Source organism: Myotis myotis, unplaced genomic scaffold (genome assembly GCF_014108235.1).
Source record: "Myotis myotis isolate mMyoMyo1 unplaced genomic scaffold, mMyoMyo1.p scaffold_m19_p_20, whole genome shotgun sequence".
Classification (NCBI taxonomy): Eukaryota; Metazoa; Chordata; class Mammalia; order Chiroptera; family Vespertilionidae; genus Myotis; species Myotis myotis.
In genome coordinates this window covers 13,758,282-13,829,911 of record NW_023416325.1, presented here as the reverse complement: position 1 = coordinate 13,829,911, position 71,630 = coordinate 13,758,282, and the positions used below count along the sequence as shown (strand labels likewise).

Here is a 71,630-nt window from a genome sequence, read left to right as displayed (position 1 = left end):
AGAGTTAGAAACATCGATGAGAGAGAAACATCAATCAGCCGCCTCCTGCACATCTCCTACTGGGGATGTGCCCGCAACCCAGGTACATGCCCTTGACCGGAATCGAACCCAGAACCCTTCAGTCCACAGGCCGACGCTCTACCCACTGAGCCAAACCAGTTTCGGCACAATATTTAATTATAAACCTGTGTTTTCTATCAAAATTACTTCTTGCGTGAATTTTGGGACATCTTTATATATGGCACTAACATCCCCTCCCCCCTCTCTCTTCTTTAAATGTTTTTATTAATTTCAGAGAGTGAGAGAGAGGGAGAGAGAGATAGAAACATCAATGATGAGAAAGAATCATTAATCGGCTGCCTCCTGCATGCCCCACACTGGGGATCAGGCCTGCACCCTGGGCATGTGCCCTGACCAGGAATTGAACTGTGACCTCCTGATTCATAGGTTGATGCTCCACCACTGAGCCACACCTGCCCGGGCTCCTTCCCTCCTGGGGTCTCCCTAGCCCCTTCCTTCTGCACTCAAGGTGCCGGCCAGCCAGCTCCTTCTTCGAGACAGGACTCCACACCAACTGCACTGGCATCAGGTGGCACGAGCACCATCTTTAAGCCTGACTCACTTTGAAGATCCCACACCCTAAAGTTGTTGCTTTTCGTTGTTTTTATTTTTTTAAATATATTGATCTCAGAGAGGAAGCGGGGCGGGGGGGCGGGGTAGGGGGGGCCAGGGAGAGAGGGAGAGAGATAGAAACAACAATGATGAGAGTCTTCTGTACATCAAAAGGTTTGGGGTTGGAATCCTGATCAGGGCACATACCTAGGTTGTGGGTTCAGTTCCCAGTTGGGGCGTGTATGGGAAGCAACCGATAGATGTTTCTCTCACATCAATGTTTCTCTCTCTCTCTCTCTCTCTTTCCCTCCCTTCCTCCACTTTCTCTGAAAATTAATGAAAACATGTCCTCAGGTAAGGATTTTTAAAATTCCATAAAACATTCTGGGCTCACTGGCTGTTGATCGCCGACCTATGGACAGTGCGCTGCACTCCCTCCCACTGTGGCCCTCTCACCTGCTACCACATGAGCTGGCCGCTGGGCAGGACCAGCTGCCCACCCAGGCTGTGCCCACAGTGGCCACTGGGTGTGCCACGTGCTGACTTCACCACAGCTCCCGATTCCCTGCTAGACCCTGAGGTTCAGCATGGTCCCAGGGACTTCCATTCAGGTAACCAGGACATCTGTCTGACTCTAACCGAAGCCCGGATGACAGAACAACGCCCACCTGGCCCCGGGCTGGACAGGGTTCAGCTCCACACCCACCCAAAGCCCTCTCCAGTTCCAGCCTCTGACCTCCGGTCCCCTTCCCACTAATGCCTGCTTCTGCCCAGCCCAGCCCAGCCCAGCCACCGGTCCTCGCAAGGCTCCCTACGCACCAGTCAGTCCGCTGCCGGCCCTGCCTGTCACCATGGAGCCGCAGCCCCCGACAGTGGCCCCCACGGATGCCTCTGTTTATAACTGGCTTTTCCTCCAAGGTTGCTTCCTGAACCCTCTGAAGATCCCCAAATCCCTCCTGAAAGGAACTTCACACAGAGGCCACTGGGCTCTGAGCTGCCACCTTCTCAAATAGAAGTCCTCCCTCCTCCTCTCCCTTCACAGGGCAGCCAGTGGCTTCCCGTCCTCGGAGACCCACTGGTCACTCACATCATCGCCTGGTGGCCTTTTCCCTGTGCTATTCCCTCCATCACAAAAGCACTCAGGGCACCCCTCTCGCCTGCCCCGGACTGGCACAGACGACCCCCCACCCCCCGCGGCCACAGGAGGGCAGCAGGGAGGCGGCAGAGCTCCCAAGAGTCCTTTTCAAAACAGATGGACCCTCCTGGCAGCCACGGGGCGGGCAAGGCTCACGGCTGAGCTGCCCCTCTTAGAAGCCCCTTCCCATCAGACCCCCAAGCCCACATCCCAGAGCCGCTCACCCCACGGCAACTCTAACAAACGGGGAGCCCCTGTGGCTCGGCGACCCCCCCCCCACCCTCCCATGAACCCCTAGAAAACTTCCACAGCAGTGATGGGCCGGGGCCTTGGGGTCGCCTGCTGGACGCACCTCGTTTCAGTCTCTCCATCGCGCTCTTACTGCCCGCGTACGTGGGCCGGATCTCCTTCCCCAGCTCTTCAATGATGGCCAGCAGCTCAGCATATTTGCTCTGGGGCACCTGGCTGTTCCCTGTTCCCTAGAATCAGAAAGAAGGTTCAGATGGACGGAAACCCACCTGACTCCAACGCCAGTCAGGCCCACCAAATGCCTGGGGCAGCAAGGACAGGACGTGGAGGGAGGGCGGCGGGCCGAGCGCTGTCCCCGCTGAGGGACACCTACAGAGCAGGGAGGCGGCCCGACTGGCCTCACGCCCAGGAACCCACCCGGCAGCTTCCAGAAAGCTCCCTGCTTCTCCACGGCCTGTCTCCTCAGCAAAGGCTTTGCTAAGAATGTCCCAGGGCCCAGGGGACGAGCAAGTACAACCCAGGGGCTGAGGGTGCAGATCAAGCGGGCGAGACGGAGGCCACGCCTGGAGTGGGCAGGACTAGAAAAGTCACCCAAGGCCATCTGGACTGAGCCCATCTTCCCCCACTGGCAGGGCTCCCCCCACAGAAACCCTTTTGTCCAGACACCTCAACAGCCCCAAGCAGCACCCAGACTACAGACCAGAGGCTGGGTTCCCCATGGGCCTCTCCCTCCTCCATCTCCATCTCCTCCTCCTCTTCCTCCATCTCCATCTCCTCATCCTCCTCCATCTCCTCCTCCTCTTCCTCCATCTCCATCTCCTCCTTCTCCATCTTCCATCTCCTCCTCCATCTGCATCTCTTCTTTCATCTCCATCTCATCCTCCTCCATCTCTTCCATCTCACCCTCCTCCATCAACTCTTGCTCCTCCTCCTCCTCCTGCTCCATCTCCATCTCCTCCTCCTCCTCTTCCTCCTCCATCTCCTCCTCCTCTTCCTCCTCCATCTCCATCTCCTCCTCCATCTTCCATCTCCTCCTCCTCTTCCATCTCCATCTCCTCCTCCTCTTCCATCTTCATCTCCTCCTCCTCTTCCATCTCCATCTCCTCCTCCTCTTCCATCTCCATCTCCTCCTCCATCTTCCATCTCCTCCTCCATCTCCTCCTCCTCTTCCATCTCCATCTCCTCCTCCTCTTCCATCTCCATCTCCTCCTCCTGCTCCATCTCCTCCTCCTCCTCTTCCTCCTCCATCTCCATCTCCTCCTCCATCTCCTCCTCCTCTTCCATCTCCATCTCCTCCTCCTCTTCCATCTCCATCTCCTCCTCCTCTTCCATCTCCATCTCCTCCTCCATCTCCATCTCCTCCTCCTGCTCCATCTCCTCCTCTTCCATCTCCATCTCCTCCTTCATCTTCCATCTCCTCCTCCTGCTCCATCTCCTCCTCCTCTTCCATCTCCTCCTCCATCTTCCATCTCCTCCTCCTCTTCCATCTCCATCTCCTCTTCCATCTTCCATCTCCTCCTCCATCTCCATCTCCTCCTCCTCTTCCATCTCCATCTCCTCCTCCATCTCCATTTCCTCCTCCATCTCCATCTCCATCTCCTCTTCCATCTCCATCTTCTCCTCCATCTCCATCTCTTCCTCCATCTCCATCTCCTCCTCCTGCTCCATCTCCTCCTCCTCTTCCATCTCCATCTCACCCTCCTCCATCGCCTCTTGCTCCTCCTCCTCCTCCTGCTCCATCTCCTATCCTCCTCCACGTCCACCTCCTCCTCCCCAGTGGCACCAGGACCGGCCTTCCCTCCTGGAGGCCCTCGCCTGCTCCTCCCTCCTTCTCTGCTGCCTCTGCTGCCTCATCTCGAGGTCCGTCCTCTTCTCCTGGTCCAGGTCCTCAGCATCCTGCCGGCGCCTCCTTGTGGCCCCGCACTCCTCCTTCCGCTGCTGCCGCCACCGCCTCATGGCCAGGGCATTGCGCTGCCTCTCCAGGCTGCGCTTCAGCCCATCCTCCCGCCGCCGCCGCTTCTTCAGGCGGTCCCTTTCCCGGGCCCGGGCCCGCTTCTCCTCCTGGGACAGGACGGCCTGGCGGGGCATGGCCGGGGAGCCACCACCTCACCCCCAAAGAGTGTCCGTGGCGACCTCAGAATGTGGTGAGTTCCGGCCACAAGAGAGAACCTTGCAGCTGGCAACCGTGGGTCCCTCCACAGACCGCGTCTCCCTGGCAGGTGCCACGGAGGCTGAAGTGGCTGCCTCCACTATGCTACCACCCAGGGACCCCCACTTGACATTGAGAAAACTAGGTCTCAGCGAGATTGCCAGGTGGAGTCCTGTTTTCAGAAGTGGCAGAACCAGAGCCCGGCCGGCATGGCTCAGTGGTTGAGCATTGGCCCATGAACCAGGTTCCGGTTCAATTCCAGGTCAGGGCACATGCCCGGGTTGCAGGCTTGATCCCCAGTTATGGGGCGTGCAGGAGGCAGCCAATCAATGATTCTCTCTCATCATTGATGTTTCCTTCTCCCTTCCTCTCTGAAATCAATAAAATTATATATTTTTTAAAAAAGAAGTGGTAGAACCAGGTGTAAACCCAAGTAGCCTCGCTCAGGGGCCACCAGCTCCTCACTACATGCATCCGGACTCCTCTTTGCTGGGGCTGCGACCTTATGGGAGAGGAGTGGGAACTGGACCCCACCCCTCTGTTCCAGGTCAGACCCAGAGTCAGGTCAGTTCTTCCCCAGGCATCAGGCACAAGACCCACCAGGGACACACAAGGGGGTGGTGGCCCCCCCAACAGAACTGCAGCCCCCAGGGCTTCCACCTTTCCTTGAGCTCCCCATTGCCCATCCCAGCTCAGTGTCCCCATGAAACATCCTGCCACCCTCTGAGATGTCTCAGGTCCAGAACGTGAGTCCAGCCGGGTCTGTGACCTGAGGAAGCTCAGATCACTTCCATCCATCATTTCTACTCCCTTCGTCTCTCTCCCACCGAGTCCCCGGCCCCTCCCGCTGCGCATCACCCCCGCCGCCATACCTGCGTGTAGCCTAGAGATGGCGGTCCGTAGTCACTCAGCAGCTGGCGGTACTGGGAGGACGTCGCCATGCTGGTGGAAGGCGGGTGGACGCTCCCAGCTAGGGTGGAGGAGAGAGCCATCAGGAATCCCGTAGCCGTGACCAGCCGTCCCCGAGGCGAGGATTCGGGGCCTGCCACAGCCCCCCTGCCCGGGACCCATGCCATCAACAGGGGCCTATCATCTCCGCAGGACAGAGAACCCTGCTCCTGTCCTCTTGTTTGACCTTGGCCGACCCCTGGCCTCAACGACTGGTCGTAAAATGTAACTAGCAGGCCACCGGGCTTCGCAGCCACCGCAGCAGCAGACACACTCCTGTGGTCCATGCCCTCCTTCCCATCCCTGCAGTCGGGGGTGGTACCAAGATGACAGGTGCTGCTCCGCTCGGCCTAACTCTCGCCAGTCTCCGTTCCCCAGGGGCCGATCACCGAGAGCCACACCACTGCCACAACTGCCCCTGCAACCGAGGCTGGTCCCCCCCTTACCGCCCCCCCGCCCCGGGCTGCGACATCCCGTGAGCCCAAACCTCGGCGGGACCATCTGAGCCCCATCCCTGGGTGCACGGGACACAAAGTCAGGAATCCGGAGTAAACCACGGCCTGTGTGTCCTCAGACAAGCCCTCACCCTCTGAGCCCGTCACCCCCTCCCCAAAGAGGGGGCAGGACTCTTGAGAGTCTGAGTCTACGCCCAGATGACTTGCACCCAAAGAAGGGAGGGGTGGCCCCACTCATAGACTGCAACTCTCGGAGACACTGTCCCTGGGCAGGCAGCCGGGGACCACGTGGGGCCAGGGCCCAGCGCAGGAGGGCGTCTCCTGATCGGGGTGGACCGGCGGTGGGGAGTTCCCCGGCTCTCGCTCAGGAGCCGGAAGCACGCAGACCTGTAATGGCGTCCGAGTGGCCATTAGCGGGGAAAGGATGTCCTGTGGAATTACAAACAGCGGTAACCATGGAGAATTTACCTAGCCCTCCTCGGCAGCTGCCCGCCTGCCTCCACGCCGGCCAAGGAACGGCTCCCCCCGGCCTGCCGCCTGCAGAGCCAAACCGTCTCTCTCACATGCAACACAGCGGGCTCTGCAGACTTGGCCCCGGGGAGGGACAGCTGGTGCCAGGCTGGCCAAAGCGACCAGCTGCTCCTCTAGTGTGGGCAAGGGGAGGGGCCGGGAGGGGGAAGTTCAGGAGCTCGAGAACCTGGGAGCTCCTGGCTGGAGAGAAACAGGCCAGAGAGGGTGGGCGCTGCCCCAGGCCACACAGCACAGGGGAGGCTGACCCCAACGCCTGTCCCTCTCTCTGTCCTGGAGCGAGGGACAGCTCTATCCACTCACGCTCAGGCCTGCCCTGGGTGTACCCACCGGGAGCCTAGGCTTATGCTCAGGGATGGGACACTGGGCTGCCGGCGTGGCTCAGGGGTTGAGCGTTGACCCATGAACCAGGAGGTCATGGTTCGATCCCCAGTGTGGGGCGTGCAGGAGGCAGCCGATCGACGATTCTCTCTCATCACTGATGTTTCTCTCTCTCGCTCTCCCTTCCTCTCTCTAAAATCAGTAAAAAGGTTTTTTTAAAGCATGGGATGCCCAGTCAGGAAACATGGATGCGGCCACTCCAAGAGGGCATCTGGGCACATCACGGGGCAGCTCTGAGCCTCGTGAACACGCACTGTGGGAACGTGCTGCTCTGCATGGGGGCTGCAACCTCCACCCGGGCACAGGGTTTGGGGCAGGATGGCTGCCCTGAGCTCCTCTCCCCCTATCAGCCAAACCCCGATTTCCTGCACTTTCTGATGTGGGCACTGAGTGTGGTCTGGTGAGCTCAGGCTCTGCAGCCCCAGAACTGGATCCTAAGCCCTCCCAGGATGCTCAGGGTGAGGCTGGGGCTGGCGTGGATCATCCCAGGGCACTTCACGACATCTGGGAGATGCCAGCTCCCTGGCAGAGGTGGTGGTCTTCTCTCCTACAGGCCAGGGCCTGGCCGAGGAGCCAGTCCAGCTGTGCCACACCTGGCTGTGTGACCGCAGACAAGCCCTTCCCCCTCCAGGCCTAGGTTTCTCCACCTGTTTGAGGCAATGGTCTACGGGCTCTAGGTTGGGTGTTGGGGGCTAAGGGAGGAGGGAGGAGAAATTGCTCGGTTTGGGTTGGGGGGAGGGGAGTCAGGCAGTAGCTCAGGGCAGGTGACCCCCACTGGGTGCCAGTGCATCCCTCACTCTGTGCTGAAGGGGAGGGGGCGTTGTCTGTGCCCTGGAGTTCCACTCAGGCCCACTGCTTCCTGCAGACCCCCAGGGTCGGGCTGCACGAGGCCAGGGAGAAAAGCCGGCTGGGGCTGGGTGTGCGCGCTGCGTCTCGGAGCCGCAGACAATGCGCGCAGTGTGCGGGGACCAGGGAGGCCGAGCCGGGGAGGGACTCCGAGGCCAGCAGCTCCTGGGGCCAGGCGCGCCTCCCCGCCCCCACGCCAGACAAAGAGCGGCCTGGGCCTGGGGAGCTGGCGGCCTTCCCGCCACTTGGGGCGCCTGGGGGGGGCTCTCCGGCGGGGAGGCGGAGGCTTTGTCTAACTCCGCCACTGCCACCGCGGGCCAGGCCGTGGCTTGGCAACCCGTGCGCAGGAGGCAGGGCTGGAGGGCATGAGGGATGATGACAAGGAAGCCCGAGGAGCGGCCGTGGAGAGTCCATCTTGGATGCAAATGACAGGGGGAGATGGGGCGCTGGGAAGGGGTCCACGCGCAGGGGGCGACCCCCACGGGCACCCCAGAGAGCCGGGGACCTCGGCACCCCTCCTGAATCTCGCCAGAGAAGAAGACGACCCGCGCCCAGGCGCTGGGCAGCCCAGACCGGCTTCAGGGCTCCCGAGTGGGTGCCTGTCACTCATGACCCAGATCCCAAAGGTCCCAGGGCAGGGCCCAGCCGCAACTACCCCGGGGCAGGCCTGCGATTTCCCGCCAGGGGCGAGGCTGGCGCAGGACCCTCACAACCCCTCCCCACCCCAGGATGACAGATGAGGGAGGGAGGGAGCCTACCTGCCCACAAAGCCTGTCTCTCTGAGCTTTGCAGACCCCAGAGCAGGTGAGAACATTTGAGAAAATAGTCCTGTTTGCTCTTGGGGCTCAGAACCCACATTCAACTACACCCCCCAATCCATACCTGAATCTTAACCCTTTTTAATCCCCAAGTCTGCATCCAAAAAGTTAAATGCGTGTGTATTCACCTGTGTGTACACATGACTGCACGCTGCTTTTTTGGGCCCCTCTGCAGACGTGCGGAGTTAAGGAGTCACCATTTGGAGACAAGGCCCGAACCTGCGGCAACTGCCAGCGCCAGCGTGGCATTTCTGACCGGGAGGCCAGTCCCCTCCCCGGCCTCTGCCCCCTCCCCGCCCCCCCACCCCGCCCCAGGCGCCTAGCTTTTGGGGAAGTCTGTGTCCAACCAACTGTCTAAAGGAGAAGGACCCGGGGAGAGGACAAAGCCGGCCCCTCCAAACTCCACCAGGTCACAGCCCCTCCCGGGCGCCTCTGGTCCCTGGGGCGAGGCCCGGGGCGCAGCCTCCAGCAGCCTGACAACTTGTAGAGGAGTTTCCTGGGACCTCCCGGCCGCAGCCCCGGGGGAGGGAGAGGGTGGCCCCTCCCGATTTGGGCTGGAGGAGGCCTCCCAGATCCAGACTTGGGGGCCCCAAGATGCGGAGCCCGCCCGGCTCAGATGCACCCCCGCCCCCGCCCCACATACACACTCACCCCGCCTGCAAGCACTAGAGACCCCGCTCTTCTCCAACTTCCTCACCGCGCAGGCCAGGGGGGACCGCCCGCTGCCCAGTTCTGAGGACCCCGCTCCCGCGCGCCAGGCTGGGCCCCCACTCACGGCGCCCCCTGCACCGCGGGGCACCCCGTCCCTGCCCAGCTGCCCTGCGCCCTCCCGAGCGGCTGCCCCTGGCACGCCGCCGCCCCCGCCCCGCCCAGGCTGGTCTGGCCTCGCACACGTGCGCCCCTGCAGCCCGGGCCCCCCAGCGCCGGCCTGCACCCTGTCCCCACCGGCGGCCCGCGCCCCGCGCCCCGCGCCCGAAGCGGCCCAGCCGCTCCCGGCTCCCGCCGGCAGGGGCCCTCGCCGAGCCGCCCAAAAGCCGGAGGAAAAAGGAGCCGCGGAAGCTCCCCCCGCCCTCGCCCGCCACGCTCCCCGCGAGCCCTCGGCCGCCGGCGTGGGGGGGACCGCGGCGGCCGCCCGCGCCCCGCGACCCGGCCCAGCTCCGACCCGAGGCCCAGCCGCGCGCGGGGCGCACCCGCCAACTTTGGCAGCGCGGGCGCCGGAATCATGGCGGCGGCGGCGGCCGCGCTGCCCCGGGCCGGGACCCGGTGCCCGTCGCCCCCAGCCTCGCGGGGCCCCGGGGACCCTGCCCGGGCGCGCGGGCCCCCAACTTGGCGGCACTTGGGGCGCGGCGCGCGCGGCCCGCGGGGCGCACTCACCGGCGTTGAGGGAGGCGGCGGGCATGTGCGCGGTCAAGTTCGGTTTGTAAGACATCCCCCCGGGCGGCGGGGCGCAGCGGGGCCCGGCCCGCGAGGCGGCGGCGGCGGCGAGGCCGGGCGGCGGCGAGGCGGGCCCGGCGTCCGTGCGCCCGTCCGTGCGCCCGCCGAGCTCCCGCGCACTTTTTGTTGTCGCCGGTCGGGCCGCACCGGCAAATATGGCCGTCCCTCGCCCGCCGCCGCCGCAGTATATCACCCATACATCGGCGGGCGCAGGGGCGGCCGCAAACTTTGAGCCGAGCCAGCGGGGCCGGCCCGGGCCGGGAGGGGGCGGCCCGGCGTCAGGGGGCGGCTCCGCCCGCGGCCGCGCCCCGCGCCGCCCCGCGCGCTCGGCGCCCGCAACTTGGCAAAGTTTGGGGGGCTGGGGTCCGGGCGGCGCCGGTGGCCCGCGTGGGTCCCTTTCTTCTTCGGCGCCTGGAGGTTTCTGATTTTACCGCTTAAAATAAAAAATTTTAAAAAATCCTTTTATTTTAAATAGCAAGATGGGTTTCAGAATTACTTTCCGTCCCCTGGCCTGTGGGGGGCGGGGATGGAAAATTACCTGGAGAAAATGGTGGCGAGTGGTATTTTTAAGCACGTAGATCCTTCCAGACGCCGAGGTCTGGCTCTGCCCCAGAATCAGAACAGCCAATTCTTGACATTGATTTCAAATAAATGCCACGTCCCTGTCTGTAGTAAGTGGCTGTTAACCCTTTGGGGGGCCGGCGACTCCTTGGAGACAACTGACAAAAGCCAGGAATTTCCCCCCTGGGAGATTCGCGCTGGCGTTTACATCATTGTGCCACCTTCGCTCCTTCAAATATTGAAGAAGCGCCTACTACGCGCCGGACACTGTTCCAGGCGCCAAGGGTACAAGAACGAATGTGCCCACGGTTCTCCTCCCCAGGAGTTGACCTGACAATTTGGGGCCCCCGTGGACCCCAGCCCAGCCAGCCTCAAGTCTGACTGCAAGGCAATCATCACATGTAGCTGAGATTAGATGATTAAGCTTTTGAAGGTACTCTCGCCTAGAGTTGTGCTTAAATAGGGAAACTCCTCAAAATACATAAGATGCCCACCCTTTGCCATCCTTTTTGATAACAGTGGTTTGCAAATCTTTTTTAAAAAAATATACTTTTATTGATTTCAGAGAGAGGAAGGGCGAAGAGAGAGAGATAGAAACATCGATGAGAGAGAATCATTGATTGGTTGCTTCCTGCACGCCCCTTACTAGGGATGGAGCCTGCAACCCAGGCATGTGCCCTTGACTGGAATTGAACCTGGGAACCTTCAGTCCACAGGCCCAAGCTCTGTCCATTGAGCCAAACCAGCTGGGTCTGGTTTGCAAATCTTGACGTTGGTCACGGACTTTCAGACATCTGGATCTAGTGAGGAAGGGTTGTCACCCAAGCCTGCCTTCCTCCCCAGCTCAGCCAGCACCCCCTGTGATCAGCTTCAGGCTTGTCCAGCCCAGGAAGCTCAGCGAAATTTTATTTCATCAACCAATGACTGACACCTCCTACACCCCCTCCCTCCCCAGCGCCCACCCTCCCAGGGATCCAATACTCAAAAGTAGCGCACTGTCCATTCCTAGCCACAATGTAATTTTCAGTTGTTTCAGTAGTCACATTTTAGAAAGTAACAAACTGATGAAACTGAATCTTTAATCCATGTGAACACAATATATCCAGAACACTGTGTTTTCCATGTGTAAGGAATGTAAAGAAATTAAGATACTTCGTATCATTTTTATCATACAAAGTCTTCCAAACCCAGCGAGTCTTTTACACTCACAGTGTGTCAGAATTCAGACCCGCCCCATTCCAAGCTCGTACTAACCAAGAGGGCTGGCGGCTTTCCTATTGGACGAGGTGCAGGGTGAGAGGCTACAAGCGGAGGGCTCATAGGGCAGACACACCTGGGCAGGAGTCCTGGCTCCACTACCTCTGAGCTGTTTATGCCTTCCAGTCCTGGGGCGAGAATCCGGATCTCAGGGCATGGCTCCTCGCTTTCCATATTGTTGTGCGTGCGTGCGTGTGTGTGTGTGTGTGTGTGTGTGTGTGTGTGTGTTTTACTGTGATGCCCACCCCCTCACTTGAAGTCCTGATTGATGGTCATTGAAAAATATTTTTTCCTTTTGTTTTTCATTGAGATCCAGTTCACTTAGCATAAAATTCACCCGTTTAAAGGATACAACTTAATGGCTTTTAGTGCATTCACGGAGTTGTGCAAGCATCACCACCATCTAATTCTAGGTCACCCCAAAAAGAAGCTCCATACCCAATACAGTCACTGTCCTTTTCCCACTACCCTTACTTTAGGCCACCTCTAACCTACTTTCTATCTCTATGGATGTACCTATTCTGGGCGTTTCATATAAATGGGTTGATGCAATATGTGACCTTCTGTTCGGCTTCTTTCATTTAGCATCATGTTTTGTTATGTTTTTAAGTCTTTTTACTTATTTTATTATGTTTTATAAATTTATTTATTTTAGAGAGAGTGGAAGAGAGAGGGAGAAACAGAGAGAAATATCAATGTGAGAGAAACACATCCATCGATTGGTTGCCTCCATCCAGCACACGCCATGACCAGGGCCCGGAGCAGGGAGGAGCCTGCAACCCAGGTATGTGCCCTTGACCGGAATCGAACCCAGGTATCTTCAGTTTGCAGGCCAGTGCTCTATCCACTGAGCCAAACCGGGTAAGGCTTTATTTATTTCTAGAGAAAGAAGGAGGGATGAAGAGAGAAACATGGATGTGAAAGATAAACATCAATCAATTGGCTGCCTCCTGCACGCCCCTACCAGGGATCTAGCCCGCCACCCAGGCATGTGCTCTGACCTGGAATCGAACCAGCAACCCTTCAGTTCATGGGAGGACACCCAACCACCTGAGCCACACCGGCCAGGGCCATTTAGTATCATATTTTCCAGGTTCATCCATATTGTAACATGTATCAGTATTTTGCTACTCTCTTATTCATGGCAAATACTATCCCATTGGAGGGAGAGAACACATCACCAGGTGACGGATAGTTGGATTGTTTCCACTTTTTGGCTGTTATAAGTACGGCTGCTATGAACATTTGTTTACAATTTTTTCTATGGACAACAGCTTTCAAATTCTTTGGGGTATATACCCAGGAATGGAATTGCTGAATCTTATGTTTCACTTTTGGGGGAACTGCCAAACTGCTTCCCATCGTGGCTTCACCATTGTACATGCCCACTAGCAATGCATGAGGCTTCCAATTTCTCCATATCTTCACCGACACTTATTATCTGACTTTTTTTTATTTTCCTAATGGGTGTGAATTAGTATTTCCTGGTTTTGATTTGCATTTTCCTAATGAGCGGTGATGTTGAGCATCTTTTTATGTATTTACTGGTCATTTGCATATATTCTTTAGAGAAATATCTATTATAATGCTTTGCCTATTTTTAAACTGAATTTTCTTTTTTATATTAAATTGTAAGTTTTTTTACATATTCAGGATACTGGTTCCTTCTCAGATATATACAGGGTGTACCCCCAAAATTGTATATGGACTTTGAATGATTCTAAAGTCAGTGTTTATTAACATACAGTTCATTTTTAAAATTTAAAAGAATCTACAGAAATGAATAAATTTTTTGGTCAATGCCTGTTTTCAAATTGATGACTGTTCTGGTCTACACACTGCTGTGAACTCAAAGCAATGGAATGGCAAACATCAAGGATCATTTCGCTCAGTATTTGTGTGCCCTCAATTCATCAACTGTTGCTGGTTTTGTACCGTAAACTTTATCTTTTATGTATCTCCATAAAAAAAAAAAAAAGTCTAGTTGCACTTTAGGATACATTTTCTTTGTTCATAGCTTAGTCTGACTTCACCCATTATTTCAAATCAGTTAAACCTGAAAAGGAGTGAGAATTAAGTGAGTTATCAGCTGTTACATTGTATATACATTTTGGGGGGACAACCTATTTTTTGCAAATAGTGTCTCCCATTCTATGGATGATCTTTTCATTTTTATGATGGGGCACTTTGACACACACACGTTTTTTAATTTTCACAAAGTCCAATATTTCTCTTTTTTCTGATTTGCTGTGCTTTTGGTATCATACCTGGTCCAAGGACATGATCATTTTCACCCAGGTTTTTGTTGAAGGCTCTTTATTCTTATGTTTAAGCCTTTGGTCGGTCTTTCGTTAACTTTTGTGTCTGATGTGAGGTAGGCCCAAGTTCGTTCTTTGCACATGCATGTCCAGTTGTCCTGGCACCACTTGTTGAGATGACTATTCTTTCTCCGTTTAATGGTTTTGACACCCTTGTTGAGAAAATCAATTGAGGATAAATATGAGGGTGTATTCCTGGACTCAGTTCTATTCCACTGATCTATACGTCGGTCCTTTGCCAGTACCACACTGCTTTGATTACTGTGGCTTTGTAGTAATAAACTTTGAAAGCAGGAAGTGTGAGTGCTCCAATTTTGTTTTTTTCCTCTCAAGGTTGTTTTGGCTGTTCTGGGTTCCATGAATTTCCATATGAGTTTTAGAATCTGCTTGTCTATTTTAAATTTTTATTTATTTTTGGCCACACAAGAAAAGACAATTGGGATTTTGATAGGATTTGAATTATATGTGTGTATCAATTTAGGGAGTTACTGCTCCCCAATGCACGAACCCAGGATAGCTTTCCATTTATATAGGTTTTGTTGTTTTTGCTTAATCCTCACCCAAGGACATTTTTCTATTGATATTTAGAAAGAGTGGAAGGGAGGGGGGAAGACAGAGAAATATCAATGTGAAACACACTGATTGGTTGCCTCCAGCATGTGCCCCGACTGGGGCAGGGGTCCAGCCTGCAACCGAAGTATGTGCCCTTGAGTGGAATCGAACCTGGGACCCTTCAGTCCACTGGCTGATGCTGTATCCGCTGAACCAAACTGGCTAGGGCTAGGTCTTATTTCATATATATATATATATATATATATATATATATATATATATATATATATATATATTTAATGATTTCAGAGAGGAAGGGAGAGAGAGAAGCAGAAACATCAATGATGCGAGAAAATTGTTGATTGGCTGCCTCCTGCACGCCCTACACAGCCCCCATACTGGGGTGGAGCCCGCAACCCAGGCATATACCCCAACCAGAATTGAACCTTGACCTCCTGGTTCATAGATTGATGCTCAACCACTGAGCCACACCGGCCAGGCTAGGTCTTATTTAATTTCAACAATGCTTTCTAATTTGCAGTGTGCAAGTCTTGTACTTCTTTAAATTTATTCCTAAGCATTTCATTATCTTTAATGCTATTGTAAATGAAATTATTTTAATTTTTTAATTGATTTTCAGAGAGAGAGAGAGAGAGAGAGAGAAACATCAATTTGTTATTCCACTTGTTTTTGGTTGATTCTTGTATGTGCCCTGACCGGGGATCAAACCCACAACCATCAAAAACATAAAAATTAAGTATTGCAAACTCCTTTAGCATCCACCCAACTCTGCCTCACCTTTGCTGGTAAATCTTCACAACAGAGATTTGGGTGCAATCGTGTGTCATGGGCGTCTCCTAACCCAATGGTGCACTTGCCACCCTGGGTGGGCAGCTTTCAGAGGACAAAGCCGACTTCCCAAGAATTGGACTCTAAAAATAAGCATTTTTGCACATTTTTAAAGCCTTTCTCTCCCTAAAGGCCTCCCCAGATGGCTTCTTTACATCCTGCTCTCAAATGACTAGCTGATAAATATTCATACGTATGGAAATTGCACATACTCCAAACCCCCAGCCAATTAACATTTGTACTTTCCGCATCTCAGGGGTGGTGCCCCTTGTTCCCGGGCCGTCCTCTGCTACACACACACACACTCTGTGCAGGGACCCGTTCTTTGGCCTCCTTATGGCTAACTTGCCTAGGGCAGTGGTTCTCTACCAGCGACGAGACGAGACTGCTCCTCAGGAGACAGTTGGCAATACCTGGACCCTGGGGGGGGGGGGGGGGGGTCACAGCTGGGGGGCGGGGGAGCGGTGTAGTGTGCCCTACTGACATCTAGTGGGTACAGGCCAGGGGTGCTGATAAATGCCCTCCAATGGCTCCGGACGGACTGCCCCACCCTCCAAAAAATGGCCGGGCCCCAGCGTCAATAGTGCGGGGACCCAGGGGCACAGGTGGCGAGGCTGACTGCAGGCTTGAATTCACAAAAAACAGGAACAGAACAATTCAGGATGTGGAGGGTCTACAGGAAGTCTGGTCTCTCGTGTCTTCTTCAAAGTACTACTCAGCTTGTTCAGGTTATACATTTAAAAGCAAGCTTCCCTTCAGTCTTCAAGCTCGAGGTACAAACATTTTAGTCAAAATGCAAAACACTCCCTTTTCACTCGCTCTTCAATTAATGCTCAATTACCTTATGTATCTGACAAGATTAAATTCCCCTAAACGTTAACAGCATTTACAAATGTGATTACATTCCCTTAAGTGTTGCATGCTACAAATAGAAGGATTCGCTGGTGCGTTTCAGACCCCGCAGAGCGGACTCACAAACAAGCCAAACTCCCAACATTTCAGAAAACCCTCCCTCCCTCCCGCCTCCGTTCTCCAGGCCGAGGGCAGGGTGGGGAACCATTTGGTCTGGCCCTGCCAGGGCATTTGTGGCGAGTTAATTAAATGTCTGACCAAATACAGCAGGCTACTTCTCAAGTGGGTAATTTTGTGTGCCCTGGGAATGATGTTATAAATATCCACATGGCCCTTGGCAGCAAAAGGTTCCCCACCCCTGGTCTAGAGGGAGCAGTCACTCCTGGCCCTGAACACCTTGGGGACGAGCCCACCCTTTCTGGCTCCCTGACCTCGGAGCCCATCACCTTGTCTGTAAAGTGACAGTGAGGGTGCCCACATGTGGCAAAGGGATCTTAGTCACTTCCTGGACAGCTAACCCCTCTTCTTTTTGAGCTGTCTTCTCTCCCGTTTATCCCCAACTTCTCTTGTAAGGAGCTGACCGGACTTCTTAGCCAAGCTCATTTCTCCCCCAGTGAGCCCCCAGCTCAGCCCCAGCTCAGCACTAGCATGAAAGCACCCCACTCCTCTCCACCCACTCGCTTCCTCAGGGCAGTTGGGTGCCCCCGACCTCCACCCGTGGGCCGCCCGCGCAGCTCTCCCGAGTCTCCCACCTCGCTCCCAGGACCACTTGTTGCCCGTCTGTGACGCTGGATTACTACCCATGAGGAGTCACCCTGGGGACAGCATATGGCCTGACGCTAGACACACAGCAGTTGCATATTAAACACTTGCCAAATAAATGAGTATTAAATTCAGGTACCAAGTGCATAGACATGAGAAACTAAAAGCCTGTTATAGCTTACGAGCAGAGTAACTTCACCTGAAAACTAGGGGACTGAGGGCTGTGGAAATGAATCCAGAAAGCCCTCGACTGCGACAGGCGTACACCAAGCACTCGCCGCTCCCTGCGGCTTGTCTGCATTAGTTTCTGTTTTGTCGTCTCATGAGCAGAGCTTAAGTCTTAGGGCCACGGGCGGGGAGGCTGGTTGTTCAGCAGCAGGAATGGATTTTCAACAGAGAGCCTCGTGTTCCACGTCCCCCGCCACCCGTGGCTGCCCTTGTTTTGTGGCCTCTTTCAGGGAAGACGCCGGGTGACCTGTCTCAGCAGTGGTGGGAGCAGGGCCTCGGCCAGGCCTAGTCCTAACCGCTCCACCGCGCCCTGGCCTCCATCTTACCCACACCCCGAGACATCTCCTGCAATTCATTTTAGGGACACGGCCACGTAAAAGCCACTCTCCAGGTGAACGTGTTGGCACTGATACAGCCCAGAACCCAGACAAGGAAAACACGGAGCAAGAGGAAGTATATTAGCTGGTTTAATTTATTTAAGAATCTTACAAAAAAAGAAAACCAAAGGAAACAAAACAAAACAAAACAAGAAAACCCACAACAACTAGACACAGAATTTGTTACGCTTCATGGTTGATCGTTTTTCCTGGCGAGGTCAGCCTCGCTCAATGCTGCCGATACATTTTATTGCATGAGAACCAGTTTGGAGAGTTACACATCAGAGCGGTGGGAACAGTCGTTTCCGGACACCAAGTGGGTCCTGGTTACCACGCAGGCCGGGCAAAGCAGTGCAGTATCAGAACAGTGCGGACCTTCACATACAGACGGACATTCACACGGAGTAGCCGTATCAAAGGGGAGACTTAAAAAAAGAGAAGGAAAGAAAAACAATGCCAAGAGTTTACATCCACCTTCATGTTCAAATTGTCTTTGGACTCCATCATGTTGTCTCAAGACGCACCATGTTGGGTTAGCGAAGGAGGAAGGTCTACACTTACGTATAAAAGTATCCTTTGCTCAGCGGAGGTAGAACCTGGTGGAAGTTTTATTGCAGAGATACCGTGGGCCTCTTCCCACCTCCCGGGGTTGATGGCAGATACAAGTGGTTATTGAAAAATAACATCAGTAGTTTGCAAATTCAGTATAAACCATGGACAGGATGATTTTTGTGTCTGATGATGAGACGTCAACGTGCTACGTAGAAAACAAGCTCTCTGCCCCCCAAGGTGGAGTCAGAAAGAAGGTCAAGCTTCTTTACCCTCTTCAGTGCCCACAATGCTGCCGCAGCAAGAAAGGCCCGGGGCGGGGCTGGGGAAGCCGGGGTGACCTTCAGGCCTTGGCTTCCCCAGGCTGGCCCCTTGGTGGACGACACTAAGGGACAGCCTCAGCCTGCCTGCGCCCTGCCACGTCGCTGCCGAGGACATGGCTGCTGCTGCTGCAAAGCTCGGTTCAACCACTCGGCCCCGGAGGACAGCTGGCGAGTGGTTGAAGGGCATTCATGCTGGAGCATATCCCACAGGCCCTGCTCCAGGACACACTAATTCTCCCAAATGCAGAGAACTTTGACATTTTCAACAAGTCTACCAAGTTCAACAGTAATGAATGAAACGTGTTCACGAATGAAAGGCCCATGAAATGCTCATAAAAACCCACTGCTTGCCTCCCGAGTGACGGACCCTGACATATGGGTTCACAAGTCACCCTGGCCTCCCTGCTGCCAACGCTAACCATTAAGGAAGCCTTGATCCAGCTCGGCCCCCAGGAGTGTGGCTCAGTTAGCCAGGAGCAATTCACCAGCACAATGAGGGTGACAGGACTGCAGGAGACCTACAGCCAGCCCTTCCTCGGTGAACTGCCTGGCTCCCGGAAGCCTCTGCAGCAGTTTCGTTGCTCTCTGTGGGAGGAGGACACCGTTCCTTAATGTGCCCTGCCCAATGCCACCGTCACCACATACATGGGCTGCACTGGGCTTGTCTCCTGTCTGCTGCCAATCTCTCTATCAGGAGAGAGCAGACGCACGTTACCTGTGCTCACTGCAAATACATCTCTGATGATCCCTGTCGGTTAGTGAACAGGCCCAGGTTCTTGGAGAAACACGGGACATTTGCAGCAGCAGCAGGACACACCTCAGTGTGCAGGTCTACAGGCTCTTCCCCCGCCCCCGCGGGAGGGCGCAGGCCTGAAAAAGCGCAAGGCTGCAAAGGGCTGGGTTTGCTGCGGAGCTGTGTGTGATCCGAATGCACTGAAGAAGGGAGAGGAGCTTAAAGGAAGTCTCGGGAAGAGTTGTTCTTTTAATGGGAAAAGATCAGGCTCACTATAGCTTCCAAAGAGCAACATAAATGAGCATAACTAGTCATATAATGACAGTATCAGAAATTGCACTCAAGTTCACCCCTCCCCCAATACAATGCATTGCACACAGTAAAAATTTGTAATAAAAATGCAAAACACAATCGCATATTGGAAAATATTAACACAAAACACACACTGGAATTCATAGCAAAGATGCAAAACTGAATTCTAAAATATGTGAATGAATTCAACTAAGAAGTTTTCATACTTTTCTACATTAAAAAAAAATTTATACAATGCCCCGCATAGGAAGTCAAGAAAAGAATAAATAGGATTGAAGGGAAAAGGGGAACACCAGTTGGTAAAGGTCTCAATTTACAAGAAATATTTACATTCAGAATTCGAAAGAGCTCAGCATTTCTATATACACACTTATGTACACATGTATAAGTACAACATGAAATGAGAAGGTGGGTCTCGATTTCACCTCGAGGACTCGGGAAAGCATGACTAGCTAGCTTGAGTGGCAGGTGTCTAGATGTGCTTCCTCCACCTCCATGCCCTTCCAAGACACTGCTTTTGTATTAGACACTGGCAGCCAATGAGGAATTTCTGCAAATGGATTTTGCTCACAGCTGCGGCCAGGTAGGCAGGGACTGCGAGCTGCAGACTTCGAGCAGCCAAGAGCGCAGAGTGCGTGTGCATGGGTGTGGTGTTAGCAGGGAGACCCCGACACAGGGAGCGGAGTCAACAAGTGCCCATCATCCCAGTGGCTACCACTGTTAACCTCGAGGCCTGAACTGACCAAACATGTGATAACGGTCCCAGCCTAACAGTGACTCTCAGGCAGCACCATTCTTAGAAACTATTGAATATCCCTCAGGTACATTTTAAAAAACCAGGGTGTTCAGATAGGGGCCTTCCTCTTAATCTCATATCAAGAAAAGGCCCCGCAGGAAAACACGTGGCCTCTGCTCCTACTTTTATCACCTGGGATGCACCCATCATTTCTGTTCTATCGCTCTCCCCGCTCTTGGTCAGCGGGAGGGAAAGGGCTTCCGTTACACAACTGTAAAAGCTGAGCGGGTACCCTCTCTGTCAAGCCTGCCACAAGTTGTCTAACAGCATCACAGCCATTAGCGAATGAATGCCCAGGGGCTCCAGCCAGGAAACTGTCTCTAAAAGAGGCTGTTTCCCTGGAGTTTGGTAATCTAGACCTTTCACTTTTACGGATGAGGCAAAATAAAACGAAAAGGTACACTGTTGCAACTCAAAAAGGTTTTTGAAGTGCTAAGTAATTGGACTGCAATAAATATATATACATACACGCACTACTACATTGCTTTGGGTGCAGGATCTTGCTAACTTATATACGGGTGTAAAGATACTGACGAGGGAATCTGCAATTTAGCAGCAGAAAGGGAAAACTGCTTAGGATATTTACTTTTTGATCAAGTTGTGTTTAAAGTACTTGGTTAATACCTTTAGGAATTCACACCATTGACAGCTATCTGGACAACCCACTAAACCGAAGATGGACCTTGTAGTGCGGAGGGTGCTAACTGAAGGGAACACTAACTCCCCGAGGTACTGTCTGAGCAGCTCTGGACACTGTAAACTCTGAACACACTCCCGCGGTTGAAGGCCAATCTTTGTGCTCAGAGTCGTATTGCTAAAAAGGGAGAAAAGGCATTGCGGAGGCCAAGGGGACTCAGAGATCCCCGGGGCTCTGGGTTCAGACGGGGCATTCAGATCCTGACATACACGGCCTGCTTCAGACTTGGTGTTCTGGCGGAGGAGGACCTTGAATGCTGGGTTTTCCCATAGTTGGCCAACCTGAACTTGCTGACTTGGCTAAGGGCACAGTGTAAAGGTCATATGCGCGCCTCCAGGAAGGGGGATGGGCAGCAGGCTCTGGCACGCCACCCCATGCAGGGGGTGCGAATGGCACCTCAGGCTCCTTCCACTTACGCAGAGTACTGCCTTTTTGAGGTCTACTCTATTTGAATTTTCAGAGGCCTTACTTCTGGACCTTATTATAAAAAGCAAAACGAAGCTGTTCTACCAAGAACAGAACATCTGACTGCCCCTTTGCATCAGGTAGCTATTCCAAGAGCAAACATTACATCATGAACCATGAGGCCACTACTGCAGGCTAAGGAACCCTCATCCTGACCTGCCTGGGAAGCACAGGGACCTGCTCGGTGCCCATACACAGAACAGGGAACCTGGCCTACAGCCCGTGTCGCCCTCCCCAACCCAGCCGTTCGGTCGCACTGGAGGGGCCAGGTTGTTAGGCTTCCTGTCCCAGCTGTTTCACCTTAGCATGGGGGCTAGTTTAAAACAGACACCTGGGAAGGCTGCTGCAGGTGAAGCAATTCTTCTCTGGGCTAGGGGTTGAGCTAGTAACCCTAACAGGGGATTGGCCAACATTCGTGTGGATCACTGCCTGAGATACAGGGACTAGACTGAAGATAAAAGTTGCATCCACTGGGCAAAATATGCCGAAGAACAGAAATTACTCTCCATTTGTCTCTTAGGCATCAGGAATAAGTGAATCCAAAGAAAGCAAACCTGTGGTAAAGGTGACACAACTGAACTGACAACCACTCAGGCGTGAAGAAACACTAGAGGACAAAAGCCCAGCTTGCCACCACCATCACCACCTCACCTGGCTCTGAGGCATCTAAAAGGTTACAAAGGAAAACAACTCAGCCGGAAAGGCATTCACAGGTACTGGCATCTCACCCCTCAACACCTTCTCGTTCTAAAACCCGAGACACGCTGAGCAGCGCCCGAGTTCTGCAGAACCCCCGTCAGACTACCTCTGGAGGTGGTGGGGCCTAAACAAGAGTCCACTGCTGGTTAGAATAACAACTTTTTATTTGACATCTACAAGATGGTGGTATCTTGCAGCTTTTGACCAGGTTTATACAATCTCAGTTTTTTAATAGTGCAACCTGTGCAAGCAAAGAAAAAAGGAAAAAAAGGAACAAAAAGACCAATTGTCCCCTCACTTGTTTTTATAAAACATCTATTATAGGCGAAACAAAACTTACCCATATTATAGATAAGTGTCTATTCACATTTGTACATTACCATTTTTAACAGCTTGAGATAAACTCTACAATGTCTTACAAACACATTAAACAATATTCAAGTTACTAGGTAACAATAATAACAAGAAATAAACATACAGCAGAAGCCTCAAGTGTTTCCTCATTGTCTACTTTACAGCTCAAGTATGGTTTCCTTTTTTATGAGCGACCAACATACTAAGATAATAAAGTAAGAAAAGATGATTTGCAAAATGGAAGCCGAGTTGTCCTTCTTTCTAACTATCTTAAGTTAAGGAAAATGGAATTTTGAGAAAAAGCAGGCTTGTAGCCGTTTTTGCAGCACTCATTAGGAATACTATTAATACATTAAAATTAACTTTTAAGAGTTTTATCACACACACACAAAAAATGTTTGTACTTATCACCTTAACAAGAAACCTGGGACAGGGAGAATGGGAGTGGGGAGGAGTCACGGGGTTAGAAGCAATATCCAGGTATAAACGTTATAAAAATGCAGTGACCAATGCTATACACCTACAAATGTTTCTCTCCGTCACGTGACATCTGTTAATCTTGTTTACGCATGCTTTCAAAGACATGCACTGTCAGAACAGAAACTAGAAAAGAACCTGAATGTGTGATGTGCAACCTTTCGTTTCATGCTTTAATAGACCTAGTGTTTATTAAGTTGGAAAAAGAAACCAATATATATTTTCTATATTTATAGACCCAAAACACATGCATCCGGGGAGAACTCCCACAGCAATGGCACGGATGACCTGCGTTAACCCTGAGCACTGTGGAACATTAAGTAAAGCCAGTTGGGAAGTTCCAAGCATTTTTAAACCAATTGTGGTTCGTAGCCTTTAACAAACTCACAAACAAACAAACAGACGGACACACGCACGCGCACACACCCCTCTGCTCCCCCAAAGTAGGAGCATATGGGAAGTACCATGGGCAAAGCAAAAGGAAAGACATATGTACCACCATCGGCACTGCTGATTTTCAGTTTTGCTATCTATTCCAGGTTTGTCCTTATTCCCAAAAAAAATTAACTAGAGAGAGCACAACTGAAAAAAAATTATAATTCTTTGGAAACTGTCCCTGATTTTTATGCAAATGATATGCTTCAACAGCATTTCAGATACATCCATGTTGAAACCTGTCTGTTCTTATGCGTTGCTCAAGCTGGCAATGCTCTGGGGGTGGCGCTGCTGCCAGAGCTGTTTCTGTTGGACCGCAAGCTGTTGAGACTGGTCTGAAGTTGACAGGAGATTTACAAGAGGAGCCACACAATTTGCAGGGATGATCAGACCTGCCATTAGAAACAAGAATGTTTAAAGATTACATTGAGGAGCAACCACACAGTATTTTACACTGCACAGCAAATTCCAAATGAGGCATAATATTAAGTATAACAAACAAGACTACACACCAAACCTAAACAAATACCTATCAACCAAAATGGCTCTTTCAGAAGAAACCTGATTCCTCAGCAGTGTTATCCACAAATACCTGGGCATACACACGTGTCTTCATGTCACAGTATCTTGGATGGAAGAACAGACAGTGAAGTACAGAACCTTCCTATCTATTATCTTTTGCAGGTCCCCAAACACTGCCTTCTTTGGCAGGTACTAATGTAACAAAAAGACTACAGAGTTGTGGTCACAAACTCAATGCTGACTGAAGCAGGCAGATGCTTGCAGACTGGACAGCAGATGCCCTGGGTAAGGAAACTCTAGATTTCTCCCTGGTGGAAACAGGAGGGCTCAATATTCCAGAGAAGCTGCTGTGTGTTTTCAAAAGATGAAAATCCAGGCTTTTAGATTTTACATGTTGACAACTAATTCAAATAAATGAAAACTTGCAACCAAAAATACTTTGTGAAAAAAATGTTCACGGATTGCCTTTGGCCACAGGCTACCAATCTGCAGAGAGGAAGGTTCCTGCAAATAACACAGAGACCAAGCAGTGGGAAAGGGAAAGAACTGGGGGAATCCCCAGAGAGCCTGGGACAAAGCAAGTGGTGGCAACAGCTACCCCAGCCCTGCAGGACCCCGTCCACCCTCTGGGCAGTGGCTCTGAGTGCTTCACCTCAACCTGGCTAACAGACGTGACAGGGTGGACTTCAGACAACCCTGGGGCAAAAGGCTGAGCGCAGGCTTCCTGCTGGGAGCTGGCACAGTTGGCCACTGAGGAAGAGGAAGAAGGAGGGCAAGAGCAGCATAAAATAAAAGACCATCCCAGAACTTTAACCAGAATCAGCAATGTCCATTCAAAGGTATAAGTTCTGTTCAGCTCTTCAGGAAGATATAAAGCAAGTTCTACCCCACTACAGGAAGAGACGGTAAAATTCTAAGGCGTAAGAAGCAAAATAAGAAAAAAATGAGATCTTTTCCCCAGAGCTCAAACAAAACATAAAAAAAAACTCACCTACAATCCGCTGTCCATCCTCTGTTCTCAGCCGAACTATCTGCATTTTCACGTTTGTGCCACTGACAGATGCTAGAACACCCTCAACTTTTGTCCAGACGCTCAGTACTGAGCCACATAATACATAATAAGTGCGGCAACGAAGACCTATTTCACAAACTAATCCCAAGCTTGCTTTTTTACAATTGCCACGCCTAGGAGAGAGGGGGATGGGGATATTTATAAACACACACTCAAACAAAACGCTTGCAAGGTCTACCCAAATTTCAAGTGGAAAATAACCTGCCTTTATTGGCAGTTCCTTAGAGTATAGTCCTTTCAACATACTGAATTGTCTTTCCAATGTGAGCTACCACTACTGATTTTTAAAATTAGTTATTTCTGGGACCTCCCTATACAATGGCTGATTTACTGGGTTTATATCCACTTAAGCATTTGTCATTTTCTAGCCATTAGTTTACTTTGGATATTACTATATTAATGCAAGGTTATAAAATAATCCTGCCAGTTATTTCTATAGTACTTTGGGTAAGTGGAAAAGGTCTCAGCAAACAAAATAAAAGCATATAAATTTATTTTAAAAGCTATGAAAAAAAGACATACCAAAATTACTTTCACAAGTCATCAATAAAAATATCTTTCCAGTATTAATTCAAGATGAATATACAGTATTAGGGCACTTTTCTTGCTAAAATTCAAAGAAAATGTTTTAGGATTTTTGTAGGCTAATCTTTAATATATTTTATCTTCAAGAGTTTTCCTAAGTTAATTTCTAACACCATGAATTTACTCTCAAAATAAAAACAAAAACACAGTTGCCCGGTTGGTATGGCTCAGTGGTTGAGCATCGACCTATGAACCAGGAAGTCACAGTTCAATTCCCGGTCAGGGCACATACCCAGGTTGTGGGCTTGATCCCCTGTAGGGGGCGTGTAGGAGGCAGCCAATGATTCTCATCATTGATGTTTTGCTCTCTCCCTTCCTCTCTGAAATCAATAAAAATATATTTATTTTATTTTATTTTTTTAAAAATATATTTTATTGAATTTTTACAGAGAGGAAGGGAGAGGGATAGAGAGTTAGAAACATTGATGTGAGAGAAACATTGATCAGCCGCCTCCTGCACATCTCCCACCGGGGATGTGCCCACAACCCAGGTACATGCCCCTGACCGGAATCGAAACTGGGACCTTTCAGTCCGCAGGCCAAAGCTCTATCCACTAAGCCAAACCGGTTTCGGCAAAAATATATTTATTTTAAAAAATAACACTGCCCTGGCCGGTTTGGCTCAGTGGATAGAGCGTCAGCCTGCGGACTGAAAGGTCCCAGGTTCGATTCCGGTCAGGGGCATGTACCTGGGTTGCGGGCACATCCCCAATAGGGGGTGTGCAGGAGGAAGCTGATCGATGTTTCTCTCTCATCGATGTTTTTAACTCTCTATCCCTCTCCCTTCCTCTCTGTAAAAATTCAATAAAATATATTTAAAAAAAAGAATGTCTTTAAAAAAATAAAAAAATAACACTACTCACATCAAAACAAATTAAAAAAAATAAAAGCAAATTCATCTACCTACATATGTAAAAATAAAAATAAATTTAAAAACCTAGGCATGGGTAGCTCAATTAGTTAGGAGATGGTGCTAATCACCAAGGCTGCAGGTTGGGGCACATAAAAGAATTAACCATGCCCTAACCGGTTTGGCTCAGTGGATAGAGCATCAGCCTGCGGACTGAAGGGTCCCAGGTTCGATTCCAGTCAAGGGCATGTACCTTGGTTGTGGGGACATCCCCAATAGGGAGTGTGCAGGAGGAAGCTGATCGATGTTTCTCTCTCATTGATGTTTCTAACTATCTCTCTCCCTTCCTCTCTGTAAAAAAATCAATAAAATATATTAACAAAACAAAAAAAAAAGAATTAACCAGGGGATGGTCAATCGGGGAAAAAGGAGACATATGTAATACTTTAAACAATTAAAAAAAGAAAAAAAAGAATCAACCATACACATCCTACAAGCATTGATGACTGAGAGAGCCACGTCAAACAGCAAATAATGTGCTCATATACTATAGAGAGCACTAAAGTAAAGGCATGTTTAATTAAATCTTGATGACACTGAAAAATGTCATGAGAAACATAAAATACTGACCAATAAGCATGAGTACAAGTGTCTGCAGATGAATTATATTGATCTAACCAGTGAACCAGGGCATCATCCGAGACGACCTGTTGAAAGTAAGACAAAAACTCTGTTGGAAAGAATTGCATTACACAAAATGGTTGCCTAATCTGATCTGTAAAGCTAACTTATACAGAATACCTTGCCCTTGCTACAGGCTGCATCTGAGGGACATATATCAACTTCTGCCATGAGGACCTTCCTATGCAACACAGTTTTCAAATAGCTTAGTTATAATTATAACTAGGGGCCTGATGCATAAAATTCATGCAAAGGGCTCGGCCCTTGCACCCCCAGCTTCATCCAGAAGGTCATTCAGCTATCCAATCTAATTAGCATATTATGCTTTTATTATTATAGACTAGAGGCCCGGTGCACTCGGGGGGGGGGGGGGGTCCCTCAGCCTGGCCTGTGCCCTCTCGCAGTCTGGGACCCCTTGGGAGATAACGACCTGCTGGCTTAGGCCTGCTCCCGGGTGGCAGAGGGCAGGCCCAATCCCTAGGTGCAGCCCCTGGTTGGGCTCAGAGCAGGGTCGACTGGGGAGTTGGGGCGCCGCCCCCTGTCATGCACAGAGCAGGGCGGACTGGGAGGTTGCAATGTCACCCTCAGTCACGCTCAGGGTAGGGCCGATTGGGGGGTTGGGGCACCACCCCGTCACACTCAAGGCAGGGTTGATGGGGAGGTTGCGGCCCCACCCCGTCACGCACAGAGCAGGGCCTATCAGGGGGTTGGGGCTCCTTACCCTGTCATGCACAGAGCAGGGTTGATCAGGGGGTTGAGGAGCTCCCCCGTCACTCACAGAGTAGGGCCGATAGGGGAGTTGGGGCACCGTCCCCTGTCACACACAGAGCAGGGTGGATCAGGGGGTTGGGGCGCCGCCACTGTCACACTCAGGGCAGGGCCGATGGGGAGGTTATGGTTCTACCCCATCACACGCAGAGCAGGGCCCGCGGGAGGGTGGGGGGTGGGGGTGGGGGTGCCGCACCCTGTCACACACAGAGCCGCAGGGCGATCAGGGGGTTTGGGAGCTCCCCCTGTCACGCACAGAGCAGGGCTGATCAGAAGGTTGGGGCGCCTTCCCCTGTCACGAACAGAGCAGGGCAGATAGGGAGGTTGTGGCCCCGCCCCCTGCCACACACAGAGCCGCAGGGCAATTGGGGGGTTTGGGCGCTGCCCCGTCATGCTGATCCTGGTGCTGGGAGGCCTCACGGCTCCGCTGATCCCGTTGCTGGGAGGCAATATTACCCTTTTACTATATAGGATAGAGGCTTGGTGCACAGGCGGGGCTGGCTGGTTTGCCCTGAAGGGTGTCCTGGACCAAGGTGGGGGTCCCCACTGGGGTGCCTGGCCAGCCTGGATGAGGGGATGATGGCTGTTTGCAGCTGGTCACACACCCTTCAGGGTGGGGGTCCCCACTGGGGTGCCTGGCCAGTCTGGGTGAGGGGCTGAGGGCTGTTTTCAGGCTCGCGGGTAACTGAAGCTCCCAACTGCTCCTTTTATTCTTTTTTTTTTTTTTTATTCTGGGCCAGCTTTAGCTCTGGCTCCAGCTCTGAGGCCTCTGCTGGGTTCTATAATCGAGACACTGTATCAACTCCAGCTCTGAGATCCTGGCTCACTGAAAGCTGGTTTCTGGGGGTTTGTTTAGCGTCTATATTTGTTACAATGTTTCAGACTGCAGGCTCAGAGGTCGGCAAGGCAGGCGGGGAACGTTGGTTTCCTCCGTCACTGAAGTAAGCAAGCCTCATGTTAGTTTCAAGCTGCCTGGCTGCCGGCCGCCATCTTGGCTGGCAGTTAATTTGCATATCTCGCTGATTAGCCAACGGGAAGGGTAGCGGTCATATGCCAATTACCATGTTTCTCTTTTATTAGATAGGATTGTTTCCAAGTGACAATGGCCAAGAGACTAAAAGTTTAAGGTAACACTAATAATCCTATTCTATATAATAAAAGGCTAATATGCAAATAGATCAAACAGCGGAACAACTGGATGGAACAACCAGTCGCTATGATATGCGCTAGCCACCAGAGGGCATGCACAGAACATGGCAGGCATCAGCCGTGGTGTGATGGTGGAGCAGGTGAGCAGGGGCGCCAGTCCAAGGTGGGCACCGGTCACTGTCATCGGGGTGAGCCTCTGGTGGTTACTGAAAATTCTTTGCTCCCACGTGCCACTGTCCCGCCCAGTGCTCACACCTGCTGCCGGCACCAACCCTGCTCGCACCCATTGCCAGTGCCCAGTGCCGGTCCCGATCGCCCCTGAGGGCTTCTCTACCTCCCCCTGCTCCTGAGGGGTGAGTAGGGCAGCAGCCGCCACTCGCACCCGCTAATGGCGCTAGCCCAGGGGTGGGCAAACTTCTTGACTTGAGGGCCACAATGGGTTCTTAAACTGGACCGGAGGGCCGGAACAAAAGCATGGATGGAGTGTTTGTGTGAACTAATATAAATTCAAAGTAAACATCATTACATAAAAGGGTACGGTCTTTTTTTTCAATAGTTTTATTCATTTCAAACTGGCCGGATCCGGCCCGAGGGCTGTAGTTTGCCCACGGCTGCGCTAGCCCCAATCGCTCTGCGCTGTCAGCGGGTGCAAGTGGGGCCAGTGCCATCTGTGTGTGGGAGCGGCTGTGGCGTGAGGGGCACAGAGGATGGGCTGAGACCCGCCCCTGTGCCTACCTCAGCCTCGCGGCCCACAGTTCAAGTTGCACAAATATGTGCACTGAGCCCCTAGTAATAGTAATGTTAGGAAAAACATAGTCATTCACTGTTTTTCTAGAAATCATTGCAAAATATAAACAGCAGCTCCTAATGAAGCCAGAGTTGGTGGGGAGGAATTTCAGTCTTGCACATCTTCCCTTTATTTAAAAACTTCTAGTTTCACTGAAAGCTTTTTTTCTAACAACACAAGCTATTTTAAATAATCACCTTACAGGTTTCTTAATAGCAGGTAACATTAAAACTGGTATAACCATACTTTCAATCTTATTACAAAACAAATTATTTATAAATAGCATAGTGTACAAGTGAAAAAAATACCTTCTTATATTTCTTCTTTAGATCAGCATAAATTTCTAATTTGAGCTGTTTCCCAGTATTTGGTCTATAGACTAAGAAAAGCTTCTTTTTTGGGTTTACTTCTTTAACTAAGATGGCAGTCTTCTTGTTGTTCCTTATCTATTAAAAAGGTGGGAAAACACAAAGATTGGTGACTGCTCACTCTACGACACGCTGGTGTTTGGTGCCATCACAACAGCAAGTGGAATCCCTTGACCACAGCAAAGCAAACACAGAAGCATGAACACAAAATGGAGAAGGATAACATGCTGCGGGACAGTTTTACACGGTTTCTCCAAAAAGAGGGCTCTGGGACCCGAATTCTGAGGAGGCTGAAGACTTTCTTTAGAAAATGGGTTTGAATAAGTGTTAAAAGCATAAATGTCCAGTGGAGACACTTAGCAAGTTCTAGTCCATGTACCTGACTCAGAGCCCAAACAGCCTAGAGACAAGTGAGGCAGGAGTCAAGGGAGTGGGCACGAAGGGTCTTCACAGGAAGATTCTGTTACCTCTGCTGTATGGCTAAAATTTTTCATAATCGAATGCTGTAAAAAATGTCACTCTCCTTCAAGTTACAATAAAATATAACCTCAAAGATAATGATTCTGATCACCCACAGGCTTCTGAGTTCATCTCATCCTTAGGTGCCACCTACCCCTAACGGCTGCCCCAGGGGGAAAGATATCAGCTGTGATGGGAGATCCAGTGCTGAATAAGAACCACATAACTATGTATATAGAAGTGGAAGAAAAGAATGCATCTGACAAACGATGGAACTTACATAAATTTTTTTAAGTCAGACTTATGAGAGAAATCCTAGGAAGAAGAAGTTACCAGCAGTTGCCAACCTTTCGGACCTCACGGACCACCAGTGGTCCGCAGACCACCGGTTGGCGACCGCTGCTTTCAAGAGTGATTACGATGACTAAGCAATAATCTCTGAAGGAAAATTGAAAGAAAAAGAACAGTTTCAAAGTGAAGACATTTCCCCAGCTGCTCTACAACATGAATGTCTTGCTGAGCAGCTACGTTTTTATATTAAGGTCATTCTTACACTGATAAAAAGACAACATTTTGCTTTTCATGGATATTAAAGATCCTTTGTCTTTTACTGGCTCAAATGATTTGAAACACTGTTTATATAATTCTGCAAAGTTAATAAAACAATCGTTAAAGTGAAAATTACATTTTCAATCTTTTTACCAGTTAAGGTAAAACACTTGATAAACTTATGAAAGTACAATGTTTCAAGCAAATAACAGTGTGATCTGACTTGGTAGAGTCAAATAAGTTCACTGTGTTATAGCCCAGTGTTTTAAATTCTGGCAATAATTTAAAATGAAAAACAATAAACAATACCCTTTGTGGACCAAGCAAAATCCATCTAAGGGAGAAATATGGATAAAATCTGGTGAACTGTATCGATATCCTGGTTGTGATATTATACTGTAGTTTTGAAAACTGTTCCCATTAGGGAAACTGGTGTACAAGAAATTTCTCTGTATTCTTTCTTATAACCTCATGTGAATTTATAATGATCTAAGTAAGGTTTTCAAATAAGCAAGCAAAGAAACAAGGAACCAGATCCAATTTGAGAGGTTTTGCTTTTGGATCAGGGACCAGTAAACCAAGTCTGTGGACCAAGTCTGGCCTGCAACTCCCAAGTTTAACAGTAGCAGGAGGGGAGGGAGGGAGGAAGAAAAGCACAAAGCAGAGACCATATATGGCCTACAAAACGTGCAATATTACTACCTGCCCCTTTACAAAAGGCAAGCAGGACTCCTGCTTTAAACGGAGTCTGTGTCTGGGTATCACAGACACTCCGCTGCACACAGTTACATCTTGAACCAGGCCATTACTGACAGTCACTCCATAAACATCTATATACATAAAAGGCTAAGCAACCAACCAATAAGTATGACACACACTGACCACCAGGGGGCAGACACTCAACACAGGAGCTGCCAAGGAACCCCACCCATGCATGAATTCGTGCACTGGACCTCTAGTATTTTTTTTATGTATGTATGTATGTATGTATGTATGTATGTATGTTTTATTTATTTATTTATTTATTTATTGATTGATTGATTGATTGATTGATTGGGGGGGGGGGAAGAAAGATAGATAATTCAAGAGAAGGTAAGTATTAGAAACAGGCAAAATCTGCCCTGGCCTAGGGTAGCTCAGTTGGTTAGTGTCATTGGGAGTTCGATCCCTACTCAGGGCATATACAAGAATCAACCAATGAATGCATAAACAAGTGGAACAGCAAGTCGATGTCTCTCTCACTCTCAAAATCAATAAAATAAAATAAATTTAAAAATTTATTAATTTATTAATAACATCTTTTCAATATAGTAAATAAAGTTGTACACAAATGGAAAAACCCACAATTACAGTGATAAATTATGAAACCACAGAAAGCTAAATAAAACTGGAAAATATGCTCAAAGCCAAGATGAGAATCACAATGCTGGCAATGAAAACACATATCTGGCCGAAACCGGTTTGGCTCAGTGGATAGAGCGTCGGCCTGCGGACTGAAAGGTCCCAGGTTCGATTCCGGTCAAGGGCATGTACCTGGGTTGCGGGCACATCCCCAGTAGGAGATGTGCAGGAGGCGGCTGATCGATGTTTCTCACTCTCTATCTCTCTCCCTTCCTCTCTGTAAAAGATCAATAAAATATATTAAAAAAAAAAAAAAAAAAAAAGAAAACACATATCTGGATAGTTCGCATCTAAAGGAAATGAGTCTTGCCCTGCCAGCATGGCTCAGTGTTTGAATATCGATCCATGAACCAGGAAGTTTGATTCCTGGTCGGGGCACATACCCAGTTTGCGGGCTCAATCCCCAGTGTGGGGTGTGCAGGAGGCAATCAATGATTCTCATCACTGATGTTTCAATCTCTCTCACCTTTCCTTTCTGAAATCAAAATAAACAAGTCTTACCTGCAGTGACAAGTAAAAGCCATCATCTGGTCCTGTCAGCTCAGCCCAAATCTTGGTAGCTTCCTCCCAAGACATCCCTCTCTCTACACTAATCTATAAGAGAAACAGTAACAGTTAAATTCAATTCACTTCTGTGAGTGCCTATCACAGAAGGACAGCACACAAGTGTCACATGACTGCTAGACTTACTGTGTATAACTCTACATGACCAGAGGTTGAATATCCCGGAGTCAGAAACTTCTTAACATCACTTTTCCTCACTTTCTCATCTCCAGAACCAAGATCTTAAATAAGAAAAAAAGCAGCATATAAACGTAAAAAGAACATTTTATCAGGAATACACGTTTAAAAATTTTCCCACTGCTCTGGCTGGTATGGCTTAGTTGGTTGGGCATGGTCCTATGCACCAAAAGGTTGCCGATTTGGTTCCCAGTCAGGACACACACATGCTCGGGTTTGGGCTCGATCCCCAGTAGGGGATGTGCAGGAGGCAGCCAACGATGTTCCTCTCTCCCTCTCCTTCTCCTTCCCCCTTACCCTCTCGAAATACCAATTTTTTAAAAAAATTCCCCACTTACCTAAGATTCCCATATCATATCTTCCATTTTTTTTGGCATTTTGAACAACTGCAGTGAGTGTGTCTGCAAAATACTGAAATAACGCATTCTGTTGGTGCACCTCCATGCCCAAAATTCTATTCAGGAATTTTCCGATGTTGTTATAATCTGCAACGACAAGATTATAGGAAACAATTCAAATTTTGTTCATCTAAGCTTAGTTCAAAGTCTCACTTTCTCCTTTGGAGTTTTCGTCACACCTCCTGCACTGTTCCCAAAACAGCTATAATCAGACAATTTCTATCTCGAGCAACTAGCATGACCATAGTCCATGCTCAAAGGATGTTTGCCAAACTGAATTTTTGCATCTTCAACTTCATTTGTTAAAAGTATGAACACAATGCCCTAACCGGTTTGGCTCAATGGATAGAGCATTGGCCTACAGACTGAAGAGTCCCAGGTTCGATTCTGGTTAAGGGCATGTACCTTGGTTGCAGGCACATCCCCAGTGGGGAGTATGCAGGAGGCAGCTGAATCGATGTTTATCTCATCAATGTTTCTAACTCTCTATCCCTCTCCCTTCCTCTCTGTAAAAAAATCAATAAAATATATTAAAAAAAAAAAAATAGTATGAACACAGTTTAGCACAAAAATGTTCACTTAGCATAATAATGTGCATTCTCCAACATCAAGTCTTAGCTCGTGAAGTGTTAAGTGCTAGAAGTCAGTGAAGCTCAACTTTGGCTGCACAACTAGGATGTCTCAGAGTTTTGGCCCAGTCGGCATGGCTCAGCGGTTGAGTATCAACCTATGGACCAGGAGAGGTCACAGTTCAATTCCCAGTCAGGGCACATGCCCATGTTGCAGGCTTAATCCCTAGTGTGGGGCATGCAGCTGATCAATGATTATCTCTCATCACTGATATCTCTCTCTCTCTCTCTCTCTCTCTCTCTCTCTCTCTCTCTCCCTCCCTCCCTCCCTCCCTCCCTCCCTCCCTCTCTCCCTCCTCCCCTCCCTCTCTGAAGTCAATAAAACACACATTTTTATAAAAAAAAGAATGTCTCAGAGCTTTGGAAGGTAACCATGCCTGAGCTCTAGCCCTGACTTCAGTATTTTTTAAGAGCTTGGCAGCTGATCATACGTGCAACCTGGGATGAGAACTGCTGCTACTGAGACAGAACAGAGGTTGAACCTCTTTTGAATAACCAGAGGAGAACGAAACCACCCGGAGTGCTTTGTGAGCACTCAGTAACGAGGGATTGAAAGTTACGAACTTGAGCCTTCCCCTTCAAGTTGATAAACGCATAAATAACAAAATGGGCTTTACTAACACAGCAACAGCTACGTGTATATACAAAACTAATAGCAGTACCTTTATCTAGAGTTAGAATTCCTGAGCGGTCTTCTACATTTATCAGGCCAACCCCTATCAGTCCTTGCCGAACATCTGTAAGAAAATAAATTAATAATAAAAAACCTCAAAACCCAAATGAACTGTCACCTGACTAATCAAAGTAGATCAAGTTCTAGCACTAAGACACAGCCTATGCTTCTTCCACAGCTCCTGTTAGCCAAATTAAATGGAATCGACAGGCCCCAAAGGTCTTTAGAAACTCAGAACTCCTACAATACTCAAGCCTCACAGTCTAGTTTAATATTTCATTAAAATATCTTATGGCCTTGGCCAGGTTGGTTAGAGCATCATACTGATACACCAGGGTTGCTGAGTCAATCCCTGGTCAGGGCACATATATACAAGAGTCAACCAATGAATGCATAAATAAGTGGAACAAATCGATGTTTTTCTCTCTCTAAAATAAATTTTTAAAAAATCTTATCTTTCCAACAGTAATCTTTGGCAGTGTCACCTATAGAATTTGCAACAAAAAAAACATCTATAATAGTAAGCATGTTCTGAATTTTGTTACTAAGAGAGCAGTTTATGGAGCTTTAAAAAATACTGGTGTCTTATAGAATAAGGAAGTGAGGGGAAAAGGTCAACAGGAAGCATGATGACATGGTTTACGCACTTTCATTTGCATGCTCAAAATTGTCTAGATTCTGCGGATGACAACTGTGTAGACAAAGATCTCTACTGCAAAAAATGCCTCCTTTGGGAACCCATCCGATACCCATAAATTACCTGTATAGGGTGGGGCAAAAGTAGGTTTACAAGAGTAGGTTTCATATGGAAAATCATATTAAACAATATAAAAATTAAGTACTCACAACTGTAAACCTACTTTTGCCGCACCCTGCACACAAGGATATAATCTCAGCACTGTCTGTACTGGCAAAAACAGGAAAGCCCACTGAATTCCAGTTATGGAATAACTGGAGAAACTTACATAAGCTAGCCGCAGAACACAATGCAGTTACAAAAAAAAGTATTAGTGCTATAGCTACTGGCTTGTAAGAGATGTCAGTAAGGTATTAAGTGAAAAGTACTTTGTAAAAATAGTGTTAATTGCATTTAAAAGGTAAGACGTGTTTAGGAGAAAATATGCTGGAAGGCTGTCACTGTTCAGATTGTCAATATCTGCAACCTTGGTATGTGGAAATGAAGGTGGCAGGTAAGGACAAGGCTGACTCTTCACCATACACTTTAGGTTTCTTTCATTACTTACGATGATTAAGTAACATGTAATCTCAAAGAGAAGGGGAGAGGGAGAGAGACGACAAAAAACAAGACGAAGGCTTTAGCTGTTAAATGCCGTTGGTGATCATAAAGACCCTGCCTAACACATCAACATGGACTGCTACCAACACCAAACACTGGCTCAACTGGAAAGGCCCTTCTAGTGAAAAATGCTAGCTCTACAATGATACGTCAAGTATCTTACACCTACTTCTTACATCTATTTTCCAAAATATGTTCACAGTTTCCTGAGCTACTAAAACCAACTGAACTACTTACATTTATCAGGTAGAGTCTATACTACAGATCTGCGAGATTGGTCTAAGAACTTCCTTAACACTACCTAGAATTTTCTTTTAATACTAGAGGCCTGGTGCATAACATTCGTGCACTTGGGGCAGGGTGTGTGTGTGTGTGTGTGTGTGTGTGTGTGTCCCTCAGCCCGGCCTGCACCCTCTCACAGCCTGGGACCCCTTGCTCCTTACAGCCGGCCTGCAGCAGAGGCAGGAGAGGCCACTGCGCTCGCCAGCTGTGAGCCCAGGTTCTGACTGAGATCTCCCGCTATGGGAGCACACCGACTACCAGGGGGCAGCTTTTGCATTAAGCATCTGCCCCCTGGTGGTCAGTGCATGCCATAGTGGCCGGTCGTTCCGCTGTTCGGTAGATTTGCATATTAGCCTTTTATTATATAGGATGGAAATTTCCAAACACATACAAATGTAAAGAAAATGCTGTGAACCACACACATTCTCATTACCCCATTTTAACAACTGTTAGCACATGGCCAATTTTATCTATGCCCCCCACCAATCTCCACAGATTATTAACCAAGGTACTTTAACTTTCAAATTTCATTTTAAAAGCTACTGGACATAGTAATTTTAAATGTACCTAACAAACCATTTTCCTCCATGAATCTAGTAGTAACACGCTGTACACCATCAAGAGCAAAAGCATCTTCATTTGAATGAACTTAATAAATCAACTGCTTATTACAATTGATCAACTTAGGTGTCTAATAACTTTCAATTTCTAAGTTTTTTGTTTTGTTTTGTTTTGTTTTGTTTTTTTAAATATGGAACACTTCACAAATTTGCATGTCACCCTTGCACAGGGGCCATGCTAATCTTCTCTGTATCGTTCCAATTTTAGTATGTGTGCTGCCGAAGCGAGCACCAATTTCTAAGTTTTATAAAACGTAAAAACGCTGCACATTAGAACAGGTCTGTGTACCTCCTTATCAATACTCATTTTCCTTTGTTATGATTATTCTTAAAAGTTACCTTTAGAAAAAAAAAAAAAAAGTTACCTTTAGCCCTAACTGGTTTGGCTCAATGGATAGAGCGTCGGCCTGCGGACTCAAGGGTCCCAGGTTCGATTCCCGTCAAGGGCATGTACCTTGGTTGCGGGCACATACCCAGTAGGGATTGTGCAGGAGGCAGCTGATCGGTGTTTCTCTCTCATCGATGTTTCTAACTCTCTATCCCTCCCCCTTCCTCTCTGTAAAAAAATCAATAAAACATTAAAAAAAAAAAAGTTACCTTTAAAGAATTCTCCAGGGTAATCTGGAGGCGGTGATACCATAGGAGAATCTAGGTTTACAATGGACTTCATGACAATTTCTAATGCATTTCTTCCATACTGCAATAAAACAAACAAACAAACAAACCAGTTTTAACATTTGGGTACTCTTCAATCGCATGACCAAGTCAATACTATAAATTATAATTGTATCACAGAATCAAAAACAGTAGGAACAAATTATCTTTGTACATATTCTGTACTGCCTAATGCCTACTTCACACCTCTGCACATAGCAGACATTCAATCAAGAACTTCTGGGAACTCATACCTCATTCATTCACAAACATGTGTTATATTCCTACTTCCAATAGGAATAAAAAGATAACTATATTGCAGAGCTGATCACTGAAGATCTCACCGACAAGTGTGAAATCTTGTCTTTCTGTCTATGGGAAACCATGATTTTACAGCAAAACCCGTAGAGGTGGCATTGCTAGGTTTTCAACAGCCCCCACTTCCACGAACCAGCACACTACTGCAAGCATCAGAGATGGAAATCTGAAATGTACCTTATTGTCAAAGTTGAACCTGCTCAAATCTCTGGATTCGGTTGCTCTTCTGTCACCATGTGTAAGTGCCCCCTATCAAAGCATAAAATTTCCAATCAGACAGGTAATGTACACCAGCCTTTACACACATCTATACAACTCCAAAACTTACCAAACTCTCAAGTCTTTTAGCAACAATAGATGCAAATCTTTGTTCTCCCGCCAATTCAGAAATTAGAAAGACATATTCAGGAGCTGTAACTTGGTTTGATCTATGAGTTCGTCCTGTAACCACATTAAAAAGAAATCAGAGTGTGTTCACTAGAAACAGATAATTCTGAGATCTATTCCTAACATTTAACACTAAGGTGGGATCCAGAAACCCTGAAACAAGAGGAAAAATATAAAACTGTTAAATGCTAAATGTATTACTACTGCTGCCCCAGTTTGGTTAACCACAATGTTGCCGATGCACAGCTGCTATGGATTCTGCCCAAATTCTTTTTTTTTTTTTTTTAAATATATTTTATTGATTTTTTACAGAGAGGAAGGGAGAGAGATAGAGAGTTAGAAACATCGATGAGAGAGAAACATCGATTAGCTGCCTCCTGCACATCTCCTACTGGGGATGTGCCCGCAACCCAGGTACATGCCCTTGACCGGATTCAAACCTGGGACCTTTCAGTCCGCAGGCTGACGCTCTATCCACTGAGCCAAACCGGTTTCGGCCCAAATTCTTGTTTATAATCACCGGGCCCCAGGGACGTGAAGATGGAAGGAGGGGAGGAGCGATGCGCCCCGGGTGAAGGCTGTAGGGTTGAAAAGGACGTGAGCAGCAGCTGCTGACAGGCCCTGATCAACCCAAGGGTCTGTAATGAAGACACTCCTGACAAGCCCTGTTCTGGGACAGCATGCCACAAACCCCATGAAGTCCCACTGCAGATCTTTTACATCTTTTAAAACAGGCATGAAAGAAAAAATACTAAATAAGTAAAACAGGTATGAATTCATAATGCACTCCCTATTTTAAGGTACATGCTACACACAACACCTCCAAAATCTACATGTATGTGGAGTTTAAGATGTCTGACAATAAATACAGACTGACGTGTACACATTTCCCCAGTGGATCTGCCGTCTGCTGAGTGACATGCACGCGGGACCTTACCAAACTGCTGAATGGCTCTGTCCGCACTCCAGGGCAGCTCCAAAGTCATGTGCACTCGCCGTCGTTGATTCTTGGCTCTCCGATCTGCTTGTAATGAAATACCTGAGCTGGCAGCTTCCGAGATGATAGCAATATTCTGTATCAAATGTAAGAGAAAAAAAGGTAATCTTTGCACAAAGACAAGCAGGGAAGTGTAAATAAAGTCCTTAGGTAGATTACTGGGGATCCATCAATACCCACTCTCCTCTTCCTAAATTAGAGAACCCCCAATCTTAGCTGGGTTCATGGCGGCCCAGAATGATTACATTTCCCAGTCTCTCTTGAAGCTAAGTGTGGTAGGTAGTAGTAATGTGAACAAGGTCCAGAAAATGTCCTTAAAGTTGAGAACATGCCAGTGTGGCTCAGTGGTTGATCAACGACCTATGAACCAGGAGGTCACAGTTCAATTCCCGGTCAGGGCACATGCCCAGGTTGTGGGCTTGATCCCCAATAGGGGGCATATAGGAGGCAGCCCTTCGATGATTCCTTATCATTGATGTTTCTATTTCTCTCCCTCTCCCTTCCTCTCTGAAATCAATTTAAAAATATTTAAAAAATATATATAAAACATGTGAATGTTCATTAATTGTGTGCAATTACTAAAAAATATAGGAAAAAAACATTAAACAGGGACAATTCATATTAAAAGAAAAAAACCTTCTAAAGATTAATCTAAATGTCTAACTATATGGACAGTATTCTTGTCACTGAAAAGCATCCCACAAAAGAAAGGAAAGAAAGCATCCCAGAAAAACATACCTTATCTCCATCCATAAACCTTTGTTTTTCTGTGATATTTAATATTTCCACAGGGACATCAAGTTCAGATCTTGATTCATAAGATATGCTTCCATCATCATTGCTTACGACCCTCCCCTTGCGGCCCGTCATCTGCAAAGCCAAACAAACCGTGCCACTTACAAACTGCCACTTACAATTAAGGTGCCTGATTCAGACCCAGGACTCCTTCACTGGAGAAACCTGGTGCGAGGCAAAAGGGATGATGAGCCTACATGTATTGCACGGCCTGTGCTGCACCAGGCGCTGTGGGAGAAACATTGCAACATAGCCCCTGGTTTTGAAAAGTTCAGATTCCAGTGGAGAGAACAGGCATGTGGCAATGATCAGAGGCTGCCTTCGGCGCCTCGACAGAGTTGAGTGTCTCAGGGCAGACACGCAGACACTACGAGCTTGGGATGAGGACAGAGTAAGAACAAGGGCCCTAAGATCTGAGAGGAAACTAGACCGATCATACGATGATACCCAAAATATCACTCATTCTACGGGGTTTTAAAGGCGGCAAAAAATTACCAAGGAGAGACACAGCCCTGCTCAAATCCTATATACCTCAGCAACATTCTCAGGGCCGCCAAGTTCATCAATCAGCTCATCCAGGGTATTAGGAGGGAGGTCTTCAGCTAATTTTTCTAGTTTATCAAGTAGGTCTTTCTTCATTTGCTGGGCCCTTTCCACGGCATCCTGACTTGTTATAAGGCTGCTGTTGCTGTTGGTGTTGCTGTTAGCTAGATAAAGTACATTTGTTAAAAATCAGTACAGAGTTTAAATATTTGTTTTGTTTAAATTAAAAGTACATTTCACAAAGCAAGCTTTCACATGGATACCTGGTGCACTGTTAGGAGCAGGTGAAATAACTGGTGTGGATGAAAAACTAGGTCGTTTTGATCCAAGACCTGATGCTAATAAGGCACTTTGAATAGAATCTGGATCTATACTTTTCTTTCTTTTTTTATCTTTGTTTTTCTTGTGGTCTTTTCTGATTAACCAAGGATCTGAAAGAAAAGATAGGTGTCAAATCATTTGTTAAAACAAGTGGAAATCTTCAAAGGACAGGACCATTGAGCTTTTTTGTACTATTAACTGATAACTTGTAAACGGTTGCCAACTACAGTGTCCAGTACATCCACACACAAGTCCATGGTTTGAGGTTAAAATAACTGCACAAAACTGAGATCAGCTCACATAAGTGAGCCTACCCTCCAGAAGACAGTCTAGGAGCTCTCCACCAAGCAAAGACTAGAATCTGTGTCTTGTGTTTACTTCACAGAGGATAAAAGGTGTTACTACAATATCCCACGTCAAATAACCAAAAATAATGACCCCTCAGCTTCCATTTAACACACTGACGAACTCACCATCCTCATCGTCCTCACTGGACTCATCTCTAAACGGGTTGAAGTCGTCATCATCTCCAGAACTCAGGTTCTTGGAGCTCGCATAGTCACTCTCCTCATTATCAGAGGCATCGGATTCGCTCCCACTGTCGTCAGAGCTGCTCCCAGTGAGGCCACCCACTTTCCGTGCTTTTTTGGCTTCTCGAGTTATTTCTTCACCTACCCTCAAACCGCGGAAAAGACAGTCAGCCAAACACACTGTTCTCAAAATCCAGGAAATCACATTTGATCATGAGTTAATTCGAATGAGACCGGTAGAAGGGGAGCATTTACGTAAATATGTAAGAACAAATAAAATTTACAAAAAAGCGCTAACCTTTTGGACTAACATAGAAATTAGGTTATGTTCAATTATGTATCTAATTTATTCTTAAGAAAAAATTAGATACATAATTAAAAACTCAAGACTGCCTTCAAGGGCCCAAGTTTCAAATAAAATCAGAACAGAGATAAAACAGAATCTCTGGCGCTGTCACAATTTGTTTATCAGGTTGAGAGAAGATGCCTAAATAATCAGTTTTACAGAATACTTAAAAAAAATATTAAAGCCCTAGCCGGTTTGGCTCAATGGATAGAGTGTCGGCCTGCGGACTGAAGAATCACAGGTTCAATTCCGGTCAAGGGCACATGCTTGGGTTGCGGGTTCGATCCCTTGTAGGGGGGTGTGTGGGAGGCAGCCGATCGGTGATTTTCTATTATGACTGATGTTTCTCTCTCTCCCTCCCTCACTCTTCCTCTCTGAAATCAATAAAGATATATTAAAAAAAATAAATAAAGACGTGCTGGAATACAGCAGACCATAGACAGCATGGGTTTGAACTGCGTAAGTCCACTTACGTGCTGATTTTTTTCAATAAGTACAAAAGTGTCATTTTTACAATCTTATGATTTTAATAACATTTTCTTTTCTCTTAGTTTATTAGAAGGATACAGTATATAATGCACAGAATATAACACAAAAAATATATGTTAACTGACAGTCTATATCGGTAAGGCTTACAGTCAACAACAGGCTGTTAGTAGTTAAGTTTTGGGGGAATCAAAAGTTGCACTCCCCCAAAACTTGGGAGTTGCTGCTAACTCCCGTGTTGTTCAAGGTTCAACTGTACAAACAATTGATATAACTGTACTTAAGCCACAGAAGGTGCTGATTTGAATTATGTTACTGAATATTCAGAAAAGATATCTGAAACAGCATTACTTTTCATGCCATGACACTAAGTTAATAAAAACACTGCCAATTATACTATAATAACCAAGCCACTTTCAGGCATATTAGAAAATGTATTTCTTAGAATGAATGAAACAAGTTAAGTGTCAGGCCTTGTGTTTAGAGTTCACAGCATCAGGTTTCACAGTAAGTTATCATCACCCTTTAGAAAGAGCCTGAGAAGGCAACTTCTCAAACAACTTAGCATCTTAACACAAACCCATGTTTCTATTACTAGAAAATGTCTACCAAACATTGGCTCATGTATTTCAATAATGAAATAATAAACAGAAGCCTCTTTAAATAAGACTATAAATACACAAATGTGCAGTTTTGACAACATAAAGGCCTAGATTCTGCTTCCCATGTATCACCTACTAGCTGTTGTGAACCTGGGAAAACTCCTTAACCTCTTAGTCTTCCTGTACCTTAATTTCCTGTCTACAAAACTGAAAACCTAAGGCCTGCTTTCATATGGATGCCAGTGCTTAACACCATGCTAGCACTATTTTTAAAAAAAATATTTTTATTGATTTCAGAGAGGAAGGGAGTTAAAGAGATAGAAACATCAATGATGAGAGAGAATCACTGATCGGCTGCCTCCTGCATGCCCCACACCGGGGATCAAGCCCACAACCCGGGCATGTGCCCTGACCGGCAATCGAACCGTGACCTCCTGGTTCATAGATCAATGCTCAACCACTGAGCCTCGCTAGCCGGGCCATGACAGCACTATTCAAACGGTTCAAGCCATGATTTAAAAAGGGTTTCTTGTGTACTGGAAACTACATGAGCAACACTGAAAATATGCAGCCAATTGCTGATTCAATGAAAGTAGTTAATTCCCAAATTATATCTGCTTCAAATCTATACTATTTTCAACAACATTAAACACACACACACACACCTTTCCGCTTCTTTATTTTATTTTCTTTACAAGGACTGTCTCTTGGTGAACTGTTGTTACTTGGAGCTGTCAAATCGATTCCCAGCAAACTATAAAGCTTTTTCCTGTCTGGAGCAGGGAAGTGCTTTTCAATGAGTGACTGCAACACACCTCTGTAGGAGAGATAAAAAGTGACAATGAGCGGTTCCGGTTTTTTTGTTTTGTTTTTTTATTGATAATTAATATACTTTGTTCAAGCTTACAAAATACTGATAATCCAGCTCAAATGAATTTAAATATTCTAGGCCAAGGCTGTCCAATTGCAATATAATGCAAGCAGAGCCAAATACTTAATTTTTACCTTCCAATAGCTACATTAAAAAGTAAAAGAAAACGTAAAATTTTAACAATATATTTTACTTAACTCATTATATCACTTCAACATGTAATCAGTTAACTATTTTATGTTATTTTATCTGAACTCTTTGAAACTTGGTGTGTATTTTATACTTACAGCACAACTTAATTTGGACTAGCCAAGTCACCTGCTCAATATCCACACATGACTAATGACTATCATTTTAGAAAGGGCAGTACTAGGCACACAAGTTCAGAAAAATACAGATTAACAGGGGCATGTTTTGCTTTTAAAAGTGGTTTTTGTTTATATCTACTTTAAAAAGAGCCATTTGAATGTATCCTCTAAAGCAGGAGATAGTATGGTGGCAAGTCATTTTGCTAATTTTACTACCATAGTAGGAACTGGCAGGTTAGGCAAACAAACTGAAATACAACGCCAAAACATTTTTGTAAAACTCTTTTTCAATCTCATGACTATTTGCAATTGTTAGAGCTTCCTAAATTGGGACAAACTATACTTATTGCTTATATACTTATTGAAACTGCAATTCGAAATACACAAATGCGAAAGTAAAACAGAAACTAGACCCAGCTGTCACATTTCCAAGAGGTACAAAACAAAAATCAAGCCCTTTCAGTAATCATCCAAACACTTGGAATAATACTGTCAAAATGCTTAACATTTCAGCATTTCTGTTGTTTTCCAAAAGATATAGTGTATGGATCCACACAGAATTGCAAAAACTAAGATCAGAAAAACTTTAAAAGATGATATAGGTGAACCAAAAATTTTAGCTCCAGGAAATGCCAACATTTAAGTTAATCTAAGTCAGTGATTTTCAACCAGTGTGCCGCAATAATTTTTAAAATATCCAATACCAATTTTTAAAACTTGGGGGCACTGACCCCTTTTCCTTTAGATTGTCAAATAAAAAAATGACAACAGCCAACACAACAATAGCCCTCCAGTATGAATCTATCAAAATTAAACCTTTTCTTTTTTTTGGTCAGATTGGCAGAAAATATATTTTTTGGTATGCCATAGAATTTTCATTAGTTTATGTGTGACATGAGATGAAAAAGGTTGAAAATCAGTGACCTAAGTAAAAACTCAAAACTAAAAACATTACTTGGCCGTTGAAACAAAATCATTCAGCTCTCCCCCGCCCTCTTCCAAGGCTTCTAATGTTCTGGCTTCTCCTGTAGACTGCAGGCCAATTACAACACACTGAGAAACAGAAAATATAGTGATTATAAAGAAAACATGCAGCACATGGCTTTAAAAGATATTTTACATACTTAGTAAAATAAAAGATTTCAAACAAGAATGACCATTATTGTACACATGTGCTCATTTATTTAGTCTACATGTATTTGAGAGATGCTACGTATAAGAACTTAGCTAGGAAATAGCATACAGCAGTGGACACGCTGGAAGCCCCGCCCCAGATTTCTTTGTGCTTTAAGTAGAGATATATTCATCAAGAAGAAAAAAACCCTTAATAAATATATATCCACATGTTATCAGCAGTTATATCAACAGATGGCCAAATTATAGTGATGGTTATTTCTTTACATTTTTTGAGCTATCTAAATTCTTTATAACCACACGTTGCTATTGTTATTTTAAAACCTGTATTTTTCAGTCTTAACTGTATTAATACTTTTACTACTATCCTTTAAAAAGAGCAGGCTTTACAAGTAGGAAATCTCAACACCCAAAAGGTTTAAAAAAAAAAAACGAAACACATTTCCAAAGAAGAAATCTCTTAATATGTTTGCCAACTTACTTTTCCATTCTTAATTTCCTCTCGAGCCAGCTGCACAACTCTCTTGACTTTGGATGCTATGCACAAGTATTTGAAAAACCTCTGGTGAGCAGACCAGAACTGACCCCACATGGACTTCTTCATCCGCTGCTCAGCATCAATCAGATCCGCAGCTTGCTGAAAACGTTCTCTTGCAATGACCCACTGAAGATGCACAACCAACATTTTAAGTATTTCAACTTTGAGTACAGATTATTTTAAAATAATTGGTTCAATCAAAATAATGCTAAGGGCAAGATCATTTAACATTAATTTAATGAAGAATATTCAGTAATTTTGGGATCTCTTAAAAGGATTTTTAGGATGCTTACATAAACCTGTCCCAAAATAAAGGTATTTTAGGAAATAGTGTGATTTTTAAAACCATGCAACTTAAATAAATGGCTATTTTTAATAAATTAGGAAAGAGAAGGCTTGGAATATTAGGAAAATAAGAACCTGATGATTTGTGTGTTTTCTGGGAGAAATATACTCTCATGGGCTCACCCACATTACACTGAACAAAACTAACAGAAACATTAGCAGGTGCATTAAAAATACTAGGAATTAAGGGAATAAATCTTACCAGCTTGACTGCTTTGTTGTACATTTTTACATAGCTCTGAGAAAGAAGAACTTCCTCAATTTTGAAGGTCACTCCAGTAAAGCTCAGCTGTCGAGCAATGTACATTCCTCTAAGCTTCATATCCATAGCAACTATTTCCATGGCACCAACACCTCTGAATAAAATTAAAACACACAGTAACTATCATTAAATATAGTAGGGCTTTAACATATGGGAGAGAGGTTTTAGCAATACACATCTTTTAGACTGCTTCTGAGAGCAAATAGTGTACAGTAAGTTGCATTACCTCCGTTCCACTGCTTGAATAAAATCACTGAATTCTCTAAATGGAGTTCCTTCACCCCATATTCCAAGACGGTTCATATAGGCCATGTTTCGTGGTTCAGAAGCACCTGAAAAAGCAAAATAAAACATATTACAGCTGAAAAAAGACCACATCTATCTTTTAAATAAACGGCTACTCACCAGTGGCACTAGCATAAACAACTCTGGCTTTTGGCAATTTGTTCTGAAGCTCTAGGACTGCTAAGCCTGTCTTGGTTGGTTTTGAAGAACCAACAGGACATAAGTTTTTTGCTTTATGACATTCATCAAACACTATCTGTAAGGAATGAATTAAGGAATGTATCACATTAGCAGCATGTGCCTTCAATCTCCCAGGAAGTTACCTTTTATTTCCCTTTGGAAACATCTAGGATTTCTAGGGTGGTGGCCCTGGCATAAAATTCAAGATTATTAGGGGAAAGGATGTTGTTAACAAGCTCCTGGGTAATAACTTTTAAAATAACAGCTACGTGCCTATCATCCAGCTTTGTCCAATATTAACATGTTGCCCTATCTGTTCAGATTTTCTTTTTCATTATTACAAACATCAATGAAGCCCTCTATGTGCCTCTCCTTGACTTCAACGCCTCCCTCAGGTCTCAGAGGCACCCACTGAATTTGGTATTCAATTTAACTGGATACTTAATTATTAATTAGAATGAAGGAAAAGATCCATACGGCAAGTAAGTCCACCACACAGATAAATTTGTCAAATTCTGTCCATGGAAGCTCTAATAGTAACCCACTTAGTCGGCATGTGGAATACTGATGTCCCCATTTAAGACAGTGAGGGTGAGCTGTGAGCAAATCAGTCAGGAAGGCACGGAGGCACCAGTGTCACCTGTCTTCTCAGGTACTTTGACCATGTGGACATTCCATGTGGATCCTCAAAGGGAAACAGTATTCAGCATTTCCCACACCTCCAATCACTTTCTTAACAAGGGACTGCGATGCCGGCCGCCTCCACAAAGCAGAGCCAACTTTCTGACCCGCTGGACTCTGGGTAATCATTAAAGCTGATGTCCCAGCAATTTGTTTATTTAATCTCGGGATTCCTGTTTTCCAAATGTTCCTCCTTACATTAACTTTTGTGCCATTAAAAAATATGAAAATGCTTGTTGCAAAGGATACCACGCCATCAAAGTCATCGCCACACCAATGCAGAAGCTGTTTCAGCCTTGTTTTGTATTTACCGCCGGACTGACTCTCACCAATAAGGGAAGAATAGGTGGCAAAAATCACACCCTTTTTCACACTCCCATTATGTTTGGAAGAAATTTTTCCATACTTAAACTGAAAAAGAAAGAGAAGAATTTAATAAGTACACTTTTCTCTCTGAAACATGAATCCCATCCACATGTTGATAGGAATCTGGTGGTCTACGGTGGGCTTCAGGGGAGTTAAGGACTTCCTAAGAGCATACACGAAATTTCTTACACATATGAATATACATACACACACCCACACATATATTATACACAGCTTTATGCTACAAGGGCACAGTTTTCAAAGTCTCAAAAAAGTCTATCACACAAAAAAGATTATAAATCAAACTCCTACAAAAGTCACAATATTCATTCTACAAATATTTAATGTGCACTTACTACTCTATAGAAATCACTGTAATTAATGAGAAAAATACAAGAATTGCGATTAATAGTTAATGCGCCCTTCTTCAATTACACTGACTCAGAAATAAAAAAACATTTTAGGTGCCAATTACATGTTTTTGTTTTGAACAGTTAGTAGTCACTCAAGCCCTAGCACTTTACCTATCAATCCAGTCAGGAAGGCCCACCCTGAAAAGCATCGGGGAGTAGGACAACACTGAGCCCACCAGGGACTCGTGTGGCAGGGAGATTCATGTTTACATATTGTCAAAGGCCTACAGGGAGAGACGTGCAGGAATTAGGTCTGTCTACTCCACCCTGTAACTGAGCAATTGGTGCAGAGCTGGAGGACAACGAAGAGTTGCTAAAACCTAAGATTCTAATCACACTGGACTGTGCTTTAGACGCTGAGACACATTTTCTTCCACTTGAGAACTGTCTTAATATGAGCACAGGTCTGGTACACAGTCCACTGATGCACAAGGGTCTAAACCAGTCTCCAACCGCAGTAATTGCCTAAATGCTGTGATGGGCACACCATCTGCCCAGCTTTATTATACTGCACCCTTTCAGAAGTAAATTCAGCACTCACTAGGTTTCCTGTGAAATAACTCACTGAATCCTTACAACAACCCTCTGAAGAAGAAACTTATTATTCCCATTTCACATGTGAGTGAATATTTAGTGAATGACCAACTAAATAGAAAACGTCCATACCTTATTTAATGAATGGACCAAAATGTTTTTTGCTCCGATATCCCTCAAATCTCTTTCAGCATCATATTTCAAATCATTAGAAACACTGAACCTGCCACAAAAATAAATAAATAGTAAGTAAATACATACAAATTCCATTGTCCTGCCAGTTTTCAGAAATTAAAGCCAGGTCTTAACCCTTCAAAAACTATATACCTACTCATTAAATCCCTTGCCCACATGCAAAGTAACTATCCACATAGGAAAGCTTCCACAGCCAGTCTTTAGCACTTACCACAATGCGCGTTTTCTACTCAACAAATAATTTTCATAGATGATTCCTGCTATCGTCCTTCCTTTCCCTACACCAGCACCATCGCCTATTAAGAAGCCAGCACGATCTCCATTAGGTAGGAATGTTTCATGTTGCTGGGAGAAAAAAAAGCAGGTTAATTACTCCTTTTAATATTTTGGTGATCTGTCTTTCATACAGGTTTTAGGGTTACATTAACATGACCTATGTTTATATAAATGGCATACAGCTTGGCTTGGCATGGATACTTTCCTTTTATTTACTACACATTCAATCTTGCTACCCTCGCATGCACCAGGTTAACTAAAATTAACAACATAATGAGAATTCTTCCATGCCCCTTTCAACACTTACACAACTTTCAGCCACTGGAGGAAAAAGCTGCAACATCTAGCCGTATATGTATGTTCTTATCCAGTGGTTCTATGGGATAGACTCCCAGCAATGGAACTGCTTGGTCAAAGGATATATGCATTTTCAGTTTTAATACATATTCCCATTGAATTCCAAGGTAGAGCATTTGTCATTTCCACTAGCAATGCACTCCGCACACCCGTGTTAGCCATTTAATTTCCTAACACATAAAATTTCTATAAATATTGCATTCACAAGTTTTACATGCAAGGAAAACTTACCTCTGGACTGAAACAATTATATTATACAGACTAAGATTAAAGAATAAACACTGTATAAAACATTATTGCTTACCTGGGCTGCATATGTAATTGCCTCAAGCTGTAATGCTGACAACCAGCCATTGTCAATGGTTTCTTCAGAAATGGATGCTTTGTACCAAACATCGGGAGGAGTAACACTGGATAAAGAACTAGTTTCCACCACAGCATCCGGGTGACGTAGCCCAATTTTTACTAAATGAAAATTTAAAAATATTTCATTTTAACCACGCTAGGTAATAATGCTTCCATTTATATTACAAGATATTGCAGTATTTTACCTATGAGAGAAAATATAAGTAAATACTAGTAAGTAACTATGTAGAGTCACTGACTGATGACAAAGTATTATTTAAGTTTGACTGAAATGTCCAATTTATCAACTACCTATGTTTTAAATAGTGACTTGGTGATTAAAAAGACTTAGGAAAATAAACTTACTGTACACACCAGGTTCTCCAGTAGTAACAGAACATAATCCTAGATTCAGGGGTTTAAATGAATGAATCATTCACTTCAAAATCAGTGGAAAAGGTCTGCAACATAATTTTATCTTGAAAGATATTTCAAAAGAAATCCTGGCTACAAAATTAAACAACAACTAGTTTCCCAAAATGTATAAAGTGAGTATAATTTCCAATAGGAGTCAGGCCCGAGCTGGTTTGGCTCAGTGGATAGAGCGTTGGCCTGTGGGCTGAAGGGTCCCGGGTTCGATTCTGCTCAAGGGAACATACCTGGGTTTCGGGCTCAATCCCCAGTAGGGGGCAAGCAGGAGGCAGCCAATCAATGGTTCTCTCTCATCATTGATGTTTCTATCTCTCTCTCCCTCTCCCTTCCTCTCTGAAATCAATAAAAATATATTAAAGAAAAATTGGGAGTCGGCAAACTTTTTCTATAAATGGTCAAGTAGTAAATATTTTTGGCTTTGTGAGGCATCTGGTCTTTTCTACATCTACTGAACATTGCTGTTGTAGCAGGGCTAAAGCAGCTATAGCCAATAAATAACCAACGGGCTTGGCTATGTTCCAATAAACTTTATACATTTTTATTGATTTCAGAGAGGAAGGGAGGGGAGAGAGAGAGACGGGTGGGGGGAGGAGGGAGAAACATCAATGATCAGATTCACTGATCGGCTGCCTCCTGCACACCCCCTACCGGGGACCGAGCCCACCACCTGGTCAGGTTCCCTGCCGGGGAATTGAACCGTGACCTCCTGGTTCATAGATTGACGCTCAACCATGCCAGCCAAGTCAGAACTTTATTTATAAAAACGGACAATGGTACAGATTTACTTTGCTGACCTCTGGTTTAAAGGGCCATCGGTAAACTTTCAATCCTTTTGTGAAGACTATTATTGGAAAATTTCCGATACCACAATCCAAAGCTCATTTAAAAAAAAAATATGTTTTATTGACTTTTTACAGAGAGGAAGGGAGAGAGATAGAGTTAGAAACATCGATGAGAGAGAAACATCGATCAGCTGCCTCCTGCACACCTCCTACTGGGGATGTGCCCGCAACCAAGGTACATGCCCTTGACCGGAATCGAACCTGGGACCCTTGAGTCCGCAGGCCGATGCTCTATCCACTGAGCCAAACCGGTTAGGGCCAAAGCTCATTTTAGATAAGCAAAAAAATATGAGATCTTAGAACCCATACATGGTTGGTAAACAGACATTTTTAGTTTAGTGGCTTTTTATAGAAAAACAGAGTATATAAAACACAAGTAATTATTAATTTTCATGGTCATTATGGAAAAAAGACAGAAATGATGTTAATGTAAGCCAATGCATTTAAATAGCACATTTTATCTTTAAGATCCCCATGTTTTTGTTTTGTTTTGTTTTTTTGTGTTTTTTTTTTAAATATATTTTATTGATTTTTTTACAGAGAGGAAGGGAGAGAGATAGAGAGTTAGAAACATCGATGAAAGAGAAACATCGATCAGCTGCCTCCTGCACATCTCCTACTGGGGATATGCCCGCAACCCAGGTGCATGCCCTTGACCGGAATCGAACCTGGGACCTTTCAGTCCACAGGCCGACGCTCTATCCACTGAGCCAAACCGGTTTCGGCTGTTTTGTTTTTTAAATATATTTTTATTGATTTCAGAGAGGAAGGGAGAGGGAGAGAAAGATGGAAACATCAATAATGAGAGAGAATCATTGATCGGCTGCCTCCGCATGCCTCCTACTGGGGATTGAGCCTGCAACCCTGGCATGTGCCCTTGACCGGAATTGAACCAGGGACCCTTCAGGCTGCAGGCTGACACTCTATCCACTGAGCCAAACCAGCCAGGGCTGTTTTTTGTTTTAAATAAGCTCTATAAATTACACAAAGTACATATTTACATTTCTGCAATTTATTGATTTTATATTCACTGCTAACTCAAAACAATATAAACCCAAGCTTTTATTCTTTTTTAAAAAAATATCTTTATTAATTTCAGAAAGGAAGGGAGAGGGAGAGAGATAGAAACATCAATGTTGAGAGAGAGTCACTGATCGGCTGCCTCCTGCACACCCCACACAGGGGATTGAGCTCGCAACCAGGGAATGTGCCCAGATAGGGAATGGAACTGTGACCTCCTGGTTCATGGGTTGACACTCAACCACTGAGCCACGCTGGCTGGGAAAGCTTTTATTCTTGGTTTTAAAAGACTTCAACCTAAAACAAAGTTCTAACTTTGTATAGAAGAAAAAAACAACACAGTATATGTGTATATATTTTCAAACATATTCTAGTTTAAAACATTACAAAGCTGGTGCTTGTCAAATTCTTAAGTGCCCACATTGACAGACCCTAACAGATAATAATGTGTATGGGAAAGTTTTTAAGTTCAAGAGGAACATGGAAGTCTTTCATTATTTTGGCAAATCCTAAAGACATACATTTTATTGGCATATACTCTGCGTAGGTTTCTGCATGGCCCATTTCTTCTTCATCCTCTTCCTCCGGTTCATCTTCCTCTTTTACAACAGGAACCTTCTGTAACACAAAGACAGCATAAATCAATTCTAATCCGAGAGACCAGAGGCCTGGCCAACACATAAAAAATCTTCTGCAGGAATGCCCACCATCTTCAGTCCTGGAAACATGACATATCACTGCTACATTCCCTGACATCGGGATTCCTCATGGCTTCCCTGCTTCTCCAATGAGCACAGATCATCCATGACTTGCTCTCATCCCCGACACACAAAGGGGCCACCACAGGGCTTCACCTGTCTTTTATTTGTGTAGCCTTGGGCAAATTAAAATTCTAAGTCCGCCCACTCCACTTTATCTCAACTATAACAGGAATGCATACTCCGCTAAATGACCGGCTTCCTTCCGTCTCCCTCTACCTTAGCTCCCCTACCTAAATTAGAGGATAAAATGGTAATACCAAAGGGTCACAAAATCCAGGGACTACACAGATAATATTTCTAAGCCAGTAGGATATAAAATGGCAACTGCCACCAAGCTTAGGGTACAGGAGATACACAGGAGGCACAGAGACTGTGGAACCTGGGCAATGCCTGCCCAACACACAAAGTAAATGTCCACTAGTCAACTCCAGGCACATTTTACTGGGTGAGGAATGTGGGCCTAGAGTTCTCAGGTACTCCTATTTTATTAAGAGAACCTAGAAGTCAGGACTTTTATGTGTTAGCAAAACTTCAAAAATTTTCAAAAACTTATGGAGGCCAAACAAAACACAGGTATCCACTGGTTTTGGTCCATAGGCTATCAGTATGCAATCTGTTGGATGTTCCCAAACTACAACACAATATAGACTTTGGCATATTATAGGCAAACATGGGTTCACTGTGAGCCTGAGCACTAACTACATACATTTCTTGGAGAAAAATGAACTCTTAACTTTGCAGAAATCCACTTAGGTAAGCTGTTGATGCACGAGCATCAAGTCCTGGGACTGCCAGCACCTGCTCTCCAGCTGCCCGCACACAGCCCCAGGCACAGCTGCGCTGCCGTCTAATTCCTACTCCATCCCCAGTGCCATCAATCCTCTCCTACTGTTATGTGTAGTTGTCTTGTCCTGTTTTCCTTTTTCCTGTTCCCCTCATTCTTCTTAATGCCAAGTTTAGACCTTTATTACCCTTTCTGCATTACTTTCTTGCAACCTCCTTCAAGCTCTCTCTTCCCTACCCAAACTCATCCTGAATCACTAGCACGTCCCTCCACTTCTAGGCTGCTGCACCAAGTCCAAGGTCCTTTGAATTCACGTCGGGACCCTCCACAAAGCCCAAATCAACCACTCCATCTTCTGCAAGCCATGTATCTTGGCTTAGTGTCACCCAAGCACTTGGCTGCCACCACCTCCTCTGTGCCTATTAATGCTTTAATTTCGCTCCCTTCTGAAAATGCCCTCTCTCCATACACAACACCCAAGCTCCGTTATACCTCCTCTATAAAACAAATTCTTCGCATGCGCAGGAGATTGCACTTTCCTCCACACTCATAACCCTTGTTGCCAGCATCACAATGTACCTTTTGCTGTACCTTGTTAGTTAAAATGTCTGTCACATTCCTTGTTTATTCAAGGGGGAGCCATGCAATGCAGTACACTCCTGATAGAAACCTACCACACAAACTCAGTATTATACGTAGCGCAGCTTATTTTTTTAAAAATATATTTTATTGACTTTTTACAGAGAGGAAGTGAGAGGGATAGAGAGTTAGAAACATTGATGAAAGAGAAACACTGATCAGCTGTCTCCTGCACACCTCCCCACTGGGTATGTGCCCGCAACCAAGGTACATGCCCTTGACCGGAATCGAACCTGGGACCCTTGAGTCCACAGGCTGACGCTCTATCCACTGAGCCAAACCGGTTAGGACCGTAGCGCAGTTTTTACATAAATGTACAGAATCGATGGACTCCGTACATTGGAAGCATACAGCATTTCCAAAATGTGAGAAAAAGATTAGCATATTAATTACTCATACCTAGACCATTATATGATGACAACTCATAAACAGCTATACATTCATATTCAATCCCAAATGAATAGTTACCAAATACTTCCCTGTTTTTTTCCCCCCGATTAGATGTGATTCACAATAAAAAATGTTGTTCTGGCTGGTGTTGTTTAGTGATTAGAGGTTGCCCCACGCACCAAAGAATCAGGGGCTCGATTCTGGTCAAGGGCACCTACCTGGGTTGCAGGTTCAATCCCTAGCCCCAGCTGGGGTATGTGTGGGAGGCAACCAATTGATGTATCGCTCTCACATTGATGTTTCTCTCTCTCTCTCGCTCTCTCATTCTTCCCCTTTCCCTCTCCCTCCCACCCGCCCACTCCCTGGAAAACTCAATGGAGAAAATATCCTCTGGTGAGGAGTAACCAAACAAGCAAAAAAAGATGTCAGTACTTCATACATCATCACATCCATCTTACCAGCTATGCAAGTTTTAACTACCTTGTTCAGTATATATTAGTTTGTTCCCAGTGAAGTTTAATGCTGTTTCATTAGTTTATATAGCTGAGTAGCCCACCTTCACCCAAAAAAATAGTTTCCTAAGGATTGTTCTAGAACACTTTTAGGCAAGAGTCTTTTACATGACACAAAAATACAGATACAGCTTTGAAACTCACCATGGTCGGGGAAAAACTCCTCATCTTCATGTCATTTATCCATATTCTTGCTACCTCTTTATTGGAAGACTCCTTCTTTACTGTGCCGTTGCTTACATCAGCTGAAGGGGAGAGTCAATTTACATTTTAGAACAAAATCTCCATTTCTTTTCCTACAGTTTTTTTAAAAATTCAGTAAAGTTTACCCACTTCATAAACCCAAATACACGGATCTGCTTATCACTAACTTAAAGTCAGCATAAGGATGAAAACATTCAAAGCTGTGTCCCATTTTGGAAGAATTAACCTTAGAAAACAAGTAATTTAAAAGGAAATGTGCACAAAAAAACTTGAAAGCTATTTATCAAAAAGAAAGCTTTAACCAGAACTATTTGATAGTTCACTTCAATACGAATGCCAAGAGCCAGCATTTCTTTAAGATACTTCACTTGGGGCCCTGGCTGGGGGACTCAGAGGCTACAAAGTCATCTGGATATGCCAAGGTTGTGGATTTGAGGCCCGGTCAAAGCACATACAAGAACCAACGAATGAATGCATAAATAAGTGGAACAACAAATTGATGTCTTTCTCTGTCCCCGCCCCACTCCCCTTTGCTCTCTAAAATCCATATTTTAAAAAGATACTTCACTTGGTTCATTAAAACAAACAACAAAACTTGGTATTCTCACCAAGATAGAATCAATATCACTGGATCTGAAGGTGCCTACTAACTTTCAAGGCAAAAGAATTATTTCCAGAAAGGAAATAAACAACAACTGGGGACTATCTTCCTCTTTTCCTCAGAATAAAGAAAACAAGTAATCTACGATGAACCTTTTCTTTTCTTATACCAATGCTTTGCATATTTTTTTAGATACAGCAACAGAAGCCCTCAATCTGAGTGTCAAAGTAGAACTGCTTGGTCAAAGAGTCCAGAGCCCCTGTAATTAGCCTACATCTCTAAGTATTCAGGAAGCATCCTAGTACCTGGGATTCTTGAGATCACAGTGTGAAAATCACATCAAGGGCAATGATTAGCGTCTTGTCTGTTCTACCAAAAGATGGGGAGTATTTCGGAGCCTGTCACAGGGGAGTCCAGAACAAATGGGATTAAAGTGCTGACAAAATAATGCTGGACAAGATAATAAAGTTACTTTGGGTCCCAATTTGTTTCGCTGTAGGAGAATGAACTGTAGGAGAGCCAGTGAACAGTTCTCCAAGTGGCAGGACTGGAGCTCAAGTGAGAGATGAGAACCCCTAAGGGCTAAGGGCTCCTAACGGGGCAACAGCCAGAGATAAATACAAGAACATGCAACACCTTGCTCTGTGCCACTTCATACTTTTAATGTCCTTCCCTTTCAGTATAAACATGACTCTCTCCTGCAACACAAACATGTGCTTATCTTCAGCATTCACTTACTGTTTCTTTTTCAGCCCTGGCCTGGTCTGACTTTCTCAGGCTTCCACACAAGGATGTCCTTGATTTGCAGTCTTTTGCCTTTTAAAATTACAATTTTGGATGTGGGAGTGTTACTGTACAGCTCCACATCTCTCCTGTTTTCTGTTCTCTCTAAACTTTTTCCTCCCATGGCATATATCCTCTCTTCTAAATTATAAAAGCACATGCTGACTTGAAGGGTGGAGTGGAATACTTAAGAGAGCCACTCACATAAAAGCAGCAATCTCTCCTCATTAAATCCAAAAACTTTAATGAAAAGCAGCTTCCGCCGAAACCGGTTTGGCTCAGTGGATAGAGTGTCGGCTTGCAGACTGAAGGGTCCCAGGTTCGATTCCAGTCAAGGGCATGTGCCTGGGTTGCGGGCACATCCCCAGTGGGAGATGTGCAGGAGACATCTGGTCGATGTTTCTCTCTCATCGATGTTTCTAACTCTCTATCTCTCTCCCTTCCTCTCTGTGAAAAATCAATAAAATATATTTAAAAAGAAAAAAGAAAAGCAGCTCCCACTAACTGTTGATCACTCCAAGTTTCCCAGGAGCCATTCAGATGTTGCCCTGCACCTTAACTAGGTGCCACAGTCCTGCTCTCCACAGCAGAAAAGAGAAATCAGTCCTAAGACAGTGAAGATAATTTCACAATGGGTATCTAGCTGCCAGATTATAGTTAGTTCAAGAGGATGATGCTGAGAGTAAGACTATAGTGATAAGGGCATAACAGTATAGACCAGGGGTGGGCAAACTTTTTGACTCGAGGGCCACAATGGTTTCTTAAACTGGACCGGAGGGCCGGAACAAAAGCATGGATGGAGTGTTTGTGTGAACTAATATAAATTCAAAGTAAACATCATTACATAAAAGGGTATGGTCTTTTTGTTTGTTTGTTTGTTTTATTCATTTCAAACGGGCCGGATCCGGCCTGCGGGCCGTAGTTTGCCCACGGCTGGTATAGACCCAAACATAAAGATTAGATTATCTTGTATCTCTAATTGCATCTGTCCCTGGAGACACAGTTCTAAAGCATCTTACAAACGTTGCTCCTTCCTTTGGAATGCCTCTAGCCTTCTACTTTATAAACACAAGCCCATTACAACTTCCACGCAGTCAATTTTGCCACAAAATTATACATTAGTCTACATCAGGTATTAAAACTTATCTGGCTGGTGTGACTCAGTGGTTGAGCATTGACCTATGAACTGGGAGGTCATGGTTCGATTCCCAATCAGGGCTAATACTATATAACATAGTGGTCAGCTCAGCATATAACTGAAATCAGAGTTAGCATCTCCATCAGTCAACATAGTTTGTTTATATGTAAGACAGGGACTCAAATACTATTTAGTTCAATGGAGAAGACAAGGAAAAAATATCCCTCTTAAGAATTCACATTTTTCAGTTTCTAAAAATATACTACTAAAACTTGATATAACCAAAATTAAAAACAGATTAATTCTATTTTACCTTTAAAAATAAATGTACTATACTAAACACGAAGCTTGAGTACTCCACTTAAAATTATAACCTCTTCCTGCCCTACACAACATTTTCAGTTTCTTTCCATCACACTTATCCCTGACATATTATATAACTTACATACTATGAAACATCACTAGAATGCAAGCGCCATGTGGGAAGTGATTTCAACAGTTTTCATCTCAGCCATAGCCTCAAAAATCCCAGAACAGTGCTTGACACATAGGCACTCAATAAATATTTGTTCAATGAGTGAGCAACAACAAAAAAAAGCCACTCCAAGGCAGAAAAACTAACTATAAAATCTACATTCTTGCCCTAACCGGTTTGGCTCAGTGGATGGAGCGTTGACCTGCAGACTCAAGGGTCGTCCCAGGTTCAATTCTGGTCAGGGGCATGTACCTTGGTTGCGGGCACATCCCCAGTGGGGGGCGTGCGGGAGGCGGCTGATCGATGTTTCTCTCTCATCGATGTTTCTAACTCTCTATCCTTCTCCCTTCCTCTCTGTAGAAAATCAATAAAATATATTTTTAAAAAAAAATTTTAAAAAAATTAAATAAAATCTACATTCTTTATGCATAATTGAATTCCTAAAAAGGTGTGATCAAACTATTATTGGGCTGTTTCCCTCTAAATCTAAACCTATCGTTAAAGTATTATGGATTAGCTGGTGGTAATGATTGTACAATCCTGTGAATATATTAAAACCCACTGAACTGTACAGTTTAAATGGGAAAATTTTATGGTATGTAAATTGTATCTCAATAAAGCTGCTATAAAGAAGTATTATAGGTGTTGACTCTTCAAAGAAAACATAGTGAATTATTTTATAATGAGTATATGTACTTTAAAGGAAAATTTACTAAAAACACAACTGTCCATAAGTAATGAAGCCAATGACAGACAAAATCATAAAACTGTAAAGGTCAGAGTTAAAGTATCAGGCTATCAGTTTAAAGCTTGTTCATCTCAAGCATGGTCCAAGGACCACCAGCAACAGCACCTCCAGAACTCTTAGAAATGCAGAATCTTGGGCCCCACCAGACCAGACCTACAGAATCTGATTCTGTTTTTGAACAAGATGCCCAGTGATTCACAGGCACATTAAGTTTGAGAAGAACTGATTTAAAGGATTGAGAAAAATGTTAACCGGTTATTCACCATATATAAAACTGAGGTCTCATGATGTCAATGAAACTACTTGGAAATTCCACACCTCATTTCAAGGTTTAATGCTAAGTTTTCTAAATTTTTGCTTCTCTTGAATTGTATAAATAGTATAAGTATTCAGACATAAAGTTTTTACGTCTTTCATGTCCAGTTCTTTTAAGACCCAAGAAACCCTTAAAAACACAGTGATATAGCTTATCAAAGGCAGACAACTGACACCACTGAAAGCAGACTTACTAGCTGCTGTTGCAACTGGCTGAGCGATATTAGCTGGTGGCTTCAGTTTCATGAGTTCATTCAGACTATTATTTTTCAGAAGGTCCTTCAGTTGAACCTGGTCTTTGGAAGGTGCAGAGGTCACGGCATTTCGTACTGCTGGTACTGAGACCGAAGGGCGTGTGTTTGCAGATGTCTGGATAAACTTTGCTAAAGTGATGGTTTGCCTATTCGTTGTTACAGGTGGTGCTTTAGTCATTACAATTGTAGATCCCAAGGTCGGAAGTTGATTTATTTGATTCAGCACAAATGTTGTTGTAGATGGAGGCTGCTGCTAGAAAAGAAAACCATACATATCACACCACTGAAAAATGCTGTCTCCTCTAATGTAGCCACTATCAGTAGGCCATTTAAAACCTAAAATTGACTGTTATTCTTACCTAACCACTGGCACCTCATTTTTAATTAAATATGATTATAATAAACTACCAACTAGAACACACCATTTTGAGGGGAAAAAGGTACAGTGGTGCAACATTTTATATAACTGTTGGGGAGAGCAAACATAAAATGGGACTCTCCTAAGCAAGCTGTGATGTACAGTAACCTTGTAACACAAGGAACAGAACAGAAAGAGTGTATAATCTCAGCACTGCCCCAGCTAGGCAGAGAACATTGGGTACATCACTTTACCTCTGGAGGCCCGAGCTCTCTGAGGACCATTTTCGGTTTCTAAGATTCCAGGACTCCTGTCCAATGTTTGCTATCACAGAGATTCTACTAATGTTTAGAACTTAAGATAAAACCACCAAGCAGAGCTCTAAATTCTCATGTCACACGAATGGTCAGACAGGTACATTACAAATAATTGGTAAAAAAAGGTCAAGATTTGAGGATAACAGTATGTCTGTGACTACAAGCAACTAAAGTATAACTGAGACACTTTTATAAATGTATGTATATTTCTACTTCCTTTTCACCTCAAACTATGTTATTTCTCCATAACCTCTGTAACAAGAATCTTCCAGATACTACTTATCGCTTTTTTTTTTTTTTTTTAAATATATATATATTTTATTGATTTTTTACAGAGAGGAAGGGAGAGGGATAGAGAGCTAGAAACATCGATGAGAGAGAATCATCGACCAGCTGCCTCCTGCACACCCCCCACTGGGGATGTGCCGGTAACCAAAGTACATGCCCTTGACCGGAATCGAACCCGGGACCCTTCAGTCCCCAGGCCGACGCTCTATCCAGTGAGCCAAACCGGCTAGGGCAAGATACTACTTATCGCTTTTAAATAAAACTAAACACGTTTATCATGTTACCAAATTTTAAGGTTTGTCCAATAACTTTATATCACTAGGTGTAAGTTAATAACTGCTGTTTAAAGCACAATTATAATCACATAAAAATTACATACCAATGGACAAAAACTTAAGTAAAAATGAAGAGAATAGTGGGATAATGCAAGTTTATCTTTTACTTCATGAATTTTGTATCATTTGCAATAAATAAATTTGTTTTGTCCAAATTATCTTTTGACCAATATAAATAAATAAGAATGAAACAAATGTTTTAGAAAATAGGTGAGAGCAAAATATTGGGAAAGAAGTAGCAAAAATCAGAACTAGTGAGATAAAACTGTTTTGTATGAAAGGTTACTTCCTTACTATAGTCCTAAACTATTTCCGTAGTAATGCCAAATCTAAATAATTCTTACCCTAACATTTAACAGTGCTGGAGTAGGTACCGTCTCTGGTTCTTGTTTAACAGGAACTGCTGCTTCAGTCTCCAAACCTAGTTCTAATGTACTAAGTGGCACTGACTGGAGAGAAAACAACATCGAGAGAAAGAATGACGCAGTGAATTCCGTTTCAAGAACAAGAGATGTATTTTATTAAAACAAAAAATATTAAGCTTTACATTCAAATGGAATGTAAAATCACTAGTGCCAAGTAAAAAGGAACAATCTCTGCAAGGATACCAGCTTCACAAAATTTCACTGACACCAGAATCTCACTTTTGCTTTCAGAAAATGTGTATAGTAAAACCTCAGAGAAATGCCCTATAAAGTACATAGAGACAACCAGTAAGGAGATTAACCATCCTCACAGAAAAATAAGCAATTCATCTCTTACTTTTATATATACAACAAAGCAAAAAATGTTTTGATTTTCATTGCAAATGTTTTCCATCTCATGAATGAAGACTAATATTCAACATAAAAATAACCTTCACATACATGTTTAAGTTAAGACTTAGTAGTACCTACTTTCATAAGTAGAAATTAAAATTAAGGGGAAAAATCTCCTTTTTATAGGCTTTGGAGGACTCTTACCTGGTGAACTGAAGGGGTAGGTGTTGGAGTTGCAAGCCCCGCATCTCCACCATCAATATCAAAGAGGTCATTCGGACTAATTCCACTCTCACTCAAAGCAGCAAGCAGTAAATCTTGTCCTGGCTCCACCATCTTTAGAACAAAATATTAAGTGTTAACATAAAAAACTTAAAATGATAATTAACTCTCTTCTAAATATAAACCAGCATTTCATTTTCTACCAGATCCATTCATTCAATGTTTATAAGGAACCGGCTGCATGTCAGGCAAAAAGGAGGAACAGTCTCTGATCCCCAAAAATTCAAATTAATATATAAAGGACAGCAAAGTATGTCAATCACAGCAAGAATATGTCCACAAAATGCTGTGGGAAAACCAAAGGAAATGCTGAACTTTGCTGAGGGAGAGAGGTTACGAAGACGACATTGGAGCCAAGAGTCAAAGAAAATCGCCCGGTGGACAAGGATCTACTGGACAGTGTGTGTATTCAAATCCATGGACACGTGAAAGACATTGGCACTCCTTAAGACCAGAAACGGAGACAAAAACTGCTACAGCAGACCAGGAGAGCCGATGTGCGCAACAGCAGGCAGTAAAGAAGCGGGTATGGATTCCAACATATTTAGGAGAGAGAATTCCTAAGACCAGGTTTAAATAAAAGCTCAAAATGGAAGGGAGAATATGAAGAAGAAGAAAAAAACCACACACACAAAAAACACAGGAGTTGATGGATAATTAGAGTTAAGCCAAGAGAGAGTAATCAAAAGTTGAGCCCAGGAGACCTGAAAGATGAGTTATATGGGTCTTAAAGGGGGAATGCCTATTTAGGAGCAAGCAGGTACATTTTATTTTATTTTATTTATTTTTATTTTTTCAAATATATTTTGTTGATTTTTTACAGAGAGGAAGGGAGAGGGATAGAGAGTCAGAAACATCGATGAGAGAGAAACATCAGTCAGCTGCCTCCTGCACATCTCCCACTGGGGATGTGCCCGCAACCCAGGTACATGCCCTTGACCGGAATCGAAACCTGGACCCTTGAGTCCGCAGGCCGATGCCCTATCCACTGAGCCAAACCGGTTAGGGCAGCAGGTACATTTTATATTGGGGTTTCCCAACTGCACTCTTAGGAGTGAGAGCAAAGTATTCTACAAAAGCTTAACAGAACTTTCTTAATTTTAACTTTTCTCATTAATTTATCTGAAAGAACCAATTTATATATACAAACATACTTATGGAAAATCTGTACTTGTTTTTCTCAGAAAGTTAATTTCATGTTATATAAACATACTAATTTTCAGCTAGTCCATTTGTTCTCAGACTATGCAATAGAATTAAATGTCAGTGTTTCATTATGTCCTACAAAAAGGTGTTAGCCAAGAATGCAATAAACATGACTTCCAACATATAAGAACTTCTATTTTAGATGAAAGCAATATAACTAACATCGAAATCTTCTCCTAGCACCCTAACCAGTTTGGCTCAGTGGATAGAGCGTCAGCCTGCGGACTCAAGGGTCCCGGGTTCGATTCCGGTCAAGGGCATGTACCTTGGTTGCAGGCACATCCCCAGTAGGGGGCGTGCAGGAGGCACCTGATTGATGTTTCTCTCTCATCAATGTTTCTAACTCTCTATCCCTCTCCCTTCCTCCTCTCTGTAAAAAAAATCAATAAAATATATTAAAAAAAAAAAAAAAAGAAATCTTCTCCTAGGTAGGTCTATGCCACACAAGCATGTTATCACTTCGAAAGAAGCTCTAATGAACCCATGAATGAGTTTAAGGTAGAAAACCACAGACATCCAGAATTGAAACTAAGGGCAGATTCACAACTTAAAGGATGGGAGGAAGGACAGAGTCCAAAGGAGACTTCCCAAAACTTTTCAGAAAAAGGAAAAGAAGCCTAAGGAAGAAAACAAGTTGAGTAGGAAGAAGGAAGGGAAGGGAAACTGACCGCGACTAAGTACCTTTTACAAGCCTGACACAGTGTTAGGCCTCCATATACATCACAAGCCCACACCCTAAGCAAGATGAAGCGGAGGCTGGCTCAGAAAGCTTCAATTCCCTGGTCAAGATCACCCATTCACATCTGTCTCTTCAAAGCCCATTTATTCTCTCTTCAATGAGTAGATCAAAAAGTCAATGTTGGTAACCCTGAAAGTTTTAACACTTAACTTAAAATTGGAAGGGGTGGAGTATTAGACAGCAAGATGCACGGTACAAATATGTACTTTAAATGCTTTAAAAACATTTTCAATCCATAAATTACCTCATTAGGACCTGTGGGAATAGGGGGTGATCTTGGCCCACTTATTATGGCTAATCTTGACCTAAATTAATAGAACTTGAGACTATCAAAATGCCGTATTTTAAAAGTAATTACTGGAAATAGTTTATGTACATTAGAAACAAAAGCAGTTTTAAGACGTTGACTCCTAAACTACAGACCACAGAACGCTTGGAGGTCCCAGGGCCCTTTAATCCATCAGTTTTGCACCAAGTCTGGTCTACTTATACTCAAGAGTACAGAAATGTCATTAACTCATGAGACAAAAACAAAATCACCAAAAAGTGTTACTGAGTTCGAGAGCTTTTTGAAATATAGTTTCTGAACAATGAGCATTAAAAGTACAAAAATATGCCCAGCTAGTGTTGCTCAGTGGTTGAGGGTCAACCTATGAACCAGGAGGTCACAGTTGGATTCCTGGTCAGGGCACATGCCCAGGTTTTGGTTGCATCCCCAGTAGGGGCGTACAGGAGGCAGCGACCAATGATTCTCTCATCATTGATGTTTCTCTCTCCCTTCTTCTCTGAAATCAATAAAAAAAAAATATTTTAAAAGTACAAAAATATTATGGAAGGAAGGAATTTGGGGGAGAAACTTGATATTTAGACAAGAAATGATGGCAGCAGTTCAGTGACCTACTCAAAATTCATTCACAGGAATCACAATTTGAGACCTCTGATTTGAGTGAGTAGTGACCTAGTATTGACAATGTCTGTAAAAGATATTTTTTCTTAGGAGCTATTAATAAAAGACATTTTAATTTTATATACATTTTACACACAAACAAATCTAGGGACACTTTCTCTCTTAGCCAATTGAATACAAATTCTCTACTTGTACTTTTTTGCAGTGAGGAGGAAAAGGGATAGAGAGGGAACATCTGTGCCATTCTCTAACTCCATTAGCCAAACCCCTTAATATTTAATCATAGTCCTATTCTGAAATTATTACAGACTCATGGAATTTCAGTGCTCAGCTGAGAGAGCCCTTAAAAGGCTATATTATCCAATCTTCTCCTCCTCGATTTATAATAAGTAGGATTTATTCCTGAGAGGGAAAACATTTTCACTTTGAAGGGTCTAAATACAATATAAATGCAAATACTGTTAGGTGTAAGAGAACTGTGTTACATTGTGTCTACTAAGGATCACATAGACCTCAGATGACAAGCAACATGTAGCAATCTAACAAACCCCAAAGTTACTAACAGCAGTGATTCTCTCTCAGACAATGGACAACAAAATGGCTCCATTTTTATCATAAATACATTTGAAAATAATCACCTAGTTCAAAATAGTACATTATAAAGGGGACAATGATAAATAAGAAACAAGGACATGGTAGTAGAGAGAAACTAAGAGCCACCCTTGGCAGGAAGAGAATCCTGAGGAAACAATAGCCAATCGGAAGAATGAAAGGATACAGTTCCCACAGAGAATACCAACACTGAAACCTATCAAGGAGGACAAGGTTTCTCTTGTTGAGACCTAAAACAGATCTCTATAGCTTACAGCTCATGCCAGTTACCAGGGATGTGTCTACAGCAGCACACAAGAGAGGGTGAAAAGACCATGGAGTCAAGCAGAATATCAGGGTTCAAATACTGGCTACATCACCCACTTAGTAAGTATAATATGGTCAAGTAATATACTATGACTCAGTTTCCTCATCTTCAAATAGGAATAAAATAGAACTTGCCTAATAGGAATTGCTGTACTACCTGAAACAAAAGTTAGCTACTATCATTTTGATAAACATTAGTATCTTGTCCAAAAAACGTGTTTTTTTTTTCCTATATCACTGATGCAACACTTTATTTCCCAGAATACAAACTATTTGTTGGAAACCTATCCAATAATTAACTTCCAAATTATTTCTATAAAATACCAGTTCCCTTTTTACCTAAAGTGTCATGTATCCAGTTAATCAGAGTCTCAGGACACTGATATCTTTAAGTGTGCACAGAAAATATCACTTAGCAAGTTATCTTTGCCAGAACTAATAACAAAAAGGTTTATTTCTCCTTATTTAATAGTACTAAGCATGTCTGATTTTTGACTCAGCTTCAATTTTGCTTCCATGCAGCCCAGATGTGTGACTGACATAGTTTAAGAATTTTGCCCTGTCCGGTGGTTCAGTGGTTAGAGCATAAGCTCACGAACTGAAGGGTCTCAGGTTTAATTCCTGGTCAGAGGCACATACCTGGGTTGCAGGTTCCATCCCCAACCCCAGTCGGGCACCTGTGGGAGGCAACCAATTGATGTGTCCCTCTCCCTTCCCTTCCTCTCTGTCTCTGAAAATTAATGGGAAAAGTATCCTCAGATATTAAAAAAAATATTTTTAAGGATAACGAGCCACTTAGAATTTAGTAGATATAGTCTATCAACAAGTATTTATTTTTTTAACATATTTTTATTGATTTCAGAGATGAAGGGAGAGGGAGAGGCAGAAACATCAACGATGAGAATCATTGATCAGCCGCCTCCTGCACGCCCCCTACTGGGGACCGAGCCCACCACCCGGGCATATGCCCTGACTGAGAATTGAACTGAGGACCCTTCAGTCCACAGGCGGACTGTCTATCCACTGAGCCAAACTGGCTAGCTAGGACAACAAGTATTTATTAAGTGTCTACTGAGTGGTTCATTAAGAATACAAGGAGCAATGACCGGTGTGGCTCAGTGGATAGAGTGTTGCCCTTCGGACTGAAGGGTCCCAGGTTCGATCCCGGTCAAGGGCATGTACCTTGGTTGCGAGCACATCCCCAGTAGGGAGTGTGCAGGAGGCAGCTGATTGATGTTTCTCTCTCATCGATGTTTCTAACTCCCTTTCCCTTCCTCTCTGTAAAAAAATCATGAAAAATATATTAAAAAAAAAAAAAAAAAAGAATACAAGGAGAGCCCTAACCAGTGTGGCTCAGTGGATGGAGTGTCGGCCTGCGGAATGAAGGGTCCCAGGTTCAATTCCGGTCAAGGGCATGTACCTTGGTTGCGGGCACATCCCCAGTAGGGGGTGTGCAGAAGGCAGCTGATTGATGTTTCTCTCTCATCAATGTTTCTAACTCTCTATCCCTCACCCTTCCTCTCTGTAAAAAAATCAATAAAATATATTAAAAAAATATTCACAAGAGAAAAAAATGCTTCACAAAAGAAACCCAAGGATCAGGTGAGGCCCTAGCCCCGCCGTGGGCAAACTACGGCCCGCGGGCCGGATCTGGCCCGTTTGAAATGAATAAAACTAAAAAAAAAAAAAAAAAAAACCGTACCCTTTTATGTAATGTTTACTTTGAATTTATATTAGTTCACACAAACACTCCATCCATGCTTTTGTTCCGGCCCTCCGGTCCAGTTTAAGAACCCATTGTGGCCCTCAAGTCAAAAAGTTTGCCCACCCCTGCCCTAGCCTGTCTGCTCAGTGGTTAGAGCATCTGCTCCCGGGTTAGGTTCCAGTCAAGGACATATACCTTGGTCGTAGGCTTGATCCTCAGCCCTGGTGAAAGTGCGTTCAGGAGGCAACTAATTGATGTGTCTGATATTGATGTTTCCCTCTCTCTCTCTCCCTCCCTCCCTCCCTTCACCCCTTCCATTCTCTCTTAAAAAAAAAAATCAATGGGAAAATATCCTGTGATTAAAAAAAAAGGGGGGGATCAAATGCAGAAATGAAATAACTTTCTTGATCACCATCAAATTCACATGGCTAGCTTTATTTTTAGTATATGGTTGGATTTTTTTTCTTTTAACTTTCAAGATAATCACTGAGTAAATGCTACCTATTATCCCCTTGCCACAGATGAGAAACTGAGGCCTAGAGAGGAAGTGTAGCAAGGTAACAACAAAACCAGAGTGGAGAATTACAAACCCAGGAGGTCTCATACCACATACCTCCAAGATTCTGTACTCTTAACCTTATTCCAGTATTTTTCAATCTGCTGGCCAAAACACAGTGTGTTGTCCAATCAATTCAGTGCACCATAACCAGTATTTTTAAACATCTCAGCATAGAACAGAAAATTAGAAAACATTACTTCATGAGATGAGTTTTTCAGTTCTATGTGTCTATATGCACTAGGTCACAATGTAAAATGTATTTCTTACTGTGGTATGCAGTAAAAAGGTTGGGGGGGAGGGATTTCAGCGCTATCCCAAGGTGGTCTTTAATATTTAGTAAATTCAACCACAAAGTGGATCTGTCAATTAGCACTGAAAAACAAAGACCATTCCAAAAACCTTAGGATGACACCATTTTGGTTATTAATTGGCTACTTAATGTGAAAGCAATTCCTCCCAGAAATTATCTTTACTTTAGGCAGACAAAGCATGGGAACCCACAAAGCTTCATGGAAAGTCAGATTACTAGGATCTGAGTGTTCATGTCCTTCACAGGTGGCAGCTCTGAAATCAAAGCTCAATTTAGAGACTACGAAATGCCAAAATGTAGCTGTAGCTGTAGCTAGTCTTTGAGGTGAATCATTTTAAAAAGCATGTAAAGCTCTGGCCGGGCAGCTCAGGTTAGAGCGTTGACAGATACGCCACATTTGTGGGTTCAATCCCCAGTCGGGGCACATACAAGAGCAACAATGAATGCATAAATAAGTGGAACAGTCAGTATTTCTTTCTCTCAAATCTAAATTTTTTAAAGCTTAAAAAAAATCATGTAAAGAATCTCCATACTGCCTATTTCTTTTTCTAATTTTTATTTATTGATTGAATGTAGAGAGAGAGAGGGAAGGAGGGTGGAGGGAGGGAGGAACATCGATTTGTTGTTCCACTTAACTTAGGCATTCATTGTTTGATCCTTGTTGTGTGCCGATGGGATCAAACCCAAAACTTTGGCATTACCGGACAACGCTCTAACTAACTGTGCTATCCAGCCAGGGCCCATACTACCTGTTTTTAATTAGCAATTTCAGCAAAGCCCTTAAAACATGTAAAATTGCCTGACATAGCAGCATTCAATGAATGAATGAACTGCAAGCCACTAAGCCTCCTTATTAAAGCTTACCCAGCAACTAATGTAAAACTTATTTAAATTCTAAAGAGAATCATATGGCATAAAGTTAGATTGGGAGATAAAAGGAAGGGGGGGTTGTCACTGCTCTGGTAAGGTAAAGCCTCTTTAAACATGAAAATGAAATGTTCCCTTGCTTGCAAGATCAATGTGCCACTCAAGGCACTAGTAGCAAATCCTGCATTTTACCCTAGAAACTGTACAAACTATGTTTTGTGCAGTAAGTTTGACCCCCCCCACACCCGCCCCCAGATTGAAAACCAGTGCTGACTGCCCTAAGCAGCGGGGGGAAATGGGCTCCATCCGCACTGGTAGCTGGCTGGTCTGCAAGCGCGTTCCGTCTGTTGGCGCTGGTGCAACCTGGGGCTTTGACAGCGTTTGCGACCCTCCCGGCGGCCCGCGAGAAGCCCCATTCCGTCTCTAACGCTGGCTGTCTAGAGAATATGAAGCACTGAACTGAACATAAACAGGCTAATAATCCACTTTCAAAGGTCAAAGGGGACCCGGGTTTTAACCTTCCCTCGTCAACACGTGTTCAGCACAAACTTCCGGGTGCAGTTACAATTGGCTGCGCAATTCAATGGACAAAAAACGTAGCTTCATTCCACTCTCGCTTTTCTCGCCCCCGTCCTTTTCCCACGTTTCTCTCCCGACGACTCCCCCCACCCCCCAAAAAACACAAAAGCCTCCCACAGTACACGGAGCACGCCCGGGGGGGAAAAAGAAAGAAAGAAAAAAAAAAGCTTCTCTGTGCGAGGATCAAGTTAGTGGTCCGCAAACATTAACCAAACAGAGGCACAAAGCCGGGGTGGAAAGGGGAGGAGCTGGGTGCCGGGGTCAGGAAAGAAACAATCACTAGCGCAGGCACATCCCGATCTCCTCGGCGGTTAAACAGACCCCAAACCGCTTCTGGGAAACCACCCGCGCACACGGGTTTGGGGAACTTTAGGTGCTGCTTACGCCAAACACTCCCAAAGTACAAGCAAATCCCTCAGCCGCCCTTCCCCTCCACGGACAGATGCTCCGGGAGGCGGGCGCGGTGGCTGGGGGGGAGATCCACCCCCGGAGCGGGCGAGGCGGGGAGGTGGTCCCCACGTGTCCCGGACCCTCCCCACCGCCCCGACAGCGAGGCGACGAGGCACTGCAAGTGCGGGGTCCGGTCCGGGGGCGCCCCAGCAGCCTCCCGCACTCGCCCTAGAATCCCGGGAGCAACCCTCGGGCGGGAGGGAGGACTTCTGAAGGATCGCGGAGCTCACTTTCCGGCGGGTCCGGGACCTCGCAGCCCCGGTGTACGGCGGGGGCAGCAAGGGAGGCGACCCCAGCGGGGCCAGCGCCGGCGTCCGCACACCCTGCTTCCCCGCCCAAAGGGGTGCCCCTGGCCCGGGACAGCGGGGCCCCCGGGCCCGACAGCCCCACGCGCGGCGACCGCAGGGCCCGGCGCTGACGGGCGGAAGAAGCGAGCGCGGCGGGGCCGCCGCCGGGACCGTGCCCCTGAGGGCCCCCGGGGCGAACAGCTCAGGGGGCGGCGAGGGAGGCGCCGAACCGGGGTGAGGTGGCGGCGCCCCCCCCCCCAGCCCGGCCCCACCGGCCCCCTGAGGAGGGTGGGAGTGGGAGGCTGTCCGGCAGAGCGAGTGTGAAAGCTGGAGAGGGTTCAGGGGAGGACTTACTTTCCTTGCGGGAGGTGACGCCGGTACACCTTCTCCCGGGCGGCGAGAGTTTGGAGAACCACAGGCGACGGGAGCGGAGGCGGCGGAGGCGGCGGTGGTGGCGGCGGCGGCGGCGGCAGCAGCGGCGTCTAGCTCTGCCTACCTCCCCGCCGCCATCTTGAAGCCCCTCCCCCCTGTCCCCCCGCCCCGTCGGGAGGGGCGGGGGCGGGGCGACGGAGAAGGCGCAGCGCGCGCAGCGCGCCCCACGTGACTTCCTCCCTCCCCCACCGCGCTCCCCGGCGCCCCTCTCCGCCCCGCCTCCCTCCTAGGTGAAGGAAGATGGTCTGCCCCCCCCATCTTGACCGCCCCCTGCCTTCGCCGCCAAGCACGGGCTCCGCCGGCTCCCGCCGACCCGGTACCAGTGGTTGGATCCAAGAGAATTCCGGAACCCAAACGGTCCATTACCGCGGCTCCGGGGTGGGC

The 71,630-nt window shown here is 45.4% G+C and overlaps 2 protein-coding genes and 1 non-coding gene across 13 annotated transcripts in view; all 3 read right to left on the bottom strand.

Moving 5' to 3' along the window:
- The window catches only part of CDK2AP1 (cyclin dependent kinase 2 associated protein 1), a 12,661-nt gene extending 2,832 nt beyond the window's left edge, over window positions 1–9,829 (bottom strand). The window contains exons 1-3 of one of the 3 annotated variants that reach the window (XM_036354017.1): window positions 9,496–9,829; window positions 5,018–5,115; window positions 2,100–2,226 (exon numbers count right to left, since the gene is read on the bottom strand). In XM_036354017.1, coding sequence (XP_036209910.1) covers window positions 2,100–2,226; window positions 5,018–5,115; window positions 9,496–9,550 — 280 coding nt within the window. In that variant the 5' untranslated portion in view covers window positions 9,551–9,829. Of the gene's footprint in view, window positions 1–2,099; window positions 2,227–5,017; window positions 5,116–5,580; window positions 5,621–6,016; window positions 6,144–9,495 lie in introns of those variants that run through there. The other 2 variants (XM_036354016.1, XM_036354015.1) reach the window with 2 other exon arrangements.
- Window positions 9,830–17,388: 7,559 nt separating this feature from the next.
- SBNO1 (strawberry notch homolog 1) lies at window positions 17,389–71,344 on the bottom strand. Of its 9 annotated transcripts, none has more exons than XM_036353240.1 (32): window positions 71,169–71,344; window positions 62,210–62,341; window positions 61,592–61,696; window positions 59,890–60,202; window positions 55,576–55,676; window positions 52,867–52,963; window positions 50,011–50,171; window positions 49,285–49,418; window positions 49,011–49,101; window positions 47,815–47,976; window positions 46,825–46,960; window positions 46,646–46,751; window positions 46,360–46,513; window positions 45,756–45,938; window positions 45,096–45,193; window positions 43,627–43,778; window positions 41,471–41,668; window positions 40,940–41,107; window positions 40,665–40,840; window positions 40,077–40,208; window positions 39,279–39,414; window positions 38,283–38,395; window positions 38,132–38,203; window positions 37,580–37,679; window positions 34,773–34,847; window positions 33,422–33,568; window positions 33,033–33,127; window positions 32,844–32,936; window positions 29,874–30,011; window positions 26,811–26,887; window positions 24,665–24,858; window positions 17,389–23,543 (listed from the first exon to the last, which is right to left on the bottom strand). In XM_036353240.1, exons 2-32 carry the CDS (start codon window positions 62,339–62,341, stop codon window positions 23,401–23,403), a joined length of 4,182 nt encoding a protein of 1,393 aa, XP_036209133.1. In that variant the 5' UTR covers window positions 71,169–71,344; the 3' UTR covers window positions 17,389–23,400. The 9 variants fall into 9 exon arrangements, 8 of the variants coding, with proteins under 8 accessions (XP_036209133.1, XP_036209135.1, XP_036209134.1 ...); XM_036353242.1 differs by having other exon boundaries at window positions 52,867–52,960; XM_036353241.1 differs by having other exon boundaries at window positions 59,890–60,199.
- LOC118678665 lies at window positions 37,108–37,214 on the bottom strand. Its single transcript, XR_004974961.1, has one exon. It is a non-coding gene; the product is annotated as a U6 spliceosomal RNA (small nuclear RNA).
- Window positions 71,345–71,630: the final 286 nt, after the last annotated feature.

Excerpts from the sequence above, each read along its gene's own strand:
- SBNO1 (XM_036353240.1), bottom strand. The coding sequence starts at position 62,341 with ATGGTGGAGCCAGGACAAGATTTACTGCTTGCTGCTTTGAGTGAGAGT. Across the intron at positions 45,939-46,359 it reads ACAACAAAGCAGTCAAGCTG|TGGGTCATTGCAAGAGAACG; the intron begins GTAAGATTTATT and ends GTGCATCTTCAG. Across the intron at positions 41,669-43,626 it reads TAAAATAAAGAAGCGGAAAG|GTGAAGAAATAACTCGAGAA; the intron begins GTGTGTGTGTGT and ends GTTTGAGGGTAG.